The sequence below is a fragment of the Garra rufa genome, chromosome 1, assembly GCF_049309525.1.
Source record: "Garra rufa chromosome 1, GarRuf1.0, whole genome shotgun sequence".
NCBI classification, from domain to species: domain Eukaryota; kingdom Metazoa; phylum Chordata; class Actinopteri; order Cypriniformes; family Cyprinidae; genus Garra; species Garra rufa.
Window position 1 is genome coordinate 39,101,620 of NC_133361.1, and position 72,089 is coordinate 39,173,708.

General features: G+C 37.5%; 4 protein-coding genes and 1 pseudogene across 5 annotated transcripts; 4 read left to right on the forward strand and 1 right to left on the reverse strand.

The window, feature by feature from the left end:
* The window catches only part of LOC141307461 (scavenger receptor cysteine-rich domain-containing protein DMBT1-like), a 57,850-nt pseudogene extending 37,748 nt beyond the window's left edge, over positions 1-20,102 (forward strand).
* LOC141334752 (uncharacterized) lies at positions 7,432-9,617 on the forward strand. The gene is made up of 3 exons (XM_073839979.1): positions 7,432-7,731; positions 8,127-8,255; positions 8,371-9,617. Exons 1-3 carry the CDS (start codon positions 7,497-7,499, stop codon positions 8,628-8,630), a joined length of 624 nt encoding a protein of 207 aa, XP_073696080.1. The 5' UTR covers positions 7,432-7,496; the 3' UTR covers positions 8,631-9,617.
* A 2,337-nt stretch (positions 20,103-22,439) lies between the features above and the next one.
* LOC141330160 (caspase-6-like) lies at positions 22,440-32,109 on the forward strand. The gene is made up of 8 exons (XM_073835508.1): positions 22,440-22,569; positions 22,823-22,861; positions 23,205-23,244; positions 27,954-28,103; positions 28,339-28,415; positions 30,143-30,318; positions 30,419-30,566; positions 30,651-32,109. The coding sequence occupies exons 1-8, from the start codon at positions 22,539-22,541 to the stop codon at positions 30,890-30,892; spliced, it is 903 nt and encodes a 300-aa protein (XP_073691609.1). The 5' UTR covers positions 22,440-22,538; the 3' UTR covers positions 30,893-32,109.
* A 1,290-nt stretch (positions 32,110-33,399) lies between these two features.
* nbr1b (NBR1 autophagy cargo receptor b) lies at positions 33,400-48,966 on the reverse strand. 2 transcript variants are annotated; one of them, XM_073840011.1, is made up of 21 exons: positions 48,765-48,966; positions 47,179-47,241; positions 47,069-47,087; positions 46,958-46,980; positions 46,408-46,596; positions 45,982-46,059; positions 44,169-44,365; positions 43,873-43,998; positions 43,589-43,792; positions 43,137-43,296; positions 42,775-43,044; positions 42,150-42,278; positions 41,972-42,047; positions 41,727-41,837; positions 41,455-41,622; positions 38,883-39,080; positions 38,331-38,757; positions 36,738-36,820; positions 36,523-36,592; positions 36,300-36,396; positions 33,400-34,997 (listed from the first exon to the last, which is right to left on the reverse strand). In XM_073840011.1, exons 1-21 carry the CDS (start codon positions 48,864-48,866, stop codon positions 34,824-34,826), a joined length of 2,964 nt encoding a protein of 987 aa, XP_073696112.1. In that variant the 5' UTR covers positions 48,867-48,966; the 3' UTR covers positions 33,400-34,823. The 2 variants fall into 2 exon arrangements, with proteins under 2 accessions (XP_073696112.1, XP_073696105.1); XM_073840004.1 differs by having other exon boundaries at positions 46,366-46,596.
* A 14,182-nt stretch (positions 48,967-63,148) lies between these two features.
* aoc2 (amine oxidase copper containing 2) lies at positions 63,149-67,783 on the forward strand. The gene is made up of 4 exons (XM_073835519.1): positions 63,149-64,776; positions 66,532-66,817; positions 66,935-67,067; positions 67,147-67,783. Exons 1-4 carry the CDS (start codon positions 63,216-63,218, stop codon positions 67,426-67,428), a joined length of 2,262 nt encoding a protein of 753 aa, XP_073691620.1. The 5' UTR covers positions 63,149-63,215; the 3' UTR covers positions 67,429-67,783.
* Positions 67,784-72,089: the final 4,306 nt, after the last annotated feature.

A 72,089-nucleotide genomic window follows, 5' to 3' on the forward strand; every position in this document is an offset into this window, starting at 1 on the left:
ATTAAATGTTGAAAATATTGGCTTTCAATTATACTGTAATGTTGAAATGGACATTAATATGTAAAACTGAGAGAAAATTCATTTAATAGAGACACCAGTAGCAGTATTGATATCAATACTTCATTAATAATAGGCTACTTGGTAAAAAGATGACATTAAACACATATTTAAAATATACTTCATGTTGTTTCTACCTTAATTTGGAGGTTCAGTGTGAAATTTTGACAATATAAATATATAAATATGCGATTAATCATGATTAATTACAGAAAAATGTGTGATTTTTTTTATTGATTGAAAGACAGCACTAATGTTAACCTTTTGTAGATGCTGGTGTTGGTAATGTTAGTTAATTTTAGGGAATATGCATTTCAATGTAATTGTATAGGCCTCCCTAGAAATAGTTCAGGACGGCCCCCACCCCCTTGGCCCCCTTCAAATTTTCAGTTCGATAATCCGGCCCTCAAATGAATCTAATTGAATAGCCCTGGTAAAGGGTATCCAGACATCCTGATTATAGATGGCAGGTCACTTTATGCTACACTGAGGCTAAAATATGCAACTTTTCATTTGCAGAATGAGAGAATTTGATGAGAGCCAGGCACTTACAGTGCAGAAAGTGGAAGAGGGCTGTAAAATTTTTAATGTTACAGAATCTGTGTATTTTCATATAAAGAACTTTGTACGTGTATAGGGTGAGCCCTGGATGGCAGAGGTTGGTGGCAATGTAATTATATGATATTTGCTGTGGGGGCACGGGCTTCGATAATCTCACTCTTTTTTGACCATACCTCTGTTTGCATCCCTGGTGTACGTAAGTGTGGGGCGGAGATATCAAAATTGGGGCGAGGTCCTGATGCACTATAAGAGTGTTTGTTTTGGTGCTTTCAAAAATCGCTTAGTGCACTATCTAGGGAATGGTTGATGAGGCAGCGATTTCAAACACAGCAACAAACTCTCTCCTGCCACTGGAGATGAATGATGCAGAGAAATGGTTTCTCAGCACCATCTCTCTGCTGTGTGAAGGTACTGCAGCTGTTATTAACCAAATAGAATCAGTTAACACATTTTGGAATGGTGATTTCTGTTTTCCTAAATTCAGCAATTAAAAAGGCAAATAATTTATATTTTTTATATTATTTTCCTTAATATTTGTTAACAACTATTTATAGGTTAAACTATTTACAGATATTATAAATCTATATGAGTACTAGATTTATAATATCTGCCAGTTGTCAGTTTTAATGTAAAAATTTCAACATACAGTTTTTAAAGTTACGTGTTTTTACATTTAGACATTATTGAATAGTATCATTTTACCAATTTGAGTTTTACATTTTCTAAAACTCTAGAACTAAAATGAAAATTTTTGTTGTGCTATTTGGTCTCCCTAAAATGTGTTATTATAAAATATTGCAGTTGGGTTTTTAAGTCGTTTATTATTGTGTGCAAAATGTGTTTTTTATGCTTGTGTGGTTTAAACACGGTTATACTACAGGGCCGTTGAATGCTTGAATCTGATTGGCTGACGAACCTTCTAATAATGTGTATTATTTTCAAGGAAGAGCACGGCGAACGTAGTTCCAGGCTGCACTTGACCGCAGTACATGTCTATATCACTTCGCCACACGATTTCCGTTACTTCAAAGGTCCTTAACAGCCTAAAACAGCAAAATAACCAAAACCCACAATGACACTGGCCAAACTAATAAATACAGTAAACAACAGGATAAAAACAACAGATTGTTTCAATGTTTTTGCCACAATATTAACGTATAATGTACGGAAAGCACTCACTCTGTTTCTCCCACTCTCTCTTACAGATGCACACATACATACAGTTTGCACACACGTTAGCATACGCGCTAGTGTTGTTAGCGTTGCTCTGACGATTAGTGAGGTAACAACAGTGTGGTCTTGAAGAAAATGAACTTAAAGTTTAACTATTAGTAGAGACGATGCTGCCAGTCACCTTTGAGAGACGTAATTCATGCACTTAATCTCTCCCCCTCTCTCTTTCTGTCTGTCTGCTTGTCTGTCGGAGTTGTCTAAACTTCATTATTAACTGCATTAGTTTGCTATCAACGACTCAAATGTCATTACTAGGTCTAAAATGCCTCAAACTCAGGTCTTCAGACGTTCAGCTACACTATTTGTTGGAGCACAAGATGAACTGGACCAATAGAATGAATAGAAATATGTTTAGGGAAGAAAAGAGCATCTCCATCTGATCCAGTTCTGGTGGATCAGCGTTAGCATGGTGTTTTACAAGTTTACAACAGCTCTGCCTTTGCATCACATCTGCTGAACCCATCGCACAAACCTTTGAACAGTGTGGTGGGCCGAAATTACTTCCTCTTTGACACGCTCTTCTGAGAGTGTAGTGTTAACCATTTCTCTGCACCTAATGCACACGACATGCACAGACCTCAAGCCTATTCACTTCTATCTACCTGTTGTGAAAATAACAAGCCTACTGTCCATTTCCTTTGATTCTGTGGAAAAGCTCATATTATAAAGGAAAAAAATCTTACATTTCTAATATATTTACATATACATTTAATATATGATTGCAGTAGGAAATATTCAACATTTCAACACTGTATCCGACATCCAGTGGTGGTGCAACCAATCATTGATTAGGCTCAGACAACATTCGTATCTAGTGAGATTATAGCAGTAGTAGATGGTTATGGTATAGTTTAGAAACAGGTTTAGAAATGTTATTCAACCACCAAGAAAAGTCAATAACACATCATTATTGAATGATCAAAATATAAATGTAATTTTCAAAAGTTGTGTTGTCCTGTGCATCATCCTTCCATTCAACATTATCCTTCTCTGTTTAGAACAAGTTTGTGGTAATACAAGTGGAGACCATCACAGTCTGCTGGATCATGAGCAGAATTACCCAAAGATGAGAGTTTACAGTGATACAGTGAGATAGTGGTGAGTAGTAATGGCACATCTGCCCTGTCTCTCTGTCTGTCATAACAGCATCTCAGGAGGTTTTTGACAGTTCTTCTATTAAAGTGGCACCTCCAGGTAGGGGTGTGGCTTATTGGTTATAGATCTGAGCCACTAACTTAAAAAGTAGACTGACTCAGACTGGCAGTACAGCTCTGCTAAACATAAAGGGTGGAAGTAGGCTGTACTAATGGTCTATTTTGGCCATTGTGGTGTATCTTTAAATATGCACATTTAACCACAAGTTTCAGCAACATTAAAATGTGTGAACAATGTGAAGATATCCACTTGCAACAGCACAGTTACAGCACAGGTCTTCAAATAGATTCAAATTGAAGTCTCCTTTGAAGAAGCAACTTGTGTTTGCTTTATAAAAAACAAAATAAGCTGACCCTGTATTGCTTATTTGCAAAGTCTAGTGCAAACTGACTAGAATGTTAAAGTGCATATCAGGTGGCAGAATGCTAAAAGGTTGAACTAAAAACAAGTGCTAAATATTTATTACAGAGAATATTTAATATAGAGGGTAGCAGTGGTCACTGAGGTTAGTTTCTACATGAACATAAATACATACAGTAGTCTCTGAGAAGCTGTAGTGTATAGTGAGACAGGGGCGGGATCAGCGAAAAGCGGAAGTGTTGTAGTTCTGTTCACACAGAGCTGGTGTCTGTCTGACTCAGAGAACATGTGAAAAGAGATACACATCACGCACATCGATCAATGAAGGAATAGAAATGCTGAGACCACTGCTTGACCTCACACTTGGTAAGCAGTTTTTAAATTGATACCATTTAATTTGTTATTATTTTAATCAATATTCACTGTTTTGAATTGTTCATATGAATTAGAAGGGTATATATATTCTCATGCCAAAACATGCCTAAAACAGCTTGTAAAAACCCATTGCAAATGTTTCATAGAATATATGTGACATTGGTAGCAGTGTTGTCCTGCATAAAAGTAGTTTTTACTACAAACAAATGTATCATATATTTTTGTTATCAAATAAATGTAAGACAGCAAATCATAAAATCTAACAAATTCTTTTCTAATAAAAGAACTTTCTTATGTTTTCTCTTTGACAGTCATTGTTTTGAATGGTTACCTGGTTAATGGTGAGTGATCCTCTCAGCATCGCAAAAGCTTAAATGTTTCTACTCTATATTATTGATAAAGGAATAGTTTACTTAAAATTCGAACAAATCTAAATTACTTTCTTTTTGAATGTTGAAGACTGTGCTGGTCATTTTTTTCACGCAGTTACAATGAAAGTTAACCTTTTACGCTTTCACGTTTACCTTTGTGTGAGGATCATACTGAAATTCAGGTCATTATAAACTTAATTTGAGTAAGCTGTTAACTCCCATGTCATTGAGTCAGAACTTGAGAACTGCGTCAATCAGATTAATGAGTAAATCATTTAAGAGAAGTTCCTAAACAGCATTTCGGGAGGTGTGAACCCATCTAATATTTCAGCATCCAACACCACCAACATCATTTAGACAACATCTTGTGACCCATACTCATCTTCCAAGCATTAAAAATCTGTTCTGTTCTTGCACTTCTAAATTGAACAGATTTTTGTGTTCCACTGAAGAAAATAAGTTCTGTCATGACAACTCTCAGAGGGTTTGGCATAGTAATGTACATGAAAATGTACATTTCCAAACTTCAGGCCTGTTTCTAATCTGCCTTTTATATCAAGATTCTGAAAAAAAAAATGTGTTCTCACAGTTACAAAGTTTTTTAGTTGAAAATTCAATGTTGAAAACATTTATGTCAGGTTTTCATAAATGTCATTCTACTGAGACTGTGCTTTTTGATTTTAATATCAACTGATTCAGGTGATTTTACAGTCCTTGTACTCTTAGACTTCATGGCCACATTTGATACAGTCAATCATGCTGTTCTCATTGATCGCTTAGAACACTGCGTTGGTTTAGGAGGTGTAGCATAACGCTTTTTTGCCTTGTGAGGTTCCCCAGGGTTCTATTTTGGCTCCTTTGCTCCTCTCTCTCTATATGCTTCCGCTTAGCTCAATTTTTAGAAAACATGGTTTGTCATTTCACTGTTATGCAGATGACACTCGGGTTTATTTGTCTGTCAAACGCAATTCTGTGGGTTTTGAGTCTCTTATGGCATGTTTGGCGGATGTGAAGGCTCGGCTTTCATCACTTTTTTTTAATTTTCAATGAAAAGAAAACTGAAATTATTGTTTTTAGTCCATCTAGTTTTCAAATTTCCTGAAACTGGATTTGGGTGGAATGTTATTGTGCTTGAAACCGTAGGTAAAAAAAAAAAAACATGGGTTTTATTTTTGTTGATGGCCTAAAGTTTGACCGTCAAAAAAAATCAGTTGTCAAAGCTTGCTTTTTTCGGTTGCATTTGCTTTCTAAAACAAAGATTTAGAAGATTTTGAAAAAGTAATTCACTCTTTATTTTATTAGAGTGGATTTTAAAATTTTGCTTCTTGTTTACAAATGTTTAAAAGGTTTGGCCCCCACTTTTCTCAGTGAGTTATTGACTAAGTATCAACCCTCCTACAAGGATCTATTGTTTACTCCTAGTTCCAGGCTTAAATGTAGGAGAGATTGTGCGTTTTGTGTTGTTGCCCCCAAGCTCTGGAACACCTTGCCACTTTACATTAGATAAACTACTTCTCTCAGTATTTTTAAGTCCAGGCTAAAGACCTTTCTATTTTTTTTAAAGTGTATGTTTGATCGTATAGTTGTATGATTTTAGAACTTTTCTGTTTGTTTTCTGTGTTTCTCTGTTTTAATGACTTGTTGGAAAGGACATTGGTCAACAGAAGTTGTAATTAATTGTGCTATATAAATAAACTGTCATTGTCAGTGTTTAATGTTTGGTGAAATAGATCAGAGCAAGTACCAATACTTGCTAGCGACTGCCAATACATCCTGAACATGCTGTTGTAAGCATGTAAGAAATACTGCTGCTGCACAAATAAATAACCCCTATGCATGAAACAATGCTGTCAGTATATCAGATTAAGTTAAAACCGACTAGGGATGTTAACCGATGACCGTTTGTCCGGTGGTTGACCGTATCAACGTTAACCGGTCAAAGTTGTCGGTAGTCGGTTAAAAAAAAAGTGCCGGTGCGTCTTTTACGCATTCTGAAGGTGCCTGTTTTATCCATTGGTTTTATCATGTTGCAGTCTATTAGGCAACATTCCGCATAAGATGGGCTTAGATTTGGAAATACATTACATCTACATTTCAGTGGTAACCGATAAGGTGATGATGATCATCATCTTTCTTTATTATGGTTAGCACTACCGAAACTAAAGCGGCGTCTCTTCGGAGCTGTCATTTTCTTAAATGAGCCGTGGCAATGTTTCAAATGAGCTTCTAACCTAGACAAACGCCTTTATTTTCAAAGCGATCACCTTGTACCCAAACCATTTGAAACTAAGGAGCCATTTGTCCTACGATTACATACAACAAGCTCTTCGGCGCCGCGTTTGCGGGACTCATGTTTCGCGCTGTAGGGGATTTTAAAAAAAGTGACGTGAGTGGCAGTGTGTGTGTGTGTGTGTGTGTGTGTGTGTGTGTGTGTGTGTGTGTGCGGGAGGCAGAGCGGCAGAGAGAGGCTGCGATCACACCGAAGGCGTTTTTGCAGGAGCGCTCTGAGCGCGTGAAGTTGAAAAAAAAAAATCAACTCTGAGCGGAAAAACGCCCAACGTCATTCGCGTTCTTTTCCATTGTCCAATCGAACGAATGGAGAGGCGGGCCTTCTGTTGTGGTGACGGAATTTTACGGTTGCTTAAAAAGTCCGGAGACTGCAAGAAATAGAGGAGAAACCTTTTGTGTCTATCGTGGGTAACCCGGAGCTGTATTTTTTAGGGTTTCTGCTAATATGACAGTTTACTTAACAGCATAAAACAGTCTATGCATAAAACTAAGATTTTAGAGTGCTCACGCTATAATCCTTTGATTTGACTGACAGGACAGCTGTTTTGGTCGTTGCTTAGCAACATAAAAAAAACGCAGCACGCTCTTTTATTAAAAGTCACAAAAAAAAGGCAGTGCTGTGCGCCTCGCGTTTTTAGAACTAAAAGACGCGTTCGGTGTGATCGCGGCCAGATGCGACAGACTTGCGAAATTGCAGGAGCGGCTCGAAATGGCTGTTATTTCAAATAGCGTACCATATTTTAAACTAATCGGTTAACCGGTTTCAACCGGCTAATGAGGCTCGGTGGTCGGTCAAGAAATTTTTTAGTTTTCGCCATCCCTAAAACCGACTGTGCCATCTACAGTTTCATGACAGAACTTTGCATTCATACATGTTTGGAACAAAATGAGTGTGTGTTAATGATAACAGAACGTTCATTTTTAGGTGAAATATTCCTTTAAAGCAGACAGCAGTTTTTTTTTGTTTGTTTTTTTGAGAATATGTGAGTTGAATATTTGCTTAATTTTCTCTGTTTAACAGGAGATCAAAACATCAGTCTGTTCGGTGGTTTAGATGAGTGCTCTGGAAGAGTTGAGATCTCTTATAAAAACAAGATGATGAGAGTGTGTAGTGACTCTTGGGACATAAATGCTGCTGCTGTGGTGTGCAGACAGTTGGGATGTGGAAACGCTGTTATTGCGGAGGGCCAGGGTCTTTTTGGGGAAGGGGCTCATCTCGATTGGCTGAGTGTGGTCAACTGTAATGGAGACGCGTCATCGATCAAACAGTGCCATAAAGTGAATGGAAGTAATTGTACTAAGGGTAATGATGCTGGAGTCATATGTTCAGGTATGAGGATTTATTCTTTCCCTAAATAAAAGTATTTATTTTCAAGGCTGTATATTAGTTGTGGGAACTTTTCTGTAACTCCACTCTTTATTGTCATTAGTGTAGTGATGAATGAAGCACATCTCACACAGAAATCACTTTCAAACCAAGTAGCTTTCTGCTGGTCAAGTCAGCAAATTTGTATTTCCATGAGTGAATCCTACATGGGGAACTATTGCTCCCACGCAAAATCACTGATCACAGTTTCCATGAAATTTTGCATAGCAATGACCGTACCTTGATTCATAAGCAAGCTAAATAATCAATTCAAACGGAAACGTTCAGCGGAAACATAGTAGTAGGCCATTCTGAAGATAAGTTGTACGCTTGTTAATGTATGAAAATCTCTCCTCCAGCTTCTTCATTTATCATCATTGGTGCTGTGGTAACAACTGTACTGCTCATATTATGTGCACTGCTAATCTTTTTCCTGGTGAGGCGGAGATTAAGACAAAAGAAAATCCAAATATGCTCCAGTTTAAAAGGTGAGAATGATTTAAATGATGTCCTTTACCTTTATTTTGGGTGCCTGCAAATATCAATGCTTTAACACCTTAACACAATAGTAACTCTTTTTTTTATTGCACTTTGTATCCCAAGATGCTGTTCATATGCAAGATGTGCTCCATAATGACCAGAATGAAGAGAATGCTGAGGATGACTATGAGATTGTAGATATGGATAATAGTGATCATGAAGATGTAAACTCTGACTCTGATCAAGATTATATTAATGTAGAACAGGATGACTCTGAACCGGACTACATCAATGTGGAAACAGACGACTCAGAACAGGACTACGTCAATGTCAACATTACAGAACACAGAAGTACCCTGGGCAATAACTATGAAGATCTATGAAAGCTATTTAATGGAAAATATTACCGATTTATTCATTTTTACTAAATGAACGATCCGGGATCATCTGAATGGATAACAGCACTAAATACCATTGTCAAGAGTTCATTACCACACAAAAATGGAGCTGAATTGCCCGTAAAGGAGCAAGTAAAATCAGCTGTGAAAAACCAGCATTTGCTGGTTAGGTATGTTTTGAAGCATGGCAGCTGGTTTAAGCTGGTCCTTAGTTGATCATGAGCTGGTTTAAGATGGTCCTAAGATGGTTATGAGCTGCTCCTGAGCAGGAGCTAGTTCCTTAGAACCAGGCTCATAAGCAGCTCTGGACCAGCTTAAACATCTCAAGCATCTCAAACCAGCTGCCCCGATTTAAAACATACTGTACCTAACTAGCATATGCGGTTATTTTCAACAGGGCAGTGTCCAAGTATGAATTATTCTTTGTATATGAAGTGAACAGAGACTCTTTGGACATTATTAAGCACTAATATTAAATAAGAGACTTGTGAATTCTCTAGAAATCTCTGAAATGTGAGTGTGGATTCCTTTTTTTTTTTTTTTTTTTTGTAGCAATGCATCAGTTTGTCTACTTCACCCGAAAATGGTGACACTAGCAAATCAGCAGTTGTTAACGGAGCTTTACCAACAAGTATGAACTTTTGAAAAAAAGTGATACAGTGTTTTTGACAACTTCTTAAGATGTGTTCTCTGAAGAAACAACCAGTAAGGAACTTTGTAGAGAGAGAAAGCAGCTATATCCGTTTACAGTGTGACTCAACACCCTCTGCTGTGTGTTTCTGCTCTCGGTTGTTGTTATTGTTTGACACTCACTAATATGTTACTGTTACTGTGTGATGTCTGCTTTTTATCATGACTGCCCACTGGATACTTAAATGAACTTAATTCAAATATGTTTAAACAACAGTTTAAACAAACAGTTTAATATGTGTTTATATGCTGCACAATGATCATTTAAGGTTTTTTTTTATATATAGCGGTCACATTATAAAGTTACAAATTGAAAATACACTGTAAATCCAGTTTTTATTTCTCTGGGCTATGGAAATGTGAACATTTCCTGTTTCACAGTCTCTGCACTTTGTGTGTCTAAAAGGACACTTCCCTAAATCTGCTTAACAGCTTAATCAGTGTGTTAACTTGTTCTGAGAACAGAACTATTCTCTGAATCTGTTGAAAATGAATTTGCCAAAACCAACACGATTAGGAAAACCCACTGAATGCTAAACTTCAACTGCATTTCCGGGTATATCTGCATATCTGATGAGGCTTCTTTATTCCCTTTTGTAATTTCTATCACATGTAAACAGTTTGTTTCACTTCTAAGTGAAAATATGAAAAAGGTGAGATTCAGATGATCTTTTAAAAAGACACATTTTACTTAGCACTAAGCAAGTGTCATTTTTGGACTTTGATCATATAAAAAGTGTTTTTTTCATACTAGTGTTGACTAGCTATCAACACAATTGTGCACACACAAAAAATGATCAGTTATAAAAAAAAAAAAAACTTATAACTTATATTACTAAAAAAACATATTCAAACAATAATTTGTGTTGTAACCCTCGTTTCCTGAAGGAGGGAATGGAGACATCATGTTGTGACTGATGAATTGGGAATCTCGCTAGAGAGACCAATCTACTTTGATTGTAACCTAAACAAGCATGCGTTATTGCATCTGACTGCCCGCCCTGCAGCGTGGGTATAAATAGTCAGCAGGTGCAACGCATGATCAGGTTTTTGATAAGGAGCTGACCGGTGACCCGCCTTCTTAGCGATGGTACAGCAACTATGGCAACTGGACTTGACATCTCCGTTACTTTCTTTAGGGAACGAGGGTTACACAAGTAACCGAGACGTTCCCTTTCAGTCTGTCACTTTCAATGTCACATTGTGACTGAAGAATTGGGAATCCTTACCAAAGTGCCACAGATGCTGCCCCTTCCAGTGCCCTGCATAAGCGTCCTGCATCCTGAGCCCCCTAATAGAAGATAGGACAGGGCTTACATCAGAGGTCTCAAACTCAATTCCTGGAGGACTTCGCAGCTCTGCAGAGTTTAGCTCTAACCAGCTTCACTTCATCTGCTTGGAAGTTTCTAGTAATCTTGAAGACCTTGATTAGCTGGATCAGGTGTGTTTGATTAAGGTTGGACCTAAACTGTGCAGAGCTATGGCCCTCCAGGAATTGAGTTTGAGACCAGTGGCTTACATAGAGATAGTTGATCACTGCTGTTCCTGCGCAACCCACTTAGTGAGACTTGGATAACCCTGAAAGCGTGTCCTTTCCACTGGAAAAGGAACGCTGTGAAAGCCACATCCTCCATAGAGTGGAATTGACACATATGGATCAACCCGTGGCTCAGACCCAGTTAGGGCAGCTAAACCTTTGCACAGACAGGCAGAGTAGGCTCTGCCAAAGGAAGACATGGGCTTAGAGCAGATGTCTCAAATTCAATTCCTGGAGGGCCGCAGCTCTGCAGAGTTTAGCTCCAACCAGCTCCAGCTCACACCTGCTTGGAGTTTCTGGTAATCCTGAAGACCTTGATTAGCTGGATCAGGTGTGTTTGATTAGGGTTGGAGCAAAATATGCAGAGTTGTGGCCCTCCAGGAATTGAGTTTGCAGTGGCTTAGAAGCTATACCACGGAAGAATACACACATGGGATCCCCTCAGGGTCATTACATATGGGCACCCAACCTACAAGAATGCAGCAAATGAAGCCACATCTGGCTGCTAAAGGTGATGGAGAAACTCAACAGGCTTTGACCAACAGGGAACTCTCTGGAGCAAAATAAGCACCTACAATAATGCAGCAAGCTGGCACTGAGCTGGTCTTCTCAGTGCTTCTACCCATTTAAGGTGACAGACTCCATAAGCACTACTTAGACTATACAAATACTTACAGGCCTGCGGTTCTTGTACACGGCATCGGGGGATCTCCGCGTATCCCTTGGCTGCCCCACCGCCGAACGTAGTAAAGTAAAGGAAACACTAGGTCTGTTTCTGGAAGGAAAAGTTGCCATGCATGAACTAGTAATTTGCTCATGTACCTTCGGTAAGAATAGGACCAATCATCCAACCTCCAAGGGTTTCCACAGGCAAGCATAGCCGTCATCTCTGGGTCTGATTCAGACAAAGCTACCATTCCTGAAGGGCTCACTCTTGATGCGGCAATAAACATCTGGTCAACAAGGGAAGCACCAAAGGAAACAGCTGGTACACTTTGTTTAGAAGGTCTAAGCGCATTTCCTTATCAACTTCACTGGCTGCGGAGGCTAGAGGGGTGAAGGGCCCTGTGAGGTTCCCCAACCAGTTAAAATACAGGCCTTTAAAACCCATCCATGACAAATCTTCCCTCCAACATGATTGCCTTGATTGCATCCACAATTAGGGCATGTCTTCTGGTAGAACTGTGAGCAGGCCTACAACTGCATCTACATCCACATCCTAAGTAGAGAAAGAAACATAGTGTGAATTTCTTCATTTCAATGCTGGAAATGTTCTAAAAGCATACAGTGACAAGGGGCCATTGAGCAAAATAAAATAAAAAAATAAATAATCATTAATTTAAGCAACTTGATTCATATTGATGCCCAGAGTGAGGGTACAATGATCTACACAGGCATCAAGCACAAGGAAATGTAATCAAGCTTTGAATTATGATCACAAAAGAGAGATGACGTGATTTATAGTGTCATAGGGACATTTCAGAACACATGATTTAAATCACAGAGCATAAGTGTGAATTATCATTTGCGTCAGCCATTACTGCATGCCTTCAAAAGTCTTGGAATATTACACACAAGTTCCATAGACTACTTTATTTTAATTGTACATTGTTTTCAATTATTAACAACATCAACATTTCAAGGAACATAAAATCAATACCTGTTGCTCCTGCCAATATATTGAGGTCTTACCAAGCGAAATGATCGGTCTGTGGAAGAAAATGAAATAAATGCAATGTAGGAATGACTGTTACGTCACTTGTAACAAACAATCTAAAGCATGCTCTGAACTTACATTTCCGCTGCACAGCAGTCATCAACTGGTATCCTAAAATAATCACAAAAAGTGTTATTCCATCAATCAAAAATCATTGAACACTGAACAAAACCAAATGCATATAACACTGATTTTTTTTTTTTTGTAATCTAATGTAAATGGAAACATCTGGTATTTTGAAACCAACACTGTTAACTTACATTTAAATAAGTTTTAATGTTGTATATAAAGGCTAGCTAACGATCTCAGAATGCATGTTGTTTTGTACTGCCTGCAGATTACCGGAATTATCATAATAAGCACGCATACTATTTTCGTCCCAACCATAGTTTTACCAATAATACTACGGCTTGACTGCAGTTTAGCACTCATAGTTGCATTCAAATACGCCGTGTCAAGTTAATTAATTATTTTAAAAGAACGGTGTGAAGATGTGGTGGTCATTTCCATCCGTTTGTACACTGATTGGATTACGTGCTCTTTAGCTGCCTCATTTGAAAGTGCTGCGTCCAGATATCCTACAGTATATGCTAAGAGCTTACGAAAACTATTCCGTAACAATCACAACATTAAAAAACGATTACAGCATGTCTTGGACATTTTGAGTAATTTTACTTAAATTGCATGAGTTATAGGAACTATCTGTTCTAATATTTCAGCAACAATTACATTTTTTAGTAAACTCAACATTTTGGTTAAAATCAAGTAAACATACTAGTATTTTCATAGTAATAATACTATTTGGTTTTACAGTGTAGAGGGGTGAGGGGCCCTGGGAGGTTGGTTCCTCAGAGGGGCAACCAAGCCTGAAGTAGTCACACCAACACGAAACAAAAAAAGGCTTCTCCCAACAGAACTGTCTCTTTTTAGGAACACTTGAAAACTAGATCGATCTTCGAAGCAAAAAGCTGATAATGCTTGCACCTGCTGCCTATTTATACCCATTCTGCAGAGCGTGGCAGTCAGATGCAAATATTGCACGCCAATGTGCACTGGCTCATTTAGTTTACACTTGAATTAGATGGGTCTCTTTGGCGAGATTCCCAATTCGCCTGTGATCAACTGAAAGGGAACTGTTGTAAAAAGTTGTATTTCTCACAAAGCACCTTCAGATTCTCTTATGAGCCAGGAAGTAATTATCTTTTAAATTCATAGGAATGTTTTGGCATCATTGTAATTTTGCTTTTGTATGGCTGTTTGTTTCAAAATTGATAGCTTAGCTAATTTATAATTTTATAAGAAATTGTGAGTGATGAGTGAATTCAAGAAGTCTAGGTAATCTTAGGTAAAAGGACTCGACCATGCTCAAGTTTGTCTTTTTTGAATGCAATTCTTGTTAGAAAGGCAAAACTGGTGAAAAGGCATTTCTGGAAAAAGGCTGGGTAAAAATGGGATGTTTCATTTTTGTCTAAATGCATTTTTTTAATAGTTAAAAAAGGAAGTGAATGAGTGTGTTTTGCAGTTTTGGTTTTGCTGAAAGGAGCAGATCTATAGATCTTAAGTGCATTTTGAAACAACGCAACGATCACAATGCCAAGCCCATCTCTTCTCACTTTGATATTCGGTAAATTAAATTTTCCATCTTTGCAGTTCCTATTTTTATTTACAGATGGAGTTTAAATATAATAATATAATGATGAAATACTTGTATTTGTCACAATATTCATAATATTTTATGCTTAAACAGTATTGTTAATGTTTATGAACTGTGTAAGTGGGTGGTGGTTCTGTATCTGTATACTATTGAATAAGTATGTTTATCGGTCATTTCTCAGGTTTAGTTTCAGAGCTGTTACCATTTTCTCTTTTTAAAACTGAACTGAAACTAGTGGCTTTGGTGTAATGTTGTGTTACCTTTAACTTAGACGCAGTCTAATTATCCTTCAGGGATATTTGAGTTGCCTTGATTTGATTTTGATTGCTCCGAAATGAAAACGATTTAAATGATGACTAAAATGATTTAATGTGGCTGACACAGCTTTTCAAAAATAAGGGGTCGTGAAGAGTATGAGGAAAGAACTACGTCAAAGAACTAGGCAACATCCGGCCACAGGTCATACCCTTTGCCTGCAACTGTCACAGTCCGCTACATTCACAATACACTATGGGGCGGTTTCCCAGACAGAGATTAAGCCAAGACTCTGACAAAAATGCACCATTAGTCTGGTCCAGAGTTTAGTAGGCTGATTTCCTGGAAGGACTAAATTAAGGTTTAAATTAAACATACCAGGAGGCAGGTTTTACTTTAAATTTAGGTTGTACTTCCAATCTGCTGCTATTATTTTCTTTCTTTTAAGCTTTTCTTGGTTCATTGCATGTTTTATAGGCAACCTCTGTAATGCTAAATCAGATTGTCACAGTTGGTTTTAAATTAATCAGTTTTATTTTAGTTCAAGACTCCATAGTCCAGGTGTTAGTAATCATTACTTATTCTGTGTTTCAGAAGGCCTAGGCATAATTTAAACCCCATAGTGTCTATCTAGATTTGTCAGTAAGCCGTCCAATTTATTTATTTAGTAAGTTTGTTTTATTTATTTATTTATTTATTTTTTACTTTTTTTACTGTCTGTTACTGAAAGGGAAGAATGCCAGAGCAGCATATTGTTGCTATACTTCCCTTCTTAGGTTTTCATCAGTCGAGTTGGCAGATTTCAGAGAAATTATGAAATGATGGTCACAGACACAGAATTTTTGTTCTAGCTTAACTATCCAGCTGGAGGACAGATAAGTCAGAAACATGTCTGATATATAATAATATGGTTGCATGCACACACATTTCAGTTATTTATGTGACTGACAAACGCATTCTACAATCAAACTCGCTCATGTGACATCTGGTAGTTAGCACACAGGTTTTCATGTTTGGTTTTGGTAACTTACAGAGCAGTGTTGCCAATTAATTTTGTGTGGAAGTTACTAAAAGCAGGTCAGTTTGTTGCTAAAAGTTGCTTAATAACGTTGTGGTGTCATTGCTCAATGACATTGTTGCGTAACCATGGCGCAAAACTGAATCACTGCGTAGAATAACAATGACAGTATTAAAATCTCATAAATGCAAATAATAAATTATTTGAAATATGTTCATTTAGATTTTGTAAACAATCAATTGAAAATTTTATTTATTTATTTATTTCTGAACAGTCAAATTTTTAGTAATATTATTAATATTAATGAAAAGTCTATACCTTTACCTTGTCAAAAACAGCCCTGTTCACAGCAACTTGTTTTGGTGCATGCCCCTTTAAATGCTAATGAGCTACTTCCGAGGGGTGGCGAGCAGTTCTCTGAGACTGTTGCGTCAAAACAATAGCGGCCTATTTACAGCTCACTTAGGGCGGTTCTATGTTAAAACACCAGAGTAAGTCAACAGATGTGGGAGGGGCCTGTGCAGAACTACATCACTCTGCCAAGAATCTGTGAATGACTTGATCTGAGAAAGTGATTATGATTTATGGGGATAAAAAAAACAGTGGGTGGATTTTTATCATTATAGGGTGGTTGTGTACACACACTGCCAAGACATGTTTCAGTTAAAACAACATGTAAAAGTGAATTTAGCATCCGTGACCTTTTTAAGGGTATAGGGGATGATTTTGGACACAGCCTTGGTCTCACGCTGTTACTTTAGCCACGAAGAACTGAACTTGGACGAGAGCAGCACTGTTATCATCAATTATCAAGAGACACTGTTATCAGTTTCCAGGTGGTCACACATTTAATGTGCATGTGAAATTGAGTATTACAAACATTATTAAATTAATTTAAAGCCACAAAATGTAAGTTTTCGCTGCTAGAGGGCGCATACTCAAAACAAACAAAGAAGTTTGATGATGCCGTGATTAGAATGTGGAATTATGGGAGTTGTTGTCTTCATCCTCACAGCCGATGCAATCTGATGGGACTCGGGCAGAAATCATGTTCTTGGATAAGCTAATGTATTAGACTTTTTAAGTCACTGTGGTATGAAGCAGGGAGTGGCTAAAAGTTTTGGAAGTGAAACGCTGGAGCAGTTGCTAGTGAAGGATGAGAGCGATACCCAGTTTAAAAGCAGCAGGGCTTTTATTATGCCACAGTCGACTGTTTTCGCTTCCGGTCATGTGCGTTCTGCAGTCCCCTCAGTAAAACGCATTCTGGGGGGGACACTTCGGTAGAAATCGCAATCATCAGGTGGGATACACCCCTATGTCTTATGCAAAGGACAGTGCCATTTGCAGTATTGTCCCCCATAACTACACTGTGGCATAAGGATCCACACAAAACACAGCAAGAGCACCCCCTGCTGGCCTCATTAACATGCCTTCCAGCAACAACATAGTTTTCCCATGTGGTCTCCCATCCAGGAGCTAAGCAGGCTCAACCATACTTACTTTCAGTAGGGCAACCAGTCATGGGCTACAGGGTTATATGGCTGTGGCATACGAATGAATGAATAAAAGAGACATTAATATAGTTTTGTCAGCCATAATGTGTAGTTGTAAATCTGCAGTGTTTTAAATGTCATGTTTTTCTTGTCAGCAGCAAGTGCTCTAACTTCTGCAGCTGGTAAGTAAGAGACTGTTAAGTCATTCATTTAAAACTCTTATTCTAGTTACTTGATATGAATGACTGTTTGCCTAGTCTTAATAGTCTTACAATGCTTGTTATATGTTTTTAGGAGGTTATCGTATCAGACTGGTGAATGGTAATAATGACTGCTCTGGAAGAGTGGAGATCCTTTATAATGGCCAATGGGGGACAGTGTGTGATGACGACTGGGACATGAATGATGCTGCTGTGGTGTGCAGACAGTTGAGATGTGGACCAGCTGTGAGTGTACAAGGCAGTGCTCATTTTGGCCAGGGAAGTGGTCAGATCTGGTTGGACGATGTGAGATGTTCAGGAAGTGAATCATCGCTCACACAGTGCTCACATCCTTCATTTGGATCACATGACTGTGGTCATGGTGAAGATGCAGGTGTTGTCTGTGTACAAGGTATATCTGTTTTTTTTTTCTGTAGTTTTGTTGTATTAGCATTACATTTTTATATTTTATTACTTAGGTACTATTTTTTTTATTAATTTTTAAAAGAGTTATTACAAAATTTCAAACAGATCTTTGTTTTCAGGATGTTTAGAAATTAGTGCTGAGTTTTGAATATGTACCTCTTGCTTGTGGTGAAAATAATATCACAGAAAATAAAAAAACTAAAACCAAATGATAGCAATAATGATGTTGATGATTATAATAATATAAACAACTAACAGATACATACCACATGACTGGAAAACACATTTTTAAACCTTATTGCTTATATTTTTAAGAGCAACTACTAGACATAAGGTTGGTCAGTGGGTCTGACTCATGCTGTGGAAGAGTGGAGATCGATTATAATGGCCAGTGGGGAACGGTGTGTGATGACGACTGGGACATGAATGATGCTGCTGTGGTGTGCAGACAGTTACAGTGTGGATCAGCCATCAGTGCACCTCATAGTGCCACCTTTGGTCAAGGCAGTGGATCAATCTGGCTGGATGATGTTCACTGCTCAGGAAGTGAAGGAGCCCTCACACAATGTTCACACCGTGGATTAGGAACACATAACTGTAATCATGGTGAAGATGCTGGTGTTGTTTGTTCTGGTAAGTCAAATCTTTACTTTATTTTGGGAGGAAGTGAGCAGCGGACATTTCATTAAGATTCAAGTTTTTCATAATTTTTTAACATTTTTAAATAACAAAATTTTTCTTTTGCAGGTGAGCTGCAGGTACCAACCCTTTCCCTGAGCTCCACACATGCAGCTGTTTCTCGTGGAGAAAATATCCAGTTCAGATGCACAACACCTAAACCAAGATGCAATGCTAATGCTCAATTCCAGCTCTTCAGAAACGGACCATCTGTGTCCTCCCAGAATCATGAATCTAGTGTGACTTTCAACCTTGTTAATGTAGACGTCTCACATCAGGGCACATACAGCTGTCGTTACTCCTACCAAAACAACATCAAGTCATCTTTGAGCAACACTGTTATCATCACTGTGGGTGAGTGCGTTTGGTCTTGTCTCATTGCCTACATCATAGATTGCATGCATTCGTTGCATGAAAGTGAATACATTCTGTATTTTTGATCCTGACAAGATACAGTTTTTGAAGCCATTTTTATTTATTCAAAGTTAGCTTTGTCCCTGTTATTGTTTGACCCTCTTTAACCATATAAATGTAATCTTCTTGTTTTCTAGTGAACTTGCAGCAGCCCAGTATTTCCCACAGTGCTCCTGATGGACAGTTTGTTAAGGGGTCTCAGGGGCCAGTGATCACCAGGGGCCACAGTTTCACTATCATCTGTTTCACTGAATCTCAGTATCCTGGAGGCTCTTTTCACCTGTTCAGAGGGTCAAACATCATCAGGAGTGAGTCAGCTGTCAATCACTCTGCCTCCTTCTCCTTTCCTGAGGCAGATTATTCACATGAGGGAAACTACAGTTGTGTTTATGAAGTCAGTGTCTCCTCACGCTCCTTCAATTCATCTGCCTCTGAACTGCTGCTCATCACTATCACAGGTACTGATGTGTAAGAGTCTAAAAACAAGCTGAACTGCTGGTAATGAAAGTTTAACCCAAACACGTGTGTCTCTCTTAGCTTCTCTGCTTCCTGTCATTGGTGCTGCAGTGTCAGCTGTACTGCTTCTATTGTCTGCCCTTATAGTCATCCTCCTGCTAAAGAAAAGACCAAAGCAAAGGAATAAGGAAACTCTCTTAAGGTGTTCCTTTAGAAACGGTAACTCTGCATTTCATGAAAACATCAGATTATGTCTGTATCAACACTGTTTATTAACAACTTCCTTTATTAAATTTCTCTTTGCAATGTTAATAGGTGCAGCTAATACATATGCAGGTGCATCCTATGACAAGAGAAATGAAGAGGATGATGAGGATGATTATGAAAATGTACAAATTAATGCCAAAAATATAGATTGTGAAGACTCTGTCAATGCAGACACGGATGACTCAGAAGAGGACTATGTCAATGCAGACTTTACAGAGAATAAAAGTGTGGTAGACAAATCTGAAGAGAACATTTATGAAAGCTATTGTGATGAATACTGAGTAAAATACTACAACTAATGAGGCTCCAAAGAGAAATATGGCAGCCTTGATGTTAATGAAGGGAATCCAGTTGATAGTGACTGATATGTAAACACAGGCAACAAAAACAATTTGTATTTGTAAAAATTTGTAAAAATTGTATTTTTAATAATAAGGACTGCTTTGAGATAATAAAGAGATATAGTATTGTGTAACAGCATATATAAATGACCAAATGTTATGGTATGGTATAGAAAATCGTCAGTAATACGAGAATCAAGTGGTCTTCCAGTTTAATTTGTGTTTTCCAGTTGTTTTCAGCCTCTGCGCCAAACCCCCAGAGGTCCATAGAGGTACTGCAGTCGGGCTGTAAACAATAATTAAAAATTATCTTGAGCATACAAAAACAGTCAATAAAGTTTTTTTTTTTAAATTTCGATGCAAGTGAGGACAAGACAAGTGCTGAGAAGTGGTATAACCACAGTTGTTGAGTCCCACCCTAATGTGTCTGTGTGTGGGGGGGTTAAGTTTACACTATGTTATGAGGACAAGATGTCCCCACAAAGATGGAAACATTTTGGTTCCTATGAGGAAACAAGCTTATAAATCATACAGAATGATTTTTTTTTTTTTTTTTTTTTTTTTTTTTTTGCATTTTTTGGAAATCTAAAATAGCAGAAGGTTTTGTGTGAGGGGTAGGTTTAGGGGTAGTATTTTAGTTTTAGTTTAATTTTTAACCCATTAATAGTTGAATGGTATTTCCGTTTACTGTTGCTAATACTTTTCCACAGTGTATCAGACGGTAGCAATGCAAAAAATGTTTTCCCTTTATAATGGAAAATCTCTGTACTGAAACAAAAAGATCAATTAAAGGAGACTTATAAAAATATAAAAAATAACATTTTATTTTGTACTGTACATCAGTCCTGCACACTACATTCATGATCTGTCATTAATAGCTCTACAGCATCATCTCTTCATCTGTGAGATGTGCTGTTGAAAACTTTAGAATGGAAGGGGAAGAAACACAGCAAGAAACTCCAGTTACAACAGCAGTTAAACTTGAAAATCATCTTAGACCACAAACCAACTTACCTATCATTGCATACATACTATTAGCATTAGTATGGGATTATGTAATTAGATGGTGAATTATAGTATTTGTTTACACTGCATTTTTAAATGTTTAAAAGAGAGATCTGGCCACAAAGTTACACACTACACTTTTCTAACATGTCAAATATTTTGGTCACAGTACAATAGACCCTGTATTTTAGTATCGAGTTTTGTTACTTGTGGCACTTGTTTTTGGATAAGTTAATGGATAAACTAACATCTTTAACCATTTTACTGAGTTCTGTTAACTTGAAATGAAATGTATACTTTTAATTTACTTTTAATACTTTTACTAATTATAAATCATGGCCTGACATTCATGGAAGTATTTATTCCAGTATTTTGAATATGGTTACCTGGCTTTCCTTGAAGAAAAATTTTATATTATTTGCGAGTAGTTCAAATGCATAACCTCAAATCCCTTTAAATCAGATCATAAATCCCTTTAAATCCTATTAAAATGTTTTTATAGACTATAATCTTTTTTTATAATAATCTTTTTTTTTTTAAATAGGATATAATAATAAATGAAGAGAGGTTATTGCATTAGCCTATTTTTATTTATTTATTTTTATTAAGTCACTTCCTTACCTCCATAGAGAAAATGACTACACATCTACATTAAGTAGCACAGGTATATGTATCAATAGCCAACAATACACTGTATGGGTCAAAATCATCGGTTTTTCTTTTATGCCAAAAAAATCATTAGGATATTAAGTAAAGATGTTTTTATGAAGATATATTGTGAATTTCTTACCATAAATATATATAAAAAAATATTTTTTGATTAGTAGTATGCATTCAAAGTGCTACATTTGGGTGATCCGTGATGAATGGAAAGCTTATTTATTTAGCTTTTAGATGTATAAATAATTGTAAAAAAATACCCTTATGACTGGTTTTGTGGGCCAGGGTCACATTTAATGTACTTACCTATCATTGCATACACACTATTAGCATCTTTTAGCAATTATGGGATTATGTAATTATATGGTGAATTATAGTATTTGTTTACACTGCATTTTTAAATGTTTAAAAGAGAGATCTGGCCACAACATTTGGATCTACACTACACTTTTTTTGTGAAATTTCTACCATAAATATATCAAAAATGTATTAGGCCTAATTATGCATTCTAAGTGCTACATTTGGGTGATCCGAGATGAATGGAAAGCTTATTTATTTAGCTTTTAGATGTATAAATTAAAAAATGACCCTTGTGACTGGTTTTGTGGTCCAGGGTCACATTTAATGTAATGTTATAATATGATATAATATAACATAACATAATATAATAGTAAGTTAAGGTTGTTGTGAATGTCCGCGTGTCTGAAATGCTTTTATTTTTAAGAAAGAAAGAAAGAAAGAAAGAAAGAAAGAAAGAAAGAAAGAAAGAAAGCAGGAAAGAAATGCAGAAGTAAAGGAAGAAAGAATTCAACGCGGAAGTTGTAACCAACTTCAACTTCACCGAGTTCGACCAGTCCGACCAAAGGTTCGACCGCGACAGGCCGCCTGTGATTGGTTAACATTTTACCGAACCTGTGATTGGTTAAGGTTATAGTGGCCTGTGATTGGTTGGCGTTTCCGTGCCATCTCATAGGTGAACTGTTGCGTTGGGTGACTAGTCACAGTCAGGTCCGTGTTTGCTGTTGTTAGTTTGTTGTTGAAACCTTCCACAGGTTCGCACAGAATCTCTCCGAGAAGCTGCGATGGCAAGTCACGTCAAGAGCGATAAATCCGGTAAGATGTTCATAGGTTATTCTGTTAAAAAAGGTAACTAAAACATTTGCACACAGTTAATGTTGTTCATGATATACTGGTTGGTTTCATTTCCTTATTCCACCACCGCCTGAGGTAGGTGGTATTTGTCCAAACATGAATCACAGGTATTCACGGTCGTACATCAAATACGTTTTACAGCAGGACTCCTCTAGCTCAATACTCATATGCTATTTAAGTTCTGATTCCGAATATGTTGTTTTGTTCTCCTTAGGGAATGTGGAGATGGACAGCGCTTTAGCGGGACTGACAGGTACAACTGAATCTAAATGTTAGTTTAGAACTCGTGTATGAATAGAGTAACATAATGAAGAAGAATCGTTATAGTGTAAATGTATAACTCTGCTATGCTTGACAACCTGGTTGTAAAGCCATTGAAATCCAGCCGGACCAGGTGTTCAGCAAACAATACAAGACTGACCTCAGTGTATGTTCACTGAACTTTAGGTCTAATACACTCCTTAGACCGCAGTCCAATATCTTCACTGTGGTTTAAATCTTTGTAGCTTGAGTAGGTCCTCTGAACATTTGCATATTTCATTTTCTTGATTTGCAAATCAAATTTTAATGGATTGTGTTGATGTGTTTTCTTTCAGTCAGAGAGAACATAGCAGAAACTGATAGCCGTAATCAAAGGTAAAACCTTATGATACAGTGTAAACTTGTAGGATCTGTACAGTTTTAAGTTCACGCTAGGGCTGGGCGATATGGCTGAAAACTATATCACGATATCAGTGTTTCATATCGGTCGATATCGATAATTATTGATTTTTTTATGACCCGTTTAAAATAAGGACCAGGAGAAAAGTATTACATTCAAACATTTTTATTTTAAACTTAACCTTCCTCTGATCATAATCCCCTCAGTTATTAAGACAGAAATGTCAACAACCATGGAAAACTCAAATAATTAAAATGTAAACATAAGTCTAAAGTCACAATTTCATTGTCGATGAAGTGAATGGTTTAGCTAATGTATGGCCCAGAAGTACGGCTTGACCACAGGTCAGAGGTGGTTGTTGCAAAGTACTTGGCTGATAATATTTATTGCTGCACAGATTGCTGGTTGCCAGTAGCCAACGTTACATCTTTCCTGGTACTTTAGCCTACTTTGTGTAATAACGAAAACATTTATTTCAGTGAAAAAATAAGTCCAAAACTTTCAACATTTTGAACAATAGGGCCCTACAATCTTTTGCTTTTTTCAGAAATTTTTGTTTTAATTTTTCTGATAATCAAATGAAAGCAAAATCACTGATTTATTTTTAAAAATAAAGATAATCGGAGCTTTACTGTTAAAATTAATACATAGGAGAAAAATTATATACAGTTATAAAAAGGTTTAATAATAATAGTATTTTCTCAACAATTAAGTGGTGACTCTTTTTATTTTATTTTTAATTTTTATCATATATATTGTTTTATGTAAATTATTTAAATGTGAACATATAAACACCTATTATACTGTACAAAGTAATACAATATTGTTCTGTTACATGTTAAACCGTACTTTTATTTTGACAGGTTGCCGTGAAGTTTCAGTGTGTAATACAGTATGAATGATGCTAGTTTCACTAATGAAACGGTAAAAATGACAAAAAGTGACAATCACAGCAGCTTTGGAGATGTATTTATTGGAGTTTGTCTGTTCATGTGAGATGCAAAGGCCAAAAATTAGCTGGAGCGTCACGTGTGCAGTATGCGTGTAGTGAAAATGAAAGGCGTCTCCTCCATTCATACATAACATACAGAGGCAAACGGAACACGCAGGATTCTTATTGAAACGGTCTTTTTGCATTTCAGTTTTCACAGACACTAGTCCATATCGCGATCGGAATGAATTAACAAACCAACTTTTGATTTATTGATCCAAAAATCGACGAATTCCGCCCTATAGTAAAGTCCGTTTTTATGAATGGAGTCCGCGATCCCGTCTGTGAGGAGACATTGTAAACGCGCGATCATGTAGAGACAGAAATGACATGCCGTCGTGTAAATAAGATTAATAACATAAGACTATTTAGTTTGTTTAATACAACAACAAGGACCCGTTCTGTAGGAAAGATAACCTTTACTTCTATTGTGACCTGGCGCTAGGGGTGAGCGGGGCACAACCTCCCAGCAAACACAAAACGTTTTTACAACTTTCCACAACGTTGTATTTTGGTTGCAATTAGGCAATGTTGTAGTGCAACGTTTTTAAAACGTTTGTTTAAATAAAAAAATAATGTAACCAAAATAAAACGTTTTAGAAACGTTGTAAAAAATACCAACCTGGAACGTTTCCTTAAAGTAGTCAAAAAACGTAAATATCACGTTTGTCTACTACGAAAATAAAACCAGACTAAACTGCAACTTTCTGGGGACGTTTTATTCAGGTGTTAAAATAACGTAATCTGCACGTTGGAATAAGACGTTTTAGAAACGTCTGACAATCGATGTTTCATTTTCAGAAGTTATTATTTCAAGAAATGTAAAGCATTTTGGCTGGTTTATGTGTGTGGTGTTCTATGGGAGCTGTGTGTGGAGGGAGTGGAGTGTTTTTCTGAATGTCTATATGTGTTTCATTTATTTGTCCATATTGTTTTGAACTACTGTACAGCTATGTGTTGCAATCAGGGCCGTTCAAAGCATTGTTGCGATGTGTTCATTCATTGTCAAACTCCAAAATTAGATTATTTTTATTCTTTTAAAAAACGTCATTACTTAATTTGAAAAAGTTAACACGTATTTTATTGACAAAATATTTTAGTTTGTTGTGTATATTTTTTTCATTCGATCAGATAGCATTTTAAGCTGTTATATGTTCGTGTTACAACGTGCCCCTCAGATGTTACAATGTACCCCACCTATGGGGCATGTTGTCACGTTTCACTTCCTTTCATTTGAGGTAAATAACGAAAAACGTATACACTGTAAAAATGAAACAAATCGATATATTTGTACTAGACAAGTGTGAAAATACTGTGGATAAAAATTGTACTCTGAACTAGAGGTCGACCGATCTATCGGTTTTGCCGATTAATCGGCACCGATAGTTGATTGGCCGAGCTATCGGTTATCGGCAAAAACCCTTGCCGATAGTTTTTCCGAGTTGCGTTCTTTGCTGAAGCGCTCATGCTCCGCTGTCTTAGAGTAGAGGTTAAGCCACAGACCAATGTTTAATGTCAGGATTGTTACCATATATTTGTATTGATTTATAGTCATATTTTTAGCCAGCAAAGTTGTAGATTTAAAGACCTGACATGAGAAAGCAAACTGTGTTCATTCAGCCGACAGAATCCTGCCAAGTCACAGCGCGCCATAGTTTTACATTACATCATATCTGTCCAAAATCATTGTTAATGTTCATAAAGACTTGACCCTGGGCTGGAAGATTGAGTATTGTGCATTTCAGCAAAATATTTGTATTTCTGAAGCGCTAATAATGTCTGTATGCTTCATATAGAACTATAATTTATGTTTTAGCCTTTTCTTCAGGCCCTTAACGCATAGGCTTGCATCTTGTTACGCACTTTATTTCACAATGCCATTTTCCTGTTCTTATTTGATTTAAATAACTGATTAACAGAAATGTATATTAAAAATTAAGATAAAAATTATACAAAACGAAATTCGTTTAAGGAGGGATTTTCCACAAATAAAAACGTACGAAGTGGTCAAATTGACCTTCTCCAATTCTCCCGGCGTATTTTCGTCCAATTCATACCACGTCCGACATTTACAAATAACACAAACTTCTTTCGTAATTAATATATTAAACTGAAACAATCACAAACAAATAATATTTAAACATAAATGTAAAACAGAAAATAAATTGTTTCTGAAATGGCTGCAATTAACGATATAGATCGCAGTTTCTCTTTCCGTTTAATCTGTCTAGACTAACCTTTGCTGGTTTTTTGATCTTTCTGGAGGTAAACATTTGCCCGTTTGGTGATTAAATAAACTGTTTTAGATTTCTGCTTGAACTACACGCGACGCGTCTTGTGTGTGAGAGAGAGAGAGATACCTGCCAGTTGTCCGCGCAACGCAGCGCTGCACTTTTGTCCGGTTGAGCTTGTGTTTTTCCCTCACATGGCACGTGTGCGCGCCAGAAACGCGGCAGGCTTCGTTGCACAGAATTTGCACTGTAAGCTACGTGTGCATTGTTTGACAGTGTGAGCTTTCAATCGCAGTGTTTTACTTTAGATATGCCTTCATTTCTGCTGTTTGTAATGCAGTACTATAAGATGCACTAAACTCGCGCACTGACGGACTTTCACTTTCTCTTTGTGTCTGTTCGTCTTAAAAAGCTTGTTTGCAGAAGAGGTTAAATGCACATGGATTTTCGAATACTTTCGATGTACACACAGTCAGTTCTGTTTTCAGAGCAGGACAAAACATCTGATACATCGAAATAAATCTGTGCATTCGTTTGAATGCAGCCGGTTAAAGCAGCGACTGTCTGTGATCTCATCGGTAATAATCAAACGAAAAAGAAAAAACAATAACTATTTTCTGTAAACTTGCCGACACTTAAAGAACGCTTATTTTAAATAAGTAAATGTTTAAAAAAAAAGTAGCCTGCTTATATAATAAAAAAAAAGTAAATTTTGCTCAAAATAAATTTTATATATATGAAAATGGTGCAATGTGCATTGAAAACTGAGAATGTGAGGCATGGTTATATTTAGTTAATATTGAAAATCGTAATTTTAAGATGGCAAATATAAACAAAAAGCGTAGAACCTGCAATTTTACATATTGTTAAAATGTAAAGATGACAATGAGTCCATTTGTAACATCAACTAAGATTAATGAAAGCTGTAGAATAGAAGTGTTGTTCCTTGTTAGAGTGTGTTAATTTCAACATTTACTGATTTTTTTTAACATTAATGAACTATGAAATAACTTTAATTATCAATATATAATAAATAATATTTTTATTCATTTACAAAGTATGGTTTAGTATTTAAAAAAAATAGTAGATCACTATTTTTAATGCTGTTCAGTATCCATTTTCAAAAACTATCGGTTAATTAATCGGTATCGGCCAGTGTGGTCCAACCTAGCTATCGGTATCGGTAAAAATCAATATCGGTCGACCTCTACTCTGAACCCCAAGTGGATTTACATAAACCGCAAAATTCAAAAAACTGGACGTTAAAGGGGGGCTGGGCGGCCGACGAAGAATACAAAATATCGAACGTTTTATCGAAGATATTTTTTATTGATATCGATCTCTTGTCTATCGCGATATATATCGTTATCGTTTTATCGCCCAGCCCTAGTTCACGCAACTCTGATTTACACATTTATATTTCTCTTCTTTATATATTATCATTTTATATCTCATTTGTCAGTGTGTTCAGTCTGGATCCTGATGAGGAGTATAAGATGGACCACAAGAGGCGAGGAATGGCTCTGATCTTTAACCATGATCATTTTCACTGGCAGCTCATGTTGAACAGCCGCTCTGGCACAGAGGCAGACAAGAATAACCTTGTTGGAAGGTATTTGACAGAATCATCAAAGAGACATAATTATAGTGCTCAAATGCTTATACATACACCGGAGAGTAATCATGTCACATGACCACTGCCATTGAGATCTGTGTTTGCCAAACAAACATGACTGTGTTGGTTGATGAAGAAAGAGAAAACTGAAACAGAACATTTTCTTGCCTTTTATTAAAGTAACAAAGCAATATCTAATGTTTGTAGATAAAATGTTCATATCTGTTTTCAGATTTCAAGAGCTGGGTTATGAAGTGAAAGCTTATGATGATTACAAACGGGAAGAAGTTTTATCCAAAATCAAAGAAGGTGCCTCATTATTTTCTTTTTAATGCATGTTTGAAGAAATGGGAACCAAACTTAAATATTCAAGGTTAAACAGCTGCTTATCAACAGCATCTTTGACACTACTTACATTTTTAAATACAATTATTATAATTAAAATTACACCTTTACGTGTGTGTGTGATTATAATTATTTAACAATATTCACACATTGTTTTGTTGTTACATATAGTTTAAAGAGTTAAAATTAGAGGGAAAAAGTACCACAAAAAAGGATCTCTCCTCTCAATTTGAAAAACATATCTACGCTACCAGTCAAAAGTTTTGACTTTTCTGCTCACCATGCCTGCATTTATTTGATCCAAAGTACAGCAAAAACAGTCAAATTTAAAAATATTTTTACTATTTAAAATAACTCTTTTCTATTTGAGTATATTTTCAAATTGAATTTATTACTGTGATCAAACCTACATTTTCAGCATCATTACTCCAGTCTTCAGTGTCACACGATCCTTCAGAAATCATTCTAATATGCTGATTTGCTGTTCAAGAAACATTTATTATTATTATCAATATTTAAAACAGTTGAGTACATTTTATTCTGGATTCTTTGATGAATAGAAAGATCCAAAGATCAGCATTTTTCAAAAATAAAAAGCTTTTGGAACATTGTACACTATAGGCTACATTCAAAAGCTTGCAGTCAGTATGATTTTGCGTGAAGAAAAAGTAGAAATTAAGACTCTTATTTAGCAAGAATGCTTTTAATGGATCAAAAGTGGTGATAAAGACATTTATAATGTTACAAAAAATGTCTATTTCAGACTAGTGTTCTTCATTCATCAAAGAACCCTGAAAAAGTTCTACTCGGCTGTTTTCAACATAATAATAATAATAGTAATAGTAAATAGTATTAAAAATACTAATAAATGGTTTAGAAGCAGCAAATCAGAATATGTGACCCTGGACCACAAAACCAGTCATAAGGTTAAATTTTACAAAACTGAGATGTGTATATATAATATGAAAGCTCAGTAAATAAGCTTTCTATGGATGTATGGTTTGTTAGGATAGGACAATATTTGGCCGAGATACATCTATTTAAAATCTGGAATCTGAGGGTGCAAAAAAAATCAAAGTCCTGAGAAAATCACCTTTAAAGTTGTCCAAATTATGTTCTTAACAATGCATATTACTAATCAAAAATTACATTTTGTTACATTTACAGTAGGAATTTTACAAAAAATCTTTATGGAACATGATCTTTACTTAATTTCCTAATTATTTTTGGCATAAAAGAAAAATCAATAATTTTGACCCATACAATGTATTTTTGGCTATTGCTACAAATATACCCCAGCGACTTAAGACTGGTTTTGTGGCCCAGGGTCACATATTAGAATGATTTCTGAAGGAGTATTGATGCTAATAAATTCCATTTTAAAATATTTTCAAATAGAAAAGTTATTTTAAATAGTGAAAATCTTTCAAAATTTAACTGATTTTGCTGTACTTTGGATCAAATAAATGCATGCTTGGTGAGCTGAGACTTAAAACAAAAAAAAAAACATTAAAAATCTTACTGCTCAAAAACCTTTGACTGGTAGTGTATGTTAATCTACTAGTAAAGTCAGCACTAGAAAATATTTAAAGAAAAAATTTAAAAACAAAAAAAAAAATAAACAGCATGGCACATCATGCTCCTAGTAAAGTTTATATTTTGTTTAATCCAAAGTGTACCTTTGATTTCAGCCGCTGATGCTAACCATGTAGATGCAGACTGTTTTGTCTGTGTCTTTTTAAGTCATGGGGAAAATGGTCACATCTATGCCAATGATGGGCAGATCCAAATTAAAGAAATCACTGATTTGTTCAAGGGGGATAAATGCCGTAGCCTTGTAGGCAAACCCAAGATCTTCATCTTCCAGGTAATGCTTCCTCCTTCCACAAAATGTCCTTTGCACTGCAATGCAGTATAAATACAGATCTCACAGCTCTTGTAAATGTATGCGTTTCTTCGAAATTAAGGCTTGTCGTGGTGACAAACATGATGATCCTGTGACACCAATGGATGTGATGGACAGTCAAACGGTCAATGAGGTGGTCATAGATGCGGGGACGCTCCACACCCTTCCAGCAGGAGCAGATTTCATTATGTGCTACTCAGTAGCAGAAGGTCAGTTTTACATACTGGATTAAATGCAATTGACATCCTTGATTTTCTAGTAATGTCACTTCATGCAGTTTTCTTCTTTTAAAGGATATTACTCCCATCGTGAGACAATGAAAGGCTCGTGGTACATCCAGGATCTGTGTGAAGCCCTGAAGCGTTACGGGTCCACACTGGAGTTCACAGATATCCTGACGCTGGTTAACAGGATGGTTTCCTACCGCAGAGTAGACAACTGCAGGGATCGCTCTGCTTTAGGCAAAAAACAGGTTCCTTGCTTTGCGTCCATGCTTACTAAGAAGCTGTTTTTCAAGCCTAGGAAGGGACATTAGTGTTAGGGCCCTATTTGCAGGTAAAAATTCAGGGATTATATCATTTTATCTGTCTTCATTTTGAGATCTTACTTGTTTTCAAAATGGAAATCATGCAGGTTTGCATGTTTTAGCCTGGAGGTTTGACAAGCTCAGGGTTACAAAGTGCAAATAGTATTTCAGTTTTAGTTTCTTTTTTTTTTTCACTCAATAATAATTAAAGATATCAGGTTTCACGGTTTACACTAGCAATGCAAAAAATCTTTGAATTTCCTGAGGGCAAGGTGAAGACATACTCAAGGAAAACTACTTATGAAAATAGACCAATGAAAACTTTTTTCTAGTAATGTATATCAACCAAGCACACTACATTCATAAACTGTCATCAATAACTCTAATATATCTCTTTATCTGTGAGACATGCATTTGTGCCTCCACGGCAGTTAAGGACTTACTTTAGTTTGAAAGGGGAAGAAAAAAAAACTAGAAACTCCAGTTAAACAGCTAAAAGAACTCTAAAAGTCATTGTAGAGCACAAACCTACTTATCTACCAGCTTTGCATATAAACTACATTTTGGTAGTATGTATGGTATGAAATTGTATGGGGAATTATGTTTTTTTTGTTTGAATTGTGTATCTTACATGTATTTTAAATGTTGAAAAGAGTGACGTCTAGAGATCCGGCCACAAAGATACACTACACTTTTACATGTTTCTGACATCAGATATTTTAGTCCCAGTGCATGTCTTATGAACACTTGTCTTTTGATGTTGTTTCATCACATGTGGCACTTGGTTAGTTAAAACTGAAAGAAATGATATATGATATGAACTGAATATGTCTGTTAACTTGGAGTGAAATTTTTAATGTTGGTGCAAGCCTCATAATGTGTATCTTGGTCTCTTTGCTAAGGTAAGGTACTTAAGGTAGTTCTTTTGGAATAAGGTATTCATTTCCCTAGTAATGTGACCGGTTTTTTTTTTTTTTTTTGTCTGGTTGGAACATGGATTTTTGGGAAATTGGGTATGAAAACTTTTGCTACATGTGCAGTTATCAGCATTGAATACAAATAAACATTCTCTATTTGCTATATAGCAATACCAGGTTTATAGTGCAGGTTAGCCTAAAATATTTTTAAAAAATATTGCATAATTATATCAAATCTTTGAGGGTGCTTTAATTGTGGATTATTTGTATTAGAAATGCCTAGCAAATAAATCAGCAACTCTAATGTTATTATGGTGAATGTTTTAATAAACTAAAATTTTTTTTTTTGGATTTTTGTTTTTGTATTGCAAGCATGCACTTCTATTAAAATAAAGAGATACACTGATTAATTGTACACTAAATCAGTGTTTAGTTTCACTGAAAGGTTCTTGTCTGTTATTGAACAAATATTCACTGCCAGTCAAAAATTTTTGAACACTTAGATTTTTAATGTTTTTTTTTTTAAAGAAGTCTCTTCTGCTTACAAAGCCTGCATTTATTTGATCCAAAGTACAGCAAAAACAGTAAAAAATTAAAAATATTTTTATTATTTAAAATAACTGGTTTCTATTTAAATATATTTTAAAATGTAATTCATTCCTGTGATTTCTGAATTTTTATCATTACTTCAGTGTCACATGATCCTTCAGAAATCATTCTAAAATTCTGAATTTCTACATTTATTATTATTCTGTTGAAAACAGTAGAATTTGTTCAGGTTTCTTTGATAAATAGAAAGTTCTGAATAACAGCATTTATCTGAAATAGAAACATTATAAATGTATTCATCACAGTCATGACTTTGGTTAATTTTAAACATCCTTGCTAAATGAAAGTATTAATTTCTTTCTCAGAAAATAAAATAAAAAAAATACTGACTCCAAGCTTTTAAATGTATAATCTTACAAAAGATTTTTATTTCAGATAAATACTGATAGTTGGATCTTTCTATTCATCAAAGAATTCTGAAAAAAAAAACAATTAAACTGTTTTAAATATTGATAATAATAAATGTTTCTTCAACAGCAAATTAGAATTTCTGAAGGATTCTGTGACACTTAAGACTGGAGTAATGATGATAAAAATTCAGAAATCACAAGAATAAATTACATTTTAAAATATATTCAAGGAAATGTGTATTTTAGATCAAATAAATGCAAAAAAAAAAAAAAAACATTAAAAATCTTAATGTCCAAAAGCTTGACTGGTAGTGTATGTAAATAGCTTAATTTGTCAATAGATGGGAAAAAGATTCCCACACTTTTTCAAATCGAGTGGTTTGATTTAAAAAAAAAAAAAAGGCAGATGCTTTTAGTGTGCTTAACTTCCAACACACAATCCACAATAAGTGGGACTTATCACGGTTTGTCGTCCTTCTTTTTGTAGCAATGTGAACTATTCTACAAGACAAGCCTCTCCAAACATGTCAGTGACTATATTTTGAGTTGAGTGTAATGTGAAAGCTTATTAGCTTTGTTTAAAGTACCATATATACTTTGGATTTTGCAGTGCATTGTTATCAAAGACCAAGAGCAAAAGTAAGACTTATCAGGATATTTATTACAGACAGATGTGTACATTAGATGCAGAGACACCGAATACTCCATTCAGGCATCAAACACAGAGTGAGGCGCATCTGTCTCCAATGATTATGCTTTACAGTCACATGATCCAAACAGCTCCACCCAGAGACTCTACTGATCGCTGCAAGCACCAAGAGCAACTTGCGGCTTTCCTAAGGAATGTGCTAAAACATATTTTAAAGCCTAGCTCTGGAAAATCAAGTGAGTGATGGGCCAGTTAAATGATGGATGTACCACTTGTGAGAGCTTTGTGGATAAAAGCAAATCAGGAGACGCTAAATAATTTGTAGGGAATGCTTTGCACACTCTAGACAGTAGGTAGTTTCAAAATCTCCCATTGAAGAAAAGTGCTGAGATACATTCTTCATCACACTAAATACAAGAGCTATTTAATTATCAAAATAGAATTTGCATGATTTGATCTTTTTTTCTTTTTGGAATGAACAGTAGGTTCAGTAGTCTCTCAATTTTGATGTGTCTTACCATTTAAAATTGGAGTTAAATATGTCATGATTGCCTTTGCTTATTTGTTTAAAGCATGAGAATTAAAATATTGTACAATGTCCATTTAACTAAATGCATTGCTGCTTCAAGCCATGACTTTTTTTAGATATTTAAATGGCAACGCATTCACAAAGTGCAGTATGTGCCCTATTTCATGGACATTTTAGAAACAAATCAATGGTCTTCAATATAATAATAATAATAATAATAATAACCATAATAATAATTCCCACATATATTATAAGCAACAACAGTTCAAAATTACTCAAAAGAAACAACTAATTCACACACTAAACTTAACGTTGACTTCTCCAGTAAGGAATAGTTCAATTTGTCATCTTGTGTCCATGTAAAGACGACATAAGTAATCAGTCTATTTGGTCTTGGCTGATGATTAAGAGTTCACACAAAGCCAGATCTATTGCACTTTTCCAAAACCAGTTCTTAACCTGGGAGCACAAAACACTCGAAATATTAAAAAGATCCAGTCATGTTGCAGAGCTTTTCATATTTAACTATTTGAATGATTTGTTGTTAAGTACACTATTCAAATCAAGTCTTGATTAAAAGCATGGCATATTTCTTGAATAGTTTTGAATTAATAATTATTACCTATTAGTGTTCATTAGCTACCCATGATCCTCTTTGTGAAAACATTAATGCCCACTAACAACAAACTTCAACAAGCACAGTTATAATGGTGATGAACTGCTTCTCTAATGATTATCTGTTACACATTGGAGCGGACAGATTCACACACACTATCTTTACAACCCAAATGGAACGAAAGAGTCTGTATCATGGAATGGGCTGCTGATTGCACAGAGAAAGAGGAAAAAGAAAACCATGAGAGAAACAAAATAATTGACCAGCATCTTAGTAGCGTGTTGTGTACCAGTCGTTGTCAGTCATCTGCACCAGTTCGTTTACCACATCCAGCAGGTTGCGGTTGTGTTTCTGTAGCAGACGCTGATTTAGCGCTCGATCACCAAAGCCCATTTCTACCAGCACGGCCATCATGGCGTCATGAGAAGCTGCATCTTCTGGGAGCTACACAACCGAAAAAAGTTTCGTTACAAGTGATATATGTCCCAAATATTGCACTAGGCACTTACAGTCGAGTTAAAAAAAAAAACTTTCATATACTTTTAATTATTTTACCAAAATAAGAGGGATCATACAAAATCCATGTGATTTTTTATTTAGTACCTGAATAAGATATTTTACATTAAAGATATTTACATATAGTCCACAAGAGAAAATAATAGTTGAATTTATAAAAATGACCATGTTTACATACACATGATTCTTAATACTGTGTTGTTACCTGAATGATCCACAGCTGTTTTGTTTTGGGGTTTTTTGTTTAGTGATAGTGCCTGGTTTGTCCTGGGAGAAAAATTCATCAGGTCCCACAAATTATTTGTTTTTTTAGCATTTTTGTGTATTTGAACCCTTTCCAACGATGACTGTATGGTTTTGAGATCCATCTTTTCACGCTGAGGATAACTGAGGAACTATTACAGAAGGTTCAAACACTCACTGATGCTCCAGAAGGAAACACAATGAATTAAGAGCCAGGGGTGTAAACTTCTGACCAGAATGAAGATGTGTGCATTTTTCTTATTTTGCCTAAAATATCATATTTTTTATGTAGTGCTGCCCTTCAGAAGCTACAGACGATACTTGCATGTTTCCCAAAAGACAAAATAAGTTAAATTTACCCTGATCTTCAAATACAAAAGTTTTCACTTTTAATACATTGTTTTTCCTTGTGAAGCATCAGTAAATGTTTGGAACCTTCTGTAATAGTTGCACACGAGTCCCTCTGTTGTCTTTAGTGTGAAAAGATGGATCTCAAAAATCATGCAGTCATTGTTAGAAAGGGTTCAAATACAGAAAAATGCTGAAAAAACAAAGAATTTGTGGGACCTGAAAGATTTTTCTGAAGAACAGCAGGCAGTTTAACTGTTCAGGACAAACCAGAGACTCATGAACAACTATCACTAAACAAAAACTCATCTGAGGATCATTCAGGTAACAACACAGTATATGTAAACTTTTGAAATAATTTTTATAAATTCAACTATTATTTTCTCTTGTGAACTATATGTAAACGTCTCTTATGTAAAATATCTTATTCAGGTCAGTACTAAATAAAAAATAATATGCATTTTGTATGATCCCTCTTATCTTAATTCTGCAAGGTGTGTGTAAACTTTTGACCACAACTGTATACATTGCTATGTACATGTACTTTACTGTCTATTGCCACATGCATAAAATGCTTTGTGAAATAAACGAAAGTTGTATTTCTATTCTGCTTCCCGTGTGAACACCTGCTAAACTCACCTTCTCAGACCCAGTCTGTCCAGTGAAAAGAGCTTTATAGGCAGATGCTGCCACGGACAGGGCACCCTTTACCAATCCACCTGTGATGCTATTAGCCCTGAGGACAGACAAGAATGAGAGAGAGTAAGAATGCCAGTGTTTAAATGAAAAGCACACAATGCAGTGATTGTCCTGGGTGCACTTCCATGAGGCTGAACAAAGGGTTGTGTGCTGTGTAACTCACCTGAGCTCTTCTGTTTCAGACTTGGCAGATGCTGTTGAGTTCTCAGGGTCAGGCTGATTAGGCTCAGAGTCTAAATATATATATAAAAAAATATATATCTTTTGTTATGCTGTCCACTTTGTAACATATCTAAATCCTCATAATCATAGCCAAATGCACTAATTCACAACCTGTGATTGCTTATTACTTTAATATCCCATTGTGTTTCCACTTACCTTTCTCCTCATCACCTGGCTCTGTAGGACTACTCCTCTCCTGGTCCTCTGCTTCATGTTCCGTCTGCTCTTGTGTCTCTGTGCTAAATAAAGAGAATCCATATATATATATATATATATATTAAATTTAACATATCAGTAACATTAAGTTATGAGGATGTGGTGAAAGAAATCTAGGCTGTGATATGGAGTAAAAATGTGTGCATACAGAGTTTTAGGTCAAGATATTGTGAGTGCTCAGTCTACAATTGAGGTCAAAAATTTACATACACCTTGCAGAATCTGCAAAATGGTAACTATTTTACCAAAATAATCATACAACAATTATAGAAAATGGACATTATTTTTTATTTAGTACTTACCTGAATAAGATATTTTACATCAAAGACTAACAAAGAAGTCCACAAGAGAAAATAATAGTTAAATTTATAAAAAATACCCTGTTCAAAAGTTTACATACACTTGATTCTTAATACTATGTTGTTACCTGAATGATCCATAGCTGTTTTTTGTTTAGTGATAGTTGTTCATAAGTCCCACAAATTCTTTGGTTTGTCAGCATGTTTGTGTATTTGAATCCTTTCCAACAATGACTGTATGATTTTGAGATCCATCTTTTCACCCTGAGGACAATGGAGGGACTCATACGCAACTATTAAAGAAGGTTCAAACACTTACTGATGATTCAGAAGGAAACAATGCATTAAGAGGCAGGGGTTTAAACTTTTGAATATTTTTCTTAGTTTGCCTTAATATCATATTTTTTCAATTACTGCTGCCCTTCAGAAGCTACGGAAGATACTTACATGTTTCCCAGAAGACAAAATAAGTTATATTTACCCTGATCTTCAAATTTAAAATGTTTTCACCCCCCAGCACTTAATGCATTGTGTTTCCTTCTGGATCATAAGTGAGCATTTGAACCTTTTGTAATAGTTGCATTTGAGTCCCTTAATTGTCCTCAGTGTGAAAAGATGGATCCCAAAATCATACAGTCATTGTTGGAAAGGGTTCAAATACACAAAACAGCAAGAAGAACAGCAGGCAGTTTAACTGTTCAGGACAAACAACGGACTCATGAACAACTATCACTAAACAAAAAAAAAACCTGATAATTCAGGTAACAACACAGTATTACGAATCAAATTTATGTAAACTTTTGACAGAGTAATTTTTATAAATTCAACTATTATTTTCTCTTGTGGACTATATGGAAATGTCTTTTATGTGAAATATCTTATTCAGGTCAGTACTAAATATAAAACTAACATGCATTTTGTATAATCCCTCTTATTTTGGTAAAATGATTAACATTTTGCAGAATAAACTATTTCTCAGTCATTTGGGTACTTATCTTGAATTTTGGGGGCATTTTAAATGTATTTCAATAGTCTAAATCATGCAGTGAAAGCGTAATCTCTAAATGCAGTCTAACCTACATCTCTTAGTGTATGTGTGCACTCTCTGGTTTTGTTTTTTGCATTATACTCAATAATATCAAATTGCATATCATTTAAACAACAATTATGACATTAACGTAGACTATATGTATCGTACACCCCTACTGCTGATGTGTCCTCTGTATAAACTTACCAGGTTTTGACAGAGGGTCGTGGTGCCACTACAATCACAGGGGTGAGCGGCACAGCATCCAGAGTCTGGGAGGCACAGAGCATGTCATTTGCATCTGCACTAACAGCAACAGCGGCAACAACGGGGCTCTGAAGCTCTGGGGTCTCCACTGATTCTAGTTTGTCCCCCTCTGCAAGCTCTTCTCCAGGCTGCGACAGGGCTGAGCTGTACATGGACTCTCCTAGTGGACGGCTTGTGTCAAAGCAATCAGGGAGGATGATGATGTAGTCTTCCGAAGATGCAGATGAAGTTCTGCTACGGGTTTCCTTGGTTGCTTCTGTGTCCTTCACTTGCTCTTTCTTATCTACTTCCTCTTCTCCCTCTTCTACCGGATCTCCACCTGCAGGCTCCACCAGGATCTGCTCGATGTCAGACTCGTGACCCTCATCTAAACATAAAAACAATTGAAAAATGTATTGTGTTTGGTAAGAAGTTGTTTGAATCACCTTTAGACAATAATATAATTTGCAATATACAAAATTGTAGAAATAAATATTCTCAATGCCCTGTTACCGGTGCTAATGAGCTCTGCTGGAAGCGTCAGCAGGGGAGCAGCTATATCGGTGGTCTCTGTCTGTGGTGAAACAGGGCTGGAGATTCGTGCCGTCTCTACTTTCAGTGGGGCTGGAGCAGATATTAGCCCCGTTTCTAAAACCTTTTCTGATTTCCTCTCACAAAGTGACATTGAACCTTGGGGGGCTGGACGCACCACTTAAAATGGAAAAAGTGAAATACAAAAATAATTTTAGAGACACTCTTTTCCTAGAATCTACACAAAAACTGCTAACAAAGAACTGTTCTGATGTTTGTGATAGAAAATAGGAAGTTCATATGAACATAATTTATTTGTAAGAGAAATACTTTATAAGACATTTTAAATGTCTTTATTCTAACTTGGAATCTATTTAAAGGAGAAGTTCACTTCCAGAACAAAATTTTACAGATAATGTACTCACCCCCTTGTCATCCAAGATGTTCATGTCTTTCTTTCTTCAGTCGTAAAGAAATTATGTTTTTTGAAGAAAACATCTCAAGATTTTTCTCCATATAGTGGACTTCTATGGTGCCCTGAGTTTGAGCTTCTAAAATGCTGTTTAAATGCAGCTTCAAATGATCCCAAATAATCCCAGCCAAGGAAGAAGGGTCTTATCTAGCGAAACAACCTTTTTTTCTAAATTACAATTAATATACTTTTTTAATCTCAAATGCTCATTTTGTCTTGCTCTGCCTGAACTCATTGCTGTTTTATCCTTTTGTGTTTGATCTTCTTTTCATGTTCACTTTGCAAACACTGGGTCAGTACTTCTGCAGCGATGTAGGATGATTTTTAAATGATTTTTAAAGTTGAGGAAGAAAATAAGATGGGAGATTTTCGACATACCATAAATGTCTTGAACCGGAAAAAAATAGAGTTCAGGTTGAGCAAGACAAGGGGATCGTTTACAACCGCATTTGGGATCATTCGAAGCCTTATTTAAACTGCATTTTGGAAGTTCAAACTCGGGGCACCATAGAAGTCCACTATATGGAGAAAAATTCTCCATATAGTGAATATAATTTTCCTCAAAAAACTATTTCTTTACAACTGAAGAAAGAAAGACATGAACATCTTGGATGACAAGGGGGTGAGTACATTATCTGTACATTTTTGTTCTGAAAGTGAACTTCTCCTTTAATATATCCATGATAAATTAAATTGTTCGTTTTTAAAAATCTTACTGGCCAAATTTTTAAACAGTATTATAGTTTTGCTACAAAATGCTTACTAGAAACATTAAAAAGACTTAAAGGTCCCATATTGTACACATTTCTGGAGGTTTATTTTAGTTGATGTCCTTAAGAATATATATTTGCAGTATAAGTGCCAAAATCTCAATATATTTTTACAGCTCCTTTTTTAGGAGCTCTGTCAAAAACAGGTCGATTTTGGCCCATCTAATTAATATTCATGAGCCTCTCTTCTGATTGGCCTGTTGTTTTCTGAGTGACGCACAGCCAGGCCAATCACAGTTAACTACGGTCATGTATGCTTTAGCCGAGCCCAGAGCCATAGAGAGAGCCTGCCTGCTGATACTCAACAGGATATTTCAGAATGATCATTAATGTTTTTTCTTTTTCAAACACCGAATGCAGTAAGCTACATAACTGTTGCTTTAGTAAAGCCCCTTTCACAATGCGCGCTGATTCTGGAAAATTACGGGAACGAGCGCTGTGTGAACAAAAGCCAGAACCATAAAGGTAGAGTTGTAGTGACGATGCACGTTATCATGCGACTCTTCACAGCGAAAAAACACGTGCAAAGTGGAATGAAGTGGCGATCGGGCAGAGCCAGCTCCTCACTATCAGCGCTGAAGCACAGTTTGTTCAGGTTAGTTTCAGTTTCGTGAAACGTACGCGTCGCATTACATCTCACATCCAAACGTCACATGTCTTTATGGGTTGTGTGTAAAGCACGCACAGATTCCGGAAAACAACTGTGAATGAACCAAATCAAACAACTCCGGAACAAATCATGGGACACATTATCCGTGTATTTACCGGAATCGCTGTGTGAAAGAGGCTGAAGTTGACGTGCCTCTGGTCTCTTATATTCACGTTGTTCTGAAGCCTGTGCAATGATGTAGTTTCGACATCTATAGACTGAACAGGGTTTTCTCGACTTGTTTTCGTGTTGTTGTTGCTTAGCAAAGTTGTGGACACGATATTGTCTGGGTTTGACAAAAGGAGGGTGGGACGTGATTGGTGCTCGGGGTGGTGACTGAAGGCGGTGACTGAGTAGATCGGACGTCACATCTTTACCGAAGTCACAGCGTCTCGTGAAAATGAACAGCTACTTTAAGCAGGCTGTGTGCAGTTTACTGTGGATTGACTGTTTTGAAACTCATATGGTACTTACATAGCCCCTAGACCTCAGTTTTCATGAAAAAAGCCACGAAATTTCGATTTTGACAATATGGGACCTTTAAAGTCAAGTCAACACTAAAATAAAAAGCATCAATATAGTTTTTTCTACATTATTCACAGTCTGACTGCACCCATTATAAAAATTACGGTAATTTCCAGGAAAAGCACTGCCATCACAAACCTTTAGCTGGGCATCTCCCACAAAGCACCCCATGCTCTGCTATTTCACGGGTCACTTCAAGTGTGAGAGAGCGGATAACAGACGGACTGACAAACTGAGGCCCAATGATGCACTCCTCTCCTTTTTCTTGTGCTGGGATGCCCTCTAACTCTGTCCCCTGGGCCACGTCTGTGAGTATGACAACAGAAAAGGTTCACAAATATAAAAAGCTACACAATCACTGACAGCAATACGCAGTGAAAAGTGCAGGAAAGTTGTGCTTTAATTTTTACCCAGGATGCTGCTGACCCCTTGGGCTTCTGTTTCCTCTTGGATGAGTCCCAGTGTTGGTTTCTCCTGAAGAGGTCCCTCATGGGGCAGAGGTGATATGCATGGAGTAATGTCTTTATATTTACAAAGATAAAGAGAGAGAGAATATTAGAAAAGGCTGAAATCCATAGTTAATCCATAATCCATAAAAGTCGTTCATTCTAATTTTTAGCAACACCTTACAGGCTTATTTCAGATTTTAAGTTACCTGCAGGAGTGTTGTTGGGCACGCTCTCTAACTCTTGCACAATGTTGATGTCCAGCAGTTCAAAAGACAGTAAGTCCTAAGTAACAAAATAGAGAGTGTGGAATTGAAAATGGAGTCAGACCTTCATGATGAAAAATGATGGGTTTTGTGAATCATGCTGACTGTTGTTTGGTCATACCTGAGCTGTGAGTAAATCCACAGATGGAATGTAGAATTCCTGATCACAGTCCTGGTTTACGGACAAAAGTAGTTGTTCCCTTGAGGCGCGGCATTTCTCCTCCCTATCAAGAGTGCGGGAAGACTTCTCCTGAAAGTGACAGAAAGGGTGAAAATGGTCACAGAAAAAAAGAAAAAAAATCTAAGCTAACAATAGCTCTATACTTGCCAAAATCCAAAACGATGTTATATTTAAAATAATTCAAATGTATATGACCCAGGATAACTTTTTTCAGTTTGTTTTTTAAATTTAGTTTAGTAAGTAAAGATCATGTGATCAAGATATTTAGCAAATTCCTACCGTAAATATATCAAAACTTAATTTTTGGTTAGTAATATGCATTGCTAAGAACTTCAATTGGACAACTTTAAAGGCGATTTTCTCAATATTTTGCACCCTCAGATTCCAGATTTTCCAAGTATCCAAATCCTATTTATTTAGTCCTATTTATTCAGATGATGTATAAACCTCAATTAAAAAAAAATTAACCTTATGACTGGTTTTGTGGTCCAGGGTCACATATGTACATTAGAATCTCTGTACATTTAAGAAAGTTTTCTGGTGTGTCATCAGACCATTGTCCTACCTGTGGGGTAACACAGGGAGACACCAGTAGCCCGTCAGCACAGATGGCTGTAGGAGCATGTGGATCCACAACGACGCTGCACCAAACACGGGGCCCAAACTGCTCTCCTCTGTGTGCCAGGCGCCAATGGGATGTATAGGTGCCCTCTAACGTTGGAGCACAAAGTGCCACGCTGATGACACCCACCTGACCTGGCTGGAGTGTGGGTACTGCAACCTCCCGCCATCTTTCACCAGAGCCCACTGCCAAGTTCCCCCACATGAATTTTAACTGAAGCCGAAATGGGACACAATTAGGTTTGGATTTTTTATTACGTATGTGTATAAAGATTTGTGTGTGTCTGCTAAAGAGTCATCGTGTACCTTGGTCTCAGAGTCCCAGCACACTCTGCCACTGTTCTTCATTTTCCAGTATTTGATGAACTTGGTCGCAGGACGCAGTCGTGATCCATCAGGTAGGTTTTCATCCAAAAGTAGAGCCGTCATAGCTGGCACAGCCAGTGGACATGGACGTTTAGGACGGCTGCAACCAGAACAGTATGAAATAAATGGCATCTTCTTATCACTAATTACATGTTTAACTGTTGTTAAATCAGCCAATTAATATGCTGAAGTGTTTTTTCCCTTCTTTGTGGATTTTACATAATAACATATTTCTTTAGTAATATTGTACATTGCTTTACAGTCACTTTTGTTTTTTGATTAATGTGACCTTATTGATTTATTTTTGTTCATGGCAGTAATGATTCTTAAAAAATTTGAACTATCCTTTTAATATGCTCTTTCTCATATGGTAAAGCGCTGTAAGCTCTTACTCTGGGCTGTTTGCCTGTGTGGCACGTGGCTGCAGCAAGACGGGGGAAGAACTTCCTTCTCCAGCAGTGCTCCACTGCAGTCCTCTCCTCTCCATTCTCAGCTGCTTCCTGATCTCTTTCACCTCTGCCTTGAGCTGGCGCTTCTCTGCTTTAAGACGCTGCTTCTCAGCCTTACGAAAGCTCCGGTCACCCCTTCTGTAGAACCTTCAGAGTGAGAGCAAAATATGTTTAACTATTCTAAACTTTAACACAAAGACATGCCAAAGCAGAGGACAAATGCCCACCTGCTGTGATCTGGTGCTGGGGAGCCGTGCTCAGGAATAGACAGGGGAGTTCTGGCTCTCACAAGGTTGTGGCTTGGATCATGTGAGAAGCTACAAGGCTCACACAGAGTGCAGGAGGTACACACACTGTGCAGAAAGAAACCAAACACAATGAAACACAAAATCAAAAGGGACCTGCTAGACCAGGCATCCAGTTATAGATGATATCTCTCATACAATCATAATACGTTTCCCTTTGAAAAAGTACCAAAGAAGCAATTGTTTTAGCATAAGATCTGGATAGAGATCTCTCTAACCTGCATTGGTATCCGCCGCCTGCGGTTTGGCCCCGACAGCTGCTGCAGGCTGGAGCTGAACTTGGGGCCCCAGGCAGAGTGGATGACGTGACCTCAGGAACCTGAGCCTCTGCTTCCACCGGCTTATGGATGCAGCATTGTCCAGAGAACTCCCTACAAATCTTCTCTACTGCCTCTCTAACCACCTGGTCCTTAAACTGCGGCAGTTATCGTATTATGAAGAGAGAAAAATAGAGATGTTTCCAATATCAGGGTTTGCTAAAACGCAGAATGAAATTTAACGGGTAGTTCACCCAAAATGATTTTTTTTTTTTTTTTACGTCCACTGACTTACACAGTATTTTTATTTCCATACTATGGAAGTCAATGAGGACCAGAAACTATTTAGTTATCTACATTCTTTAAAATATTTTTTTATGTTTAACAAAAGAAAGAGAGTGATACAGTAGAGACCTATGATTTCCGTGATTCGGAATCTAGTCATAAAAAGGAATTTACTGTACAATGCAGAATGTCACGGAATTCACCAACTTTTGGATGGGAATAAATCAAACGTAGATCAGTCCACTTAAATCAAAATGTGATATGAACTAGTGCCTGTGAATATTAAGACGCAAAAAGACTATTTAAATATGAATTCTGCATGTTCTGTTTGGCTAAATATGAGTACATGAACACATAAACATAATCTTTAGAACTGCCCTGAGAGTCACTTCATGAACATTTTACAATTTATTTTGACAAAAACTATCGTCACATCATATAAAAACAGATTTGGTCTTCACAGCAACCAAAATAAAAATTCTGTTTAACTTAAAGAAACTGTGAGAGAAATATACTACTTAATGTAATGATAATACTACTACTACTACTAATAAAATTATTATATAACTATTTATACAATTATTACATAATAACAATTTTTTTTGTAAATTTTAATATAAAATTTATTTATTAGAGATTCTTTTTATTATTAAAATCCAGAAAATAAACTGAAAACAAAAATTTGATAAAAATAAAACTGAATTTCAGAAAAATAAAACTAATAGGGCCTTAAAATGTCATTTTTGTTTAACTTGTAATAAATTGGTGTTAAATTGTGTATGTTTCATTATTTCAATTAATCAGACAATCTTTTTTATTTTTTAAGCTTTTTTAAAGTTTTTATCTAACCATTAAAACGAAGTCTAGAAAATTTTAAACGGCAAAAAATTTAATCCGAAAAAATTAAAGTGAAAAGATAAAATTTTTATAAAAACTAAAATTAAATTTGGGAAAAAATTAAACAGATTTCATAGGGCCATAAAACAGGTTTGGAACAACTTGAGGGTGAGTAAATGATAACAGAATTTTCATTTCCCTTTAAACACTACGACAACATTTGTGAATTCTTAAAACTGCAATAAAATGGAAGTAGCACCAGATAGATGTTCATCCAAGTGAAAAGGATTTTAAAAAAAACATGGGGTGGGGATGTGGTTCTGTCCATCGGCTGCTGAATGGATGGAGTCAGATCTGAATACTAGCTTGCAGATGACTGTACATTCATGCAGACAAAATAATTTGAGAAGTTTGGCATACAACACCAGACAGAAGTTGCTCGTTGCACCGGAAGATCAAGTTATGACATTTTGATTAGAAATTGTGAGGTCAAAACAAATCCTTAAAAATAAAACATCTGCACAATCCTTCAGCAATCATTTTAGTATGCTGATTTGTTGCTCAAATATTAATAATGGTTTGTTCACAATAAGATTAATAACTTGCTTTTAGAGAACAGACAGGGTGGATTTTAATGTCTTGTTTCTCATACCTTTTCCATGTATGAAGTGAACCAAGCTGGAGGAGTCTTGTCTTCTGCCTTCCCACCTTTGACTTCATTTACAATTACCTTTAAAAACAAAAGCAGGATATTAAAATATGTGACATACCAGTCATTAATTTATGCTGGAAGTTGTAATAATTGTAATAATCATCATTCTGGACACCTTTATCAAATGTATATCACATTTTATGCAGACTTCAGTTACATTATTTGGTTTCAGCAACAGAACATGAATGTTTTATCATTTAGATTATTTATAATATAGAAATATACCATTCCAAATAAATTGCAGCCTAGAATTTGATACAACAATAGTGAACAACTGTGGCTACTTCTGTGATTGTGCAAAACCATTGGGTTATAAAATCTTACCAATCCTTCCTCTGGGACTGCGGCCTGAACTTTGCGACTCACCACTTGTGCCAAAGTAGGGCAGTGCTGAGGAGGCCTGAATCCCTTCTTGGGTTCTCCAACAGTACCAGGTTTCACCTGGCCCAAGCCTACCGCTGACCCCGGTGGTGGGCCCGGTCCTGGCACTGTGGATCTACTGCCCCTTGTCTCATACACATTCATTTGTAGTCTGTTCCCCTGTCTTGCAGCACTCTACAATTACAAACAATAAAAAAGTGCATCAATATAGTCCATTTGTTGATTGCAAAACAGTGGGTTTATTACAAGGTAGCCACCCTATTGAATCTAAATGAGACACTTGAACCGATCGTCTATTTATATTTACTTAAAGCACGAAATAAACATGAATGAACATCAGAACGTATTTTATTTCAACCACAATTTTTCAAGTTTAAGTCCTCTGAAGTTAATATACTCTCCTGTCTGATTTGTTTGTTGGACAAAATGGCAGATTCAGCAGTATGATTGGTCAGATTGCCTATCAATCAAGCTCTTTGCAAACATTCAATTGAGTTATATTACATAAACAGTAATGTAAGCAACAATTCTTTACCTTCAGGGCTTCTTCATATTCCACTGGGGAAAAAACAATTTCAATCAATGTATTGCTGAGTTTTGATATATATTGCATTTATATTATTATACAGATTAAGATTTTACTTACATTGGCTGTTGATTGATACCTGAAACAAACATATACAATTATGATGGAATTATTAACTAACAATATTAATAATTTTGTACATGTTTTTGTTGGACCGTCTTAATCCTCACCTCTTCATTTTCCTCATCGAAATATGTCAGCTGTAAGTTACACAGGCCAAAAGACCTCTTCACCTGAAAAAGGAAAGATATCAAAAGTCAACACAACAACTACTTTGTGAGACAAATAGTTTGATGAGATTTATACAGACTTTAGGCTTCGTTTACATTTGTGTGTTTTTGCTTTAAAACGCATAACTTTTGCTATGGTTTCGCCAGTTGTTTACACTATTCCAGCATTGTCGAGTCGACCCTCGAAAACGGAGACTTTTAAAAATGCTGCACACCCCATTTTAGTTTGAAAACTCTAGGGTTGTGTATCCTTGATGACTGTGTAAACAAAATCGTTACCATTTGTCATTTGTTAAATGCTCATGTAAGAAGAGTAACCCTTAAATTACAAAGTAAAAAAAATTACAGTATTTTAACACCCCATATATATATATATATGTATATATATATATATATATTATTTTTTTATTTTTTTTTACAAATGAAGCTTCATATTATGAGAAGGTAACTTTATACGACCTTTACATCCTGCATTCATTGCGAAATTAGCTTCCTCCAATCCAAAAAACAAGAATCGAAATAGAATCGAAACAACAGTGAGGAATCGATTCTGGAATCGAATCCAAACGATTCCAGAACCAGGAATCAGAATCGATTCCAAAATTTTCGTAATGGAACAGCCCTAAGGGCAGCGTTAGATGATACTTTATTCTGATTGGCCAAGGCGGCATTCCGCGGGCTAATATTTTAAATAATGACCGTTAGCTATGACAAGGCCAACCGACCTCTCATCCGGGCAACCTGTTTCCTACCTACTGGTGTAACCTTACGGTTTCTCCGCGGTCTCCACAAGTAAGTTAAAGTAAGGAAAGTAAGTCCCTTTGAACTCACATTATGATTTATTATATTATTACATACTAATATACTTATTTGGTAAGTAACGTTAGCCTTGTAATAAATGGATAATGTAAACCCCTTCAGGGTAATATTTAGACACTGACTGGCCTATCGCGATATCTAACGGCTGACTGTACATTATTCCAATCTCACACGATGCTTTCAAGTAAACCACTAAATGACATTCGCTTGACACAGATTTGAAGTCAATGTTTCAAAACCTGGTAAGCTACCTGGACAGCATTTAGGTATCATACTGTCTAGTAAGGGAACTTAGTAGGTTTTGAGACAGTGAAAAAGTCAACATTAACTAAAAGCAAAGCGCTGGGATCTACAAACGTGACAAGTGTTTCCTCTCCTCACAGTGTGCCAGACCCCTTTGTAATTATGGTCTAATCAATGGAAGGTCTGCGCACGTCAGATATAGCATACTTTGTTAGATGTAAATATGGCTGCTATTTATTCGTGAGGTTTCGGCAAAATGGTCGCTTGGCCCATTCTCTTAAATGATTAAGCTTTTATGCCATTCCGCTCGTCGAAGCAGCACGCTGAGTAGTGAATGTAACAGCAGAGGTCTAGTAATATTACTCTAATCGCATGAGCCAGACATCGGATGACTTCGGGGTGAAAGGCTTTGCGGCATCAAGGTGAGTGATCAGACTGACATCACCTCATCATCCTCTGCTTACCATGGCCTCCATAGACTCCCAACTCTTCGTCTCCGAGCCAGACAACAAGAAACTCTTCGCATTCCCTCGGAAATTCACCTTCAGGTTGATATAGAAGTCCATGGCGCGAGTGCTATTTAAGGCGTTGCATAGGTGAAAACAGAAAAAGCTTTGATGAGTTACTGTGCCCTGGCTTCTAGATTTCTCTGATCAAAATGGTCCTTTCTGTTTACATCAGCGACGTGAACACGCCCACTCTGCATCAGCTGACAGGAAAATATCTGACGTCGTTCAAGGCGAAACAATCTAATGGGCAGGGCTGTTTCATTTTATTCAGTTCAAAGGGTGAATGTTAACGAAAAATATTTACTTAGCACCATATTTACAAAATACTGTTATCGTAAATAATTCAATCCATAAATAATAATAATAAAGAATAGAGTTGGTTAGTCTGTGGTACAGTGATAAATAGCCTATTGTCTATTCATCCAGCAACTGAACATACCGGTATTTACTTTCCAAGGGCTGAACGCAGTTAGTTGTTGATTTTTTTTTAAAGATAGTTCCGGTCCTAGCTTCTGATTGGTCAATATACAGAGTTCAGATATGTAATAACAGCTGTGACGTGAAACATCACTGCGCAGCGTCCATAGTACATTTTTTTGTTGCATAGCAACGTTCTGTTAGGTCAAGGAAATGAAAATCTGTTGTGTGTTCTTAATATTGCTGTTTTTTTTTTTTTATTGTATTATATACTACCAGTAAAAAGTTTTTGAACAGTAAGATTTTAATGTTATTTTAAAGAAGTCTCTTCTGCTCATTAAGCCTGCATTTATTTGATTTATTCATTTATTTATATATTTTAAAATAACTGTTTTCTTTTTGAATATATTTTAAAATGTAATTTATTCCTGTGCATTTATTATTATTATTATTATTATTAAATATATATTATTATTAGTGATGAGATGAGTAAAAACAGATGAGTAGAATATTTTCAGTTGATGAATAGAAAATTTAGAAAAATATCATTTATCTGAAATAGAAATCTATTGTAACATTATACATGTCTTTATCATCACTATTGATCAATTAAAGCATCCTTGCTAAATAAAAGTATTAATTTCTATAATTTCTTTCCCCAAAAAATACTGACTGCAAGCTTTTGAATGGTATAGTGTATAATGTTACAAAAGCTTTTAATTTCAGATAAATGCTGATCTTTGGATCTTTCTATTCATCAAAGAATTCTGAACATAATGTACTCAACTTTAGTAGTAATAATAATAACAATAATGATAATGTGTCTTTAACAGCAAATCAGCATATTAGAATGATTTCTGAAGGATCATGTGACACTGAAGACTGGAGTAATGATGCTGAAAATTTAGCTTTGGTCACAGGAATAAATTACATTTTAAAATATATTCAAATAGAAAACACTTATTTTAAATATTTTAAAATTGTACTGCTATTGCTGTACTTTGGATCAAACAAATGCAGGCCTGGTGAGCAGAAGAGACTTCTTAAAAAAAAAAAAAAAACTTAAAAATCTTACTGTTCAAAAACTTCTGGCTGGTAGTGTATATAGTTTTGTTTTGTTTTTTAATGTAAGCTATTCTTGTCAGTGTATTGTGGCTGCTGGGTACTGTTTTATCGCAGCATCACAACACATTTTGTAATTGTAAAAAAAAAAAAAAAAAATCCAGATTGGATAGTAACAGTTTTTGTAGCTTATTTAATTCACGTAGGCCTATAGCTTTCATCACGGCGTGGCTTTTCTATGCCTCCGTATTTTGATAGGTCTTTCAGGTGAAACCCAATTACAAATCATGGTGGAAAATGTCTTGTTTGTAAGGTGTTGCACACTATACACAAGTTTGGCTCTTTTTTTTTTTTTTTTTTTTTTTTTGTCAACATACCAATGTTTTTGCGTTGCTCTTTGTTAGCAAGAATGTTATGCAAAAGGTTAATTATGTGATCTATCCAGTTTCTCTACCCTTCTCTTAAAACATTCAGTTTCAATCCAGGGATGGAAATTAGCACCCGCCACCAGCCAAATGCGGGTGATTTTGTGTTGTGGCGGGTAAACTCGCTTCACCCACTGGCCACTGTGGCGGGTAAATAAAAATAACATACTTCAACCGGACGGCGTGAGGCGGTAATAGACCTTTCTCACAGAAACCGGAAATACGCAATCGCAGGGTATACAGACTTCCTGTGTAATGTCAATACAGCAGAAAGCCGGGTAATTTAAAATTAAAATGGAGAGAGTCTACACAACTTCCCTCACTGGTTTGCCAAAGATAACTTTTGCCGACCTGATAAGAGTCATGGAGGAAAACATAGAAGTCCATTATACAAAAAAAGCTTAACGTGGCTTAAAATTTTACTCATAATAAACACTTTCTGCTGTCAAAAGAATGAGCTCTTATTCAGCATATAAAGTGAATAATATCACGTTTTTCTCCCTATAGAACTCCATTAAGGAAAAAGCTTAACATGGTTTGTTATAATGGACTTCTATGGGGGCGATCACTTTATATGCTGAATAAGAGCTCGTTCTTTTGACAGCAGCAAGTGTGTATTATAAGTGAAATGTAACAGAAGTTTGGTCTTCCTTGGTCGCTGTTGAGGTACGTTAAACCACGTTAAGCAGTTTCCTTATAATGGGCTTCTATGGGGGAGAAAACGCTTAACGTGATATTATTCACTTTATCTGTGGAATAAGGGCTTGTTCTTTTGATAGTAGTTAGTGTTTGTTCCAACTAAGGTTTGACAGAAACGTACTCGGTTACTAACGTAACCTCGGTTCTCTCAGAGAGGGAACGAGTACTGCGTAAGTATCTTACGCTAGGGGAAAATCCTTTCCGCGAGAGATATTGAAGCCAAAAAATTATCATTAATTTTGTATTAATGTAAAACGCGTTGCCGCAGTGTGCAGACATAGGCGAGGCGGCTTGCGTGCCTATTGGCTGCTCTGCTGCAACTGCAGCACCTATCGAGTGAGGCCTGGCGCGGTGCCAGCTCCAATGAGGGCATTTCGCGCCTAATACGTCATCTCCCGCCCAAAGTGGCGTGATCCAAGCCTATAAATATCACTCGAAGGTGGCTACACACTGGTTTTTTCATCATAAGAGCGCCCAGAGCATGCGCTTGCACGGCAAGATACGCAGTACTCGTTCCCTCTCTGAGAGAACCGAGGTTACGTTAGTAACCGAGTACGTTCTCTTACGAGAGGTCTCTCGTACTGCGTAAGTATCTTACGCTAGGGGACCCCATGTAAAACGCCGTGCATGCCAGGATCTGACACCGAAGACCCAAGGGCGAACTCACAGGGAGTCCGGGGAAGAGGGAGGGGCAACGCCGCACTCTTCCACATAGTGCAGCGTCACTCAAACGCTAATTAAACGTACATACAGGGCGGGGTTACGGCCTGAGCTGACGTAAGAATGAGGGTCTTCACACAGTTTGCCCAGACACATCTTGTGCTATTACTTTCACTGTCGACCCTAGAGCTGTGCTCAGTAGACGCAGCATTCCGAGCTGATAACATCAGGTCAGACAACACTGAACATCTAGACTGACAGCAATCTGGCCTGCAAGGCGGGAACCTCCAGGTTGTAAAACCTTATAAATGTAGACGGAGAGGCCCAGCCCGCCGCCGTACAAATGTCTTGTAGGTTGATCCCACTCGACCAGGCCCACGACGAGGCCACGCCCCTCGTGGAATGTGCTCTGACACCCAGCGGGCATTGCATGCCCTTGGACTCGTATGCCAGTGCAATAGCATCCACTATCCATCTGGATAAACTCTGTTTTGACGCAGCCATTCCTTTAGAATGCCCGTAAAACGAGACAAACAGCTGCTCTGTCTGCCTAAAAGCAGACGAGCGAGACACATAGACTCTTAGCGCTCTAACTGGGCATAAGAGTCTCGCGTCAGCCTCTTCATTCACAACCGGTAAAGCTGACAGGGCGATGACCTGTGCTCGAAACGGTGTGTTAATAGATTTTGGCACATATCCATGCTTGGGTTTGAGTATAACTTTAGAGTCATTAGGTCCAAACTCCACACATGTCGCGCCCACGGAGAGTGCGTGCAGGTCTCCCACGCGCTTCACTGAAGCGAGCGCTAGGAGGAATATAGTCTTAAAAGACAGGTATTTTAAGTCAGCCGCCTGTAGTGGTTCGAATGGTCCGCTCTTCATAGCGTCCAACACCACAGAAAGGTCCCACGTTGGGACTGAAGGCGGTCTGGGTGGATTTAATCTCTTAGCTCCTCTAAGGAAGCGGATGATTAAATCGTTCCTTCCTATTGACTGACCTAGCGTTGTCCTCGAGAACGCTGCTATAGCCGCCACATAAACTTTGAGCGTGGACGGGGACCTGCCCTTGTCCAGTAGCTCTTGTAGGAAGGAAAGTACATCTGTCACTCCACAGTCGGTGGGTGAAGATCCGCGGGCTGTGCACCAGCCCGAAAATATCGACCATTTCGAGGAATAGAGCCGTCTAGTAGATGGAGCCCTAGCCTGTGTGATCGTTGTTATCACTCCTGTGGGGAGTTCATCATATATTCCCCGGTGACCCATACATGAAGGGACCACAGCTCGGGGTGAGGGTGCCAAATCGAGCCGCCCGCCTGCGAGAGGAGGTCTCTCCTCACTGGTATTGGCCACGGTGCGATGCTCGTCATCTGCATCAGCGCTGGGAACCAGGGCTGGTTTTCCCAAAACGGCGCTATCAGCAGTATTGAACATCCTTTTTCCCTGACCCTCTCTATCATCTGAGGTAGGAGAGAGATGGGGGGAAAGGCATAGAGATGACGGCGGGGCCATTCGTGGGCCAGCGCGTCTCTGCTTTTTGAGTAAAATTCCAGACAGTGAGCGTTGTTCGGAGACGCAAACAGGTCTACTTCCGCTCTGCCGAATTTTTTTTTTTTTTTTTTTTTTTTCACAGTAGTTGTACTGTCTGTGGGTGTAGAGACCATTCGCCTGCTGGAACATTGTTCCTGGACAGTCTGTCTGGCCCTATGTTTAGAAGCCCCGGCACATGCGCTGCTTTCAGCGAGCGCAGGTTGTGCTGAGCCCATACCAGGAGGCGTTCTGCAAGTCTGTATAGGTTTTTGGACCTGAGACCGCCCTGGCGATTTATATAGGAAACCACTGACATGTTGTCCGAGCGGACTAGTACATGGTTTCCTTTTATTTGGGGACAGAAGCGCATCAGCGCGTTCTGTACTGCCAGCATTTCGAGGCAGTTGATATGCAGGAGCTTTTCCCGTTCTGACCACTGGCCAAAAAACGGTCTGCCCTCGAGCAGAGCCCCCCATCCCGAGGTGGACGGGTCCGTAGACAGCACTTTTATTCCCGAGGAAGTCCCCAGGCTTACACCTAACTGGTACCAGTCGATTGCTCTCCACGGTTTCAGGGCTGTGACACATTTCTGATTGACCGTGATACGAAGCCGACCGGGCGCCCACGCTTGACGCGGGACACGCGCTTTCAGCCAGAACTGCAGTGGGCGCATACATAGCAGACCCAGCTGAAGAACTGATGACGCTGAGGCCATGAGACCCAGCACCTTCTGAAATTTTTTTTTTTTTTTTTTTTTTGAGCGGAACGGACGCGCCGCAGCGGAACGAGCCCGCTGTGTGCTGAATGTCCGCTGCGCGCTGTGATGACAGCCGCGCTATCATTGACAGCGAGTCCAATTCTGTGCCCAGGAAGGAAGTTTTCTGACTGGGGGACAGGGAGCTCTTCGCCCAATCGACTCTGAGACCCATATTCTCGAGGTGATCGAGTAACATGGTCGTATGCTGTACAAGCATTGAGCAAGACTGCGCTAGAATCAGCCAATCGTCCAAATAGTTCAGTATGCGCACGCCTTTCAGTCTGAGAGGAACGAGCGCTGCGTCCAGGCACTTCGTAAATGTACGGGGTGCCTGGGACAAACCGAACGGCAGGACTGTGTACTGATATGCCTGGCCCACGAAGGCGAATCTCAAAAATCGCCTGTGACGTGACGCTTTCTGTATTTGAAAATACGCGTCTTTCAGATCCACTGACACGAACCAGTCTCCTTGGCGAACTTGCGCGAGGATTTTTCTGGTCGTAAGCATCCTGAACCGACGCTTCACCAGCGCTTTGTTCAGCTGCCTTAGATCTAATATGGGTCTGAGACCACCGTCCTTTTTTCTGTACCAGGAACTATCTGCTGTACAGCCCTCCTTCGCTTTGAGCTTGAGAAAGGGGCTCTATGAGCCCTTTGCTCAATAGTTTCGCCACTTCGGCTCGAAGCAGGTGTGCTGCTTCTGTCTGCATTGTGGTCTCGACGCGCGCTGTATAGAGGCGCAGGCGTCGGTGAAACTGTAGCGAATAGCCTCCTTTAATAATGTCCAGCACCCATTGTGAAACCCCTGGGAGCTTTTCCCATGCATTTACATGTAACGCAAGGGGGTAGGTGCAAAGCGCGCTCCGATCTGTCAATAACGGGGTCGCTTCGGTGCGTTGTGACGCACGAGTGTCTGTGACATTCGAGGCTCGGGGTACACTGACCGCGGGGACTGCTATCTTTGTGTGTATATGTGGTTGCGTAGTAACGGGCACATTCAACACACTCAGCGCAGCCTTTAGCCGCGTAGACGGGGCATCGTCCGGTTTCGTTTTTACAGAAACCGTAAGACCTGCCTGATGTGATATGTGTGGGCACTCTGGGGTGGGCACATTTATCACATGTGAAGCGCAGCCGATTCGGGTCGACTTTATGTGCGCGGGGTTTGTATGACAGGATGTGCTCATGTGTAGTGATGGGCACTGGGCAGTGGGCATGCGAGCTACACACAAAACACCTTCGGCTATGGCCGGAACACCCGAAAATACACTCCTTTGAGGATTTAATTGGGTAGCCGTGAGAACGGCTTTTGAGTGCAGACAAGCAGGCTGCAGCGCCGGCTTGATGACTGCGGATAATGCTGGAACAGCCACATTTCTTGGAGCTGAGCGAGCGAATACTTTCGGTGGGAGTCTGGCAGCCGCGGGACTCGCGCACCGGCGTTTAACACTCCAAACAGCGTTCGCATGCATAGAGCGAACGCACTCCTGGTTTCGTTTTTACAGAAACCGGTTGACGTGCATAATGAGGTGTCTGTGAGCACTGTGAAGCGGGCACATTTAACACACTCCAAAACAACGTTCGCCTGCATAGAGCGAATGCACTGTTGGTTTCGTTTTTACAGAAACCGGTTGACGTGCATAATGAGGTGTCTGTGAGCACTGTGAAGCGGGCACATTTAACACTCCAAACAACGTTCGCCTGCATAGAGCGAATGCACTGTTGGTTTCGTTTTTACAGAAACCGTTTGACGTGCATAATGTGGTGTCTGTGGGCACTGTGAAGCGGGCACATTTACCACGTGTGACGCGCAATCGATCTGAGTTGATTTTATGTGCGCTGTGCTTGTGTGTAGAGATGAGCACTGGTTAGTGGGCATATTCTTACGACACGTGAAACACCATCGGCCGTGGCCGGGACACCAGATAATACACTTTATTGGGAGTTTATCTGTGTAGCCGTGGGAACGACTTTTGTGTGCAGGCAAACGGGCGACGGAGCCGGTTTGTTGGCTGCAGAAAACACTGGAACAGTCACATTTCCTGGGACTGGACGAGCGAATAACTTTGGTGGGGGTCTGGCAACAGCGGGACTCGTACACCGTCGTTTTCCTAGTTGTGCTAGGACGATTTCGGAGGCTCAGGTTTCAACTCAATCCTGGGCCGCGGGCCGCGTCTGGCGGGGCGGCGGCCAGACGAGAAAAACATCAGAAAGCGTTAGCCACGGGTGCCTCTCAGCAACGGTGAGAGGCCATGTTACGCAGCGCTGACGCGGCCAGGCGGCGGCGAAGCAGTTTTGACGTCTGACGGCAAGCTTTAGAGGGGAGGGCCGACTTAGCACGCCGTCCAGCGGAGGGCAGACATAAGTGGGCTGTTATCGCCTCTTCTGAGCAGCATGCGCGTTCCCGCTCTGGCGGGAAACGGAAATCCTCTTCCTCCTTCATGGCCCCCCTCGTCAGCGGCGTCGATGGAAGCGGTGGCATACAGCGGCCGCTTTACGTCCGGAACAGAGGCTGACGAGGTCGATGAAGCAGGCGGGCGAACCGGCGAGCTTTGTCGGCTGGGGGAAGGGTCCGGGGCCCGCTGGGCACGGCGCTTTTTACGGCGCGACACCGCGCGGGCGGGGGAGCAGTCTCAGTGAAGAAGGCAAGGCAAGTCCTCAGAGTCGCCATTGGCATCTGCACGAGCCGTATGAAGGCATCTTTAAAAAGACACTTTGAGACACGTTAAGAGGTCTATTAGAATATCTTTACAATCTGCTTTTGAAGAAATAATATATTGTATTTCGTGCTATAGCGCACATTCTGTCAGATGCAATTCATGGCGCGTCTTTCTCAATATACTGTACAACGCAGCATTCATTCACATCAGATGATAACTCGGCGGCAGAGTTCCACTCACACAGGGGCTAATTTCCACTGGGGACACGCTTTTCAAAATCCCGTTGGTGTCTACCCAAATGGTTTTGTTAAGTAATCTCTTGTATTTTAGAATGCACGCTCTATGCTGCCGAGAGTGTCGCGCTATAGTAAAAACGAAACCAAAAGTAAAACGCGCACGCGCATTCAAAAGCAACTTTAATACCCTGCGATTAGAGAGCGACTCCCCAATGCGCGCAAATAGAGGTTGTGGCTAGAAGGGATACGTCTACGACCGGAAACTAACAATGAAATTAATTTTTCTACCTATTAGATTGTGTTTTTATAACGTCTACACCTACCCCAACCCTAAACTTAGCCCTTACTATAATAAAAAAACAGTATTATTGTTGTACAGTGTGATAAAAATAAGGTTAGATTGATGTGCGCATGCCCAGTAGCGAATCATGTATCCCTTCTAGTCTTTACCTGCAAATAGACCTTTCTCACAACTTCCGTATTTTGCGCCGGAAATACGTAATTGCTGTGTAAACCCATTTCCGCCCCGGTATGCCGGTAACCAGTTAAACAACGTGAAAAACGCTTAACGTGGCTTAATGTATGTAAAAAACGACCAGGAAACCGCAAGTTTCTGTCAGACCTTACGTGGAACAAACATTAACTACTATCAAAAGAACGAGCCCTTATTCCACAGATAAAGTGAATAATATCACGTTAAGCGTTTTCTCCCCCATAGAAGCCCATTATAAGGAAACAGCTTAACGTGGTTTACGTACCTCAACAGCGACCAGGGAAAACCAAACGTATGTTAAATTTGACTTATAATAAATACTTGCTGCTGTCAAAAGAACGAGCTCTTATTCAGCATATAAAGTACGCGCCCCATAGAAGTCCATTATAACAAACAATGTTAAGCTTTTTCCTTAATGGAGTTCTATAGGGAGAAAAGCGTGATATTATTCACTTTATATTATTCACTTTATATGCTCAATAAGAGCTAATTATTTTGACAGCAGAAAGTGTTTATTATAAGTAAAATTTTAAGCCACGTTAAGCTTTTTTTTTTTTTTTTTTGTATAATAGACTTCTATGGGGCGCGATCACTTTATATGCTGAATGAGAGCTCGTTCTTTTGAGAGCAGCAAGTGTTTATTTTAAGTGAAATTTAACAGAAGTTTGGTCTTCCCTGGTCGCTGTTAAGGTAAGTTAATAAACCAAGCTGTTTCCTTATAATGGGCTTCTATGGGGGAGAAAACGCTTAACGTGATATTATGCACGTTATCTGTGGAATACGGGCTCGTTCTTTTGATAGTAGTTACTGTTTGTTCCAAGTAAGGTATGACAGAAATTTGGGGTTTTCTGGTCATTTTTACGTACGTTAAGCCACGTTAAGCGTGTATAAACGCGGATAAACTCTTAGTGGAAAAACGTATATCCTTTATCCAATTTGTTCCTCTTTGTGACGGAGTTTTCCTACACGACTCTTATGGGGTCTGCAAAAGTTATCTTTGACAAACCAGCGAGGTGAAGTTGTGTAGACTCTCTCCATTTTAATTTTAAATTACCCGGCTTTCTGCTGTGTTGACATTACACAGGAAGTCTGCATACCCTGCGATTGCGTATTTCCGGTTTCTGTGAAAAAGGTCTATTAGGCTACATAAAATATCTAGGCTATAATATGTGGGCTATAAATTGTGTAGTTGTGAAGATAGTTCTGTATCATGATAGAAAAATTCGGTGAAAATGTCAGTATTTTATTGAGACTTGAGATTAAATAAACTGCTCAATTATAGTAGATCTTGTAGTATTAATTTTTACATGCAGCTACACATTGTCGGTTAAAAACAAAGTGGCTGGTAAAAACATTTAGTGGCTGGTAGATTTTGAAATCAAAAAAGTTAATTTCCATCCCTGTTTCAATTTGTTGATCACTCATCAGTTGAATGATTTATTAATTTGTCTACTCAATTTAAATCAACTTAGTATATTCTGTGTGTTTATGTTTTTCAAACTTTTCTAATTTCATGGCAGTAAATGCTATGACCAGCAGGAGGCACCAATCCCATTGGCTTTTTGACCTGATTTTCTGATGGCCCAGTAATGTGTTTTTAGATTAAAGGGATTGTTCACCCAAAAATTCAAATTCTGTCATTAATTACTCATCATCATGTTGTTCCAAACTCTAAGACCTTCGTTCTTCTTCTTTGGAACACAAATTAAGATATTTTTTGAGGAAATCTGAGGGCTTTCTGATCCTGCAGACATCAACACAAATGACCGTTCAAAAGTATTGTCTATTTTATCAGTGTCCTTACTGCTTTTCTGGGCCTTAAATGTGTCATTTGTGTTGCTGTCTATGCAGGGTCAGAAAGCTCTCGGATTTCATCAAAAATATCTTAATTTGTGATTTGTTTTCCCGAAAATGAATGAAGATCTTAGAGGTTTAGAACAACATGAGGATGAGTAATTAATGACAGAATTCAAAATTTTGGATGAACTATCAGTTCATTTATGTTTTGGTGTTTTTGCATTGATTTCATTTTCTTACTATTTGTCTTGAGCTGTAGTGGTTGATTTATCCTAGATCAGGACAGAGCCAAGGAGTACATTGTTTTACATAAAATTTCCTACTGTTTGTCATCCATCCTGTAATGGGGAAACAACACATCCTATTGCAAAATAGTGTTCACACAAGAGATGTTTAAACGTGATGCAATCAGACAGATGAGATTCAGTTCTTCTCAGGACAGGCATAGAATCTCCAGGTCACTTTAAACAAATGCGGTTCATATCTGCAGCACAGACTTGTGATTTTAACCTTAAGTCTGCCTTGCAAGTGGGCAGTAGTGGGGCTTCCTGAAAAAAAAAAAGCATTGTTGGAGAAAGTCCAGAGGCATTAGAGTATGGAGTAATTTAATCTGTGAATGAAAAAACAGTTTCAGGAAGAACTTTTTGCTGCTGGAATTTTAAGGTCACCGTAATAATAAAAAACATATTCTAATTTCAACAGTCCCTACCTTGACTAAGTATGGTAAACAATTTTTTTCTAAATCAAAATGTTTATGAATATAAATAGTGCATAGCTTAGCTATATTAATATTGTTGCATTTTAATTTAAATTCACATGCACAATGTGTGATATTCCACTTTTCTGGTATTATTTGAAACTGTAATAGACTGAATAGAAGTCTATACCACTCACGGCAAACATCTGGAAATTGTCAGAATAGGATCACAGAGTGAATTGAGTTACCAAGGGAGCAAATCTTGTTCAGTAGACATTTATGTAAGCATGGCTGTGCAAAAGTGTATTTTAAGTGAATTTCTCAGGGAATCCTTCTGGATTGTTATCTTAATTCCTAGCCAGTATTTTGTTAATAGTAAAATTATCTAAACACCCCTAAAACAAGATGTACTTCTATATAAGAATTTTGCATTTGATTGATGCTTTTATTTATAGTACAGTGCATTCATAGTACAATTTTGTTTAAACAGGATCTTTATTCAAATTTAATTATTCACAAAACGATGAATGAACTGCATGCAATGAAATGGGAATGGAATGAAAATGGTAACTTGGAGATATTGGAGATATCATAAGAAACTGGATATATAAATCCAAAATATATACAAATACTATCAGATTTTTTTGTTGTAACTTTTGTTTAAGGAATATTGTCATGGTCTGCATGAGGAGGGGGTATTTGTATTGTATTATGACCCTCACTTAAGGAAACCAACTTTGAAATGGTCACACCTACTTTTCCTCCACAATGGCATTTCCTGTTTTCTATTAATGCCAATGTGTTTCTAAGAACTAGAGGGAGCCTAAATCAAAGCAATTATCATTTAAAAAAGGCTTTTCTGTATTACTCAAACATTATCCAGAAATCTAATTATTTTCCTGAAGCACAAATGCAGCATGTTCAAACAAACATGAGAACTGTCAAGCAACATTCCTTCCTCCCTTCAATGAAAATGAACTTAGATTCAAATGACCAGGGAAATAACTCATGTCTGGAATTCCACAGGCTGTGCAACAATTTTAAAGGAGTCTTCGGTTAACATTGCTTGCTCCACACTTTGTCCAATAGCATTTTAGTACCAATTTAGCTAAAATTCTGCAAGAAAAAAAATAGTTGAAGTTTACAAAAGTTTACATACACCTTGCAGAATCTGCAAAATATTGATTATTTTGCCAAATTAAGAGGGATCATACAAAATGCATGTTATTTTTTATTTAGTACTTAGGCTACCTGAATAAGATATTTCACATATGAGATGTTTACATATAGTCCACAAGAGAAAATAATAGTTGAATTTATAAAAACGACCCCGTTCAAAAGTTTACATACAATTGATTCTTAATACTGTGTTGTTACCTGAATGATCCTCAGTTTTTTTTTGTTTGTTTTTTTTTGTTTTTTTCTTATTTTAGTGATAGCCTATGGAAGCCCGTTTCCGCCAGGTAAGAAAAAAAAATCTATGCTTAAAAAGTCGAAATTATGACATACTTAACTCGTAATTACGAGATAAAAAGTCGAAATTATGATTTACTAAATCGAAATTATGACTTACTTAAATCGAAATTATGCGATAAAAAGTCGAAATTTTGACTTAAAGAGTCGAAATTGTGAAATAAAAAGTCAAAATTATGACTTAGTTAAATCATAATTACGAGATAAAAACTCGAAATTATGATTTTAAAAACTCGAAATTATCACTTAAACACATTGGTCACAGGAGTGGTCTAATTATAAACGGGACATTCCAGAACGACATAACTTGGCTTAAAACAGATTGGAGGACCAAGTTCAGTACACCCCTTATTAATAAATCATACCAGACAAGCAGAATATATCACAGAATATGCACAAACACATCTAAGTATTCAGATTATTAACAATTATTGAAAGCCAAGCGGATAAAAAGAACGCAACACGCTGAATTAAAGCACTTTCCTTCAATAAAAAACGCTTAACGTGCAACTCTGCGCATTGCGTTTATTTTAGGATATATTCTGCTTGTCTGTAAATGTTATATTATTTAATAATAAGGTGTGTACTGAACTTGGTCCTCCAAACTGTTTTAAGACAGTTAATTCGTTCTGGAATCTCCCGTTTATAATTAGAACACTATCATTTGACCAATGTGTTTATAAAGTCATTAAATCAATTTCGACTTGTAAACTCATAATTTCGACTTTTTAAAGTCATATTTTTGACTTAGTAAATCATAATTTCGAGTTTTTATCTCGTAATTATGACTTTTTAAGGCATGGATTTTTTTCTTACCTGGCGGAAACGGGGTTCCATAAATAGCTGTTCATGAGTCCCTGATAGTTAAACTGCCAACTGTTCTTCAAAAAAAATCCTTCAGGCCCCACAAATGCTTCAGCATTTTTGTTTTCCAACAATGACTGTATATGATTTTGAGCCACCATTACAGAGGGTTCAAACGCTCATTGATGCTTCAAAAGGAAAAACAATGCATTAAGAGCCAGGGGTGTAAACTTTTGAACAAGAAAGATGTGTGCATTTTTCTTACACTTATCTTATTTTGCCTAAATCTCATATTTATATACTTTGTACTGTCCTTTAGAAGCTACAGAAGATACATGTTTCCTAAAGGACTAAATAAATTCAATTTACCCTAATCTTCAAATTCAAAATGCATTGTGTTTCGATCTGAGGTGTAGCCTACGTGCAGTTTTTGAACCTTCTGTAATAGTTGCATATGAGTCCCTACATAAAAAAGCTACATCTGACATGCTTCAACGGATTCAAACGTATGTAACATTAATAAATATGATAGCATTAAAGCACTGGGGTCGTGTGTGAACTTTTGGGGGAGCAGCCCAGGTGGGTGTGGTTATAGCATTTACTACCAGCATACTGTAGTATCTGAGATCCATTCTGCGCTCTCACGCTCCAGACGCGAGCGTTGCCCTCAAGCACAAGAGAGGCTTGGTCGCTAAAATAATGAATTCTCTGTTAAAGTACTTATTGATACTTCTGGGACTTATCTCAGTTATCATCAACATCGTGTTGATATGCTTAAACTCAAATAGGCTTCCAAAATGCATGTCCCAGCCGCAGGAGTCCCTAAAAGCCAAACACTCAGATAAAAGTCTGGTGTTTGCGGACCTAACAGCAGAGGAGTACAAGTCTGTTCGCGACTACATGTGGGCCCAAAAAGAGTTAAAGATCTCCCATTCGTCGTTAGCAAAGCCCTCGGAGAATTACCTCTTTTTAATTGACCTCTCGGTCCCGAAGAAGGCTGATGTGCTGCGCTACTTGGATTCTAACGGACAGAAGCCTGACCGCGAAGCGAGCGTCGTTGTGTTCTTCGGCGAGCGCGGTTACCTGAAGGAGTACTTGGTGAGACTGTTACCTGGTGCACTGCAGCATCGCGATGTTACTCAGGAGAAGTACAATACAGCGGTGTTACCCTTCACAGCCCGTACTGTGGCAATTGGAGAGTATGCGCAGCTCTTCATGCTCCTTGATGGCGTTTTCCAAAAACTTGAAAACCCTCTGAGGGAAAGTTTTGGTTATATCCCAAAACAAAGGGAACTGCTGCCGTTTGAAGGTATGCCGAGAGGCATCAAAGATGGTGACCGCAAGACCTGGATCTCTTTTTTCCGCGATTACAGTGGCATGTACATCCATCCTGTGGGCTTCGAGATTTTGATCAACCACGAAAGCAGCAACTCTTCAAACTGGACGGTTGACAGGTTGTTGTACAACGGTCAATACTTTAAGAGCATTGGTGAATTTCTGGAACGTTACAAAGCGGGTAATTTGAAAAAGATAGTCTTCAAAGACATCCCAAATTACGCTTCACTGAAGCCAACGAACAAGCCTTCTGGTTTAGGACCACAGCAGTATTATCTTAAAGGGAAACGTTACAGCGTTAAAAACAACCAGGTGGTTTTTCTGGACTGGAGCTTTGCGTTTGGTTTGAGCTCACTGACTGGGATGCGGGTGTTTGATGTTCGGTTTAAAGGAGAAAGAATTGCGTACGAGCTCAGCGTGCAGGAGGCGATGTCTGTCTACGGCTCTATCACTCCTGGGATGATGCTCACGAAGTTCCTAGACTCAAGTATCGGAATCGGTCGCTTCGCTCATGAGCTCGTTCGTGGCATCGACTGTCCGTACGCCGCCACCTATGTAGATACGCACCGCTATATTGACACAAACGTCACGCAGCGTTTCAGAAACTCCATCTGCGTTTTTGAGCATGACATTGGGCGACCTTTGCGACGACATTTCTCAGATTTCTTTCATAATGGGTATGGTGGGATGGCGAACAGCGCTCTGGTGTTCCGCACTATCACTGCTATCGGGAACTATGATTATATATGGGACTTTATTTTCTATCAAAGCGGCTCCGTGGAGGCGAGAGTTCACGCCACTGGCTACATAACATCCTCCTTTAAGGATGACGGAAGTTTGCAGTACGGCCATCAGGTTGCTGAGAATGTCCTTGGAAACATCCATACTCATTTCATCAACTTTAAAGTCGACCTGGATATTTTGGGTAAGAGCTAAATACACAAGCACATTTGCTAAAGTTACAGTCACTTTTATTTACAGTCACTTTAATTACATTTGTGACCTTGGATCAGAGAACCAGTCATAAAGATCAGTTTTTTGAAATTGAGATTTTTTACAAATCTGAGAGCTGAATAAATAAGCTTTCAATTGATGTATGATTTGTTAGGATATGACAATATCCTGACAATACGACAACTATTTAAAAATGGAATCTGAGGATGCAAAACTCGCCTTTAAAGTTGTCCAAATTAAATAGTTTTTAGCAATGCATATTACTAATTAAAAATTACGTTTTGATATATTTACATTATGAAATTTACAAAATATTTTCATGGAACTTGATCTTTACGTAAAATCCTAATGATTTTTGGCATAAAAGAAAAATCGATAGTTTTGACCCATCTATTTTTGGCTATTGCTACAAATATACCCGTGCTACTTAAGACTGGTTTTGTAGTTCAGGGTCACATTTTACGCAGTGGAGATATCAGCTACTGAACAGTTGCAATAAATAAATAAATTATAAAAAGATTTAATAAAAAAAAGTTTATTTATTTACATAATATATGTGTGTATACTCTGTATATTTATTATATATATGTAAATACACACATGCATGTATATATTTAAGAAAAATATGTTTAGATATCAAAAATATTTATATAAAACGCCATTTAGCTATATGAAAATTAATCTATACATAGAGACACATAAATATTTTCAAAACATATAGTGTGTGTGTGTGTGTGTATATATATATATATATATATATATATATATATATATATATAATATTTTAACATATACTTTTTATTTGTCTGTATGTTGCTCGATCTAACTACAGCATTGAGAAGAGCAAACTGATGTGTAAGTTGTAGAAATGTCATAGCCTTTGTCTCACAGGTATTTCAAATAAAGATGACTGAATTAGTGTTGTTCACTTATCAGTATCTACTGTATTCTCTATATGTGACCCTGGACCACAAAACCAGTCATAAGGGAAAGTGGACAATTTTTGCCGAGATACAACTATTTAAAAATCTGGAATCTAAGGGTGCAAAAAAGTCATAATATTTGAGAAAATCGCCTTTAAAGTTGTCCAAATGAAGGTCTTAGCAATGCATATTAATAATCAAAAATGAGGTTTTGATATACACTACCAGTCAAAAATGTAAGACACACTTCCCCATTCTCTTTGATGGAGAAGTGTGTCCAAACGTTTGACTTGTAGTGTATTTATGGGAGGAAATGGACAAAATATGTTCATCGAACATGATCTTTACTTAATATCCTAATTATTTTTGGCATAAAAGAAAAATTGATAATTTTGACCTGTACAATGTATTGGCTATTGCTACAAATATACCCTTGCTACTTAAGACTGGTTTTGTGGTCCAGGGTCACAGTGATATTTTGCCTAAAATATACATTTTATGAAATAAAGTAATTTTATGGACAAGTAACAGACATTTTTTATTACATCTTAAGAAAAACATGGAACAACATGAGGAGTAAATGTGGACAGACTGTTTATTTTTGGGTGAACTGTCCTTTTAAGAATCCTACAATGGTCTCAAGCAGGGTCTTGCATCTGTGGGTTCCTTCCTGAAAATAATCTCATATAGAACTGACTATATAGAAAAGTTAAATATAACCATCAGCCTGCAAAGAATGCCATGAACAATCTACTGTTAACAGTCACAAAACAGTTTCAAAACATTTTCTTTCTTTTTTGAAGGCGTGAAGAATATATTTCAGACTAAAGACATGGTGTATAAGGAAGTGCCATTGCCATGGATGCCCTCAGAGAAAGCAAAGATACCACAACTGGTGGAGCATCAAATCCAGACAGAAAAAGAAGCGGCGATGCGTCATGGTGACAAAACACCCCGTTACCTTCATATAGCCAGTAATCAAACTAATCGCTGGGGACACAATCGCTCTTATAGGCTTCAGGTTTTGAGCTTTGCTGGCGATCACCTCCCTGAAAGTGAGTCCACAGAGAGGTCCATGTCCTGGGCTCGGTAAGGCCTCAGTGTTCTGAGTCATGCACGCAATACTGAGATAGTTGTATGCTTTAGATGTGTCATTTAATGCTTTAGCCTCTCTGCCATTCACTTTCTTTATTTTTTTTCTTCTAGGTATAAAGTTGCTATAACCAAGCATAAAGACAACGAGCAGACTAGTAGCAGCCTGTACAGTCAGAATTACATGTGGTCCCCATATGTTGACTTCAGCAGTTATATTGAAGATAACGAGACAATCGTCAATGAGGTATTAATGGACTGCTTTTTTTAGCAGATACTTTAATTTAATGCAGATAATGACCTAAACTTCATTATGTCTTCTAAAGGACTTGGTTGCATGGGTGACCGCCGGTTTCCTACACATTCCGCATGCAGAAGACATCCCCAACACGGTTACTGTAGGCAACGGTGGTGGTGTCATCCTTAGGCCACACAACTATTTTAATGAAGATCCGTCCATCCACTCACCTGATGGAGTGTATTTTGGTCCAGGCTCTGAGAGTGACTGTGAGTACAACAAAATGGCGTGTCTGGAAAAGGATCAGTGCAGCTCTACACTGGAGCCGTTCACTTACCACGGCTTTGACGGTGTTATGAAGTTTGAGTAAGGGTCTTTTTTTTCATATGTATACTGTTACAGTCTTGTTTAAACATTTGCAGTAGTATATCCTCCTCACTCACTTACGCCAGTTAGTTATTTTGACTTGGCAGTTTCCTGCTTTTGTAGCTTTTTGTGTAAATATTATGAATATTCTCAAAGTTTGTTGCAAAGTGATTGTGTAATGTGTTTTAGGCTATTAAATGAGCATATTTTTTAGGTTATATCCTTCTGTTCTTTAGGGCATTGTGTGTTTTTTTGTGAAGGGTCATTTTTTCAATGTGTAAACTCTTCCTAAAGAGAGATGTAGGAAGTGCACTCTTATTTTTATGAAAATGTTCATCCATGCAATAAAATGTTAAAGGGTGACTATATTTGTGACTATTTCTTTTTTCGCACAATCATCATGCTTTCATTTCTAATACAAGGTTGTATACAAGGTTTATATAACATGCTGTTTATTATAAGAATGTTGTCTGCTGTTTTAAATGCTCAAGCTCTTTAAAGTCAGTTAGATTCTGATTGGTCAATGTTTTTATCATTCTTCTACTCAACACAAAAGACAAAACTGTGTATATTTGAAGGGGGTCATGAACTGAGAAACTTCCCTTCCGAATTCCCTTGATCTTTTGACAAATAAGAGGTCATTGTGCAATTAAAACATCCTGTAAGTTTCAGAACTCAAAACCTTTTTGTTATTGAAGCCAGTCTGCCAAAACAACAGGTTGGGGAATGTGCCACTCTATTATGTAATAGTGTGACTAAACACTGTACCTTAAATGACGGGAGGCAAACACAGGTTTATGCAGAAACCAAATGATAAAGATCGCTCTGAATTCAACAAGTTGCTGTTCAGTGCTAAGTTGTGGAAAAACAGTCTTTGCACTGCTTTCCTTCTGATCCCAACATTAGGAAAGAGTGGATTTACTTTAATTTTTATGAAGTTCCAGACCATGTCAGCGAGAATTTGGTCCTTTGTTCACTTTATTTTACCACAGATTAGTTTACAAAAAAGGAAAAATTCTATGTGGGATTTTAAGAAAGACTGAAAGTAAAAGACTGTGCCAAATATATTAGATCCAACAGTAATGTTGCACCACACAAGTCTGAGTAATTGTTTTTATTATGTGGTCACTATTGCTTTGTCTGTTATTACAGATCGTTTGATATGTACTGAATATTTATGCATCCATCTCTAAAGGATGTAGGCTCTCAAACATACACAGCTGTTAGCCAATCATAGCAGCAGGCATTTAATTCCAAGTCTTCAATCCGCCACACCTATTCAGATAGATCGCTCTGATGAGGGGGCTTAAAAACAGGAGAGAACATAGCCTATTACTTCTAAATTATGTTTTTTGATACAAAAATCTTGATAACATTATAAGGGGACCTTATAATAAAGGCAGTTCATGATCCCTTTAACTTCCCTTTATGATTGCGTGTAGATTTCTTAAATGTTTTTTCAGTTTTGAGCTTGTGAACATGAATCACCAGCCTGGAATTTCTGCAGATTGTCCATAAAAAGTTACAAAGGAAAAATAAATTACATATAAGAATGTCATATCCTCATTTCAAGCACAGAAATGACAGTTACATATGTTTTAAACAAATTGTTTGTTTCAAAAACAATCATTAAAACAAATGTTCACACCAGAGAAACTTGCATAAACTGTTTACTTACTGGTGGCCTAAATCTAAATGCTGTTGTTTTTTTCTGTGGGACACTTCCTGCATCAGAGCTTTAATGCAGGTGTTTCCCATTCAACAGCTCCAACAAGAACAAAAGAGCTATTTTAAAACTTCAATAAAGTAGTTAATCACATGCTATATTCCAACCCTTATGAATATAACTTGTGTATATGACTTTATTTTTCCGATGAATACATTCAGAGTTATATTTAAAAAATGCCCTGGTGTCGGCGCACTGCCTACAAGGCTATCGGCTGTTGCGCTCCGGGCGTCCCATGTTTGAATCCTGACTCGAGGACCTTTCCTGATCCCGCCCCCCATCTCTCTCCCACTTCGCTTCCTGTCATGTCTAATCTGTCCTATCAAAATAAAGGCAAAAATGCCAAAAAATAAATCTTTTAAAAAAAATGATCTGGCTCTTCCAAGCTTTATAATGGTAGTGATTAGCTGTTGAGATTTTGAAGACCAATAAAGTGCATCCATCCATCATCAGAAAGTACTCCAAATGGCTCCGGGGGGTTAATAAAGGCCTCCTGAAGTTAATCGATGTGTTTGTGTAAGAAAAATATCCATATTTAAAACTTCATTAACCCATAATCTCTAGCTTCCGATAACTGTTGTGCGCACAACTGTGTGAACGTAAGACATAGGCATAGCATAATCTCAGGTGAGAAGTGATAAACGTGGAACAAATTAGAAGTACAAAACGAGAATTTGTAAAGAAATTTTTTTAGAGGATTTCAATATATGCCACAAGGAGACTAAACAAAGGAAACTTTGCTTTCTTTGCTCCTGTAAACAAAACGTGGTTTTCGCAAGACTGGGAATTTCTTAATGGAGCTTACACCACACCTGTGTCCAACGTACTGTATGACAGTTTGGCGAAAGCAATTACAGCTTTTAATATTGGATATTTTTCTTACAAAAAAGCATTGATTTGCTTTAGGAGGCCTTTATTAACCCCGGAGCCATGTGGAGCACTTTTTTATGATGGATGGCACAGTTTATTGGATTTCTGTTGGACTATTGAATCTCAACACCCATAAAGTTTGGAAGAGCCAGGACATTTTTTTATATATAACTTTGATTGTTTTCGTCTGAAAGAAGTAAGTCATATACACCTAAAATGGCTTGAGGATGAGTAAATCATGGGGTCATTTTAATTTCAGGATGAACTATCCCTTTAAGAGCAATTTTCAAATCACCATGACAAGACACATTTTTTCAGTGCACTGAGAATTGAACCCATGACCTTAGCATTGTTATGGTCATTGGTTCAGTTCTCAGTGCACTAAAAATGTCTTGTCATGATGATTTGAAAGTTGCTGTTGTTGTTGCTGATGATTTGAAGTTGCTGACCTTAGTGTTGCTATGGTCATGCTCTCCCTGTTCATCTGCAATCATTTAATAGTGCATTCCGTCTCATCTTGGATTAATTGTTTGACCTGTTACGCATGTCCTCCATCCTTGTAGGAGACAGTTCAGCTCTACTGAATCAAAGCCGCAGATTCCTCATTAGCCAACAGCAGATGCATGCAAAACACAGGCCTGGTTTTACAGCTGAACAGATAAGGAATCCAAGCCTATTAAGAGGCTATAAATTTTGAGAACTGACATTGTACGCAAAACTTCTTCAAGGATTGATGATTGTTTATCTCCCAGCTGCCTCTTGTTTCAAAGTACACATGCAAGTAAAGACGAAGATGTATATATACATATTAAACAAATTCCTCTCTTTCTGTGGCTCAAACAGACACCCTTACCCCACATATTCGCATACATACATGTACAGCTATTCTGTCAAGATGTCAGCAGTCAATGAATTCCAGATGGTACATTTCGAGAGCAGCAGCCATGCCAATTATGTCCATGTTATCTTAGTTTATACATACTTCACTCTCCTCCCATGAGATACTGTATGTGAGATACTGTTGGGAAGAGTGCTAATAGTCACACATTTTAAGTTTTATGTTTTAATGTATTGAACATTTTACAGCAACACGCAAAAATGTGAAACCATTGTTGTGGCTAAGAAATACCGTATTTAATAAAATGCATACATTCAAAACCACATAGGAAAACTTGCTTCAACCTGTCCAACACAATTTGTGTAAGTACTAATACAGCCTCTGTATGACAACTTGCCCCGTCTCCCCATAAGGTAAAAGAATTTATCATTGTGCATAGCCCAGTATGTGCTGCAATCTCTCAGATTTAAACTATGTGTCTCACATGTCACTTCAAACAGTTACAAGCTAAAACACAAGAGTTTATATCCACAAACAGACAAACTAGTGTTCTGAACAAACACAGCGAGGCTAATAAAGAGCACTGCTGTGTTTGTTACTTGCTGGAGGGAACTTAAAGTGGACTGTCAGAGTGATGAACAAGGTCTTGCTGACAAAGAACAGGCAGATCTATCAATATACAATATACAGAGAGACCTGAAGAAAAACAAATATCAGCACATCATGGTTCTGTTATGCTCTTCACACATACAGTGCATCAAAAAGGTATTATGTTCTCTGTGATATTTATTTAAAATGCTGTCATACAAAATGTAATTTAATAATAACAAAGAAAGGAAATAAGCTGTTTGGATTAATATTCAAGCAACAACCAGCATCAACAGATGCCAACGGGGTAACACTCTGATCAATCAAAACCCGACAAACATGTCTGTTGCCCTTTGTCTGTGGGTGCAATATGAATTCACTGCAAAAAAAAAAAAAAAGGCTTATCTTACTTAGTATTTTTGTCTTGCCTCTAGTCAGAATATCAAAAAATTCTTAAATTAAGATGCATTTACTAGATAAGCAAAATAACATAAGATATTGAGTCTTGTTTTAAGAAAAATTCACTTAATTTAGTAATTTTTTTCCCTGGAAACAAGACTAAATATCTTATGTAATTTTGCTATCTACTGAATGCATGTTAATTTAAGAATTTTCAAACATTTTTTTGACTAGAAACAAGACA

Coding starts and splice junctions, on each gene's coding strand:
- LOC141330160 (XM_073835508.1), top strand. CDS start 22,539: ATGGCAAGTCACGTCAAGAGCGATAAATCCG. Junction 23,245..27,953: donor ACTGATAGCCGTAATCAAAG/GTAAAACCTTAT, acceptor CTCATTTGTCAG/TGTGTTCAGTCTGGATCCTG. Junction 30,567..30,650: donor GTGCTACTCAGTAGCAGAAG/GTCAGTTTTACA, acceptor CTTCTTTTAAAG/GATATTACTCCCATCGTGAG.
- aoc2 (XM_073835519.1), top strand. CDS start 63,216: ATGAATTCTCTGTTAAAGTACTTATTGATACTTCTGGGACTTATCTCA. Junction 64,777..66,531: donor AGTCGACCTGGATATTTTGG/GTAAGAGCTAAA, acceptor TCTTTTTTGAAG/GCGTGAAGAATATATTTCAG. Junction 67,068..67,146: donor ACGAGACAATCGTCAATGAG/GTATTAATGGAC, acceptor TGTCTTCTAAAG/GACTTGGTTGCATGGGTGAC.
- nbr1b (XM_073840004.1), bottom strand. CDS start 48,866: ATGGACTTCTATATCAACCTGAAGGTGAATTTCCGAGGGAATGCGAAG. Junction 36,593..36,737: donor GCCAGGTGATGAGGAGAAAG/GTAAGTGGAAAC, acceptor ATATATATTTAG/ACTCTGAGCCTAATCAGCCT. Junction 36,397..36,522: donor TCTGAAACAGAAGAGCTCAG/GTGAGTTACACA, acceptor GTCTGTCCTCAG/GGCTAATAGCATCACAGGTG.
- LOC141334752 (XM_073839979.1), top strand. CDS start 7,497: ATGATGAGAGTGTGTAGTGACTCTTGGGACATAAATGCTGCTGCTGTG. Junction 7,732..8,126: donor TGCTGGAGTCATATGTTCAG/GTATGAGGATTT, acceptor TCTCTCCTCCAG/CTTCTTCATTTATCATCATT. Junction 8,256..8,370: donor AATATGCTCCAGTTTAAAAG/GTGAGAATGATT, acceptor TTGTATCCCAAG/ATGCTGTTCATATGCAAGAT.